General features: G+C 52.9%; 2 protein-coding genes, 1 non-coding gene and 2 gene segments (V, D, J or C); 1 reads left to right on the forward strand and 4 right to left on the reverse strand.

The window, feature by feature from the left end:
• Positions 1-8066: 8066 nt before the first annotated feature.
• Positions 8067-10400, reverse strand: LOC102460290 (olfactory receptor 1E16-like). Its single transcript, XM_075911924.1, has 2 exons — positions 9465-10400; positions 8067-8165 (listed from the first exon to the last, which is right to left on the reverse strand). The coding sequence occupies exons 1-2, from the start codon at positions 10398-10400 to the stop codon at positions 8067-8069; spliced, it is 1035 nt and encodes a 344-aa protein (XP_075768039.1).
• Positions 10401-18445: 8045 nt separating this feature from the next.
• LOC142821126 (olfactory receptor 1E16-like) lies at positions 18446-31000 on the reverse strand. Its single transcript, XM_075911925.1, has 2 exons — positions 30719-31000; positions 18446-19408 (listed from the first exon to the last, which is right to left on the reverse strand). The coding sequence occupies exons 1-2, from the start codon at positions 30998-31000 to the stop codon at positions 18446-18448; spliced, it is 1245 nt and encodes a 414-aa protein (XP_075768040.1).
• On the forward strand, positions 29495-29635 carry LOC112547436 (U4 spliceosomal RNA). Its single transcript, XR_003091177.2, has one exon. It is a non-coding gene; the product is annotated as a U4 spliceosomal RNA (small nuclear RNA).
• Positions 31001-46524: 15524 nt separating the features above from the next.
• Positions 46525-47101, reverse strand: LOC142821127 (immunoglobulin heavy variable 4-59-like). The segment is given in 2 exon segments: positions 46525-46880; positions 46979-47101. Coding segments are annotated over 2 exon segments (402 nt in total).
• Positions 47102-53665: 6564 nt separating this feature from the next.
• Positions 53666-56325, reverse strand: LOC142821219 (Ig heavy chain V region 3-like). The segment is given in 3 exon segments: positions 53666-54119; positions 55616-55895; positions 56106-56325. Coding segments are annotated over 3 exon segments (411 nt in total).
• Between the last annotated feature and the right edge of the window lie 13517 nt (positions 56326-69842).

Raw genomic sequence — 69842 nt, forward strand, 5'->3', positions numbered from 1 at the left:
CCCCCCAGGAAGGCGAGGGCATGGGGGGTCCAGCGGCAGCTGGTCGTCCCCCGAAAGTATCGCCTCAAGCTGCTGTATTTGGCCCACGATGTCCCCGTTGGGGGCCACCGGGGGATCCGGAGCACCCAGCTGAAGCTGCTCCAGCACTTCTATTGGCCGGGAATCTTTACAGCCGTGCAGCGGTACTGCCGGTCCTGTGACTCCTGCCAGAGGGGCGGGAAGGCCCAAGACAGGAGGAAAGCGGCTTGGGGGTCTCTACCCCAGATAGACCCTCTGGGCTGGCTGAGAGAGTTATGGGAGGGGAAGGCCTCCCTGGATGGTGCTTCGGGGGTGGAAGCCGCCCTGGTTGTCCAGAGAAGGCTCACTGGGCTCATGGCCCCGGCCCGAGAGACCCTGGCCAGAGATCAAGGCCAGCGGAAGGGTGGGTGTGACCCCCGAGGACAGGCCTGCGCCAGTCGCCCTGGAGCGGGGCGGCGAGTGGACAGAGGGAAGCCAGCTCATGTGGGGCCTTGCCACGGCCGGCCTGAGTCAAGGGGAGCACCCATGTCCCCGGGGCGGGTTCCCACGCAGAGGACCCGAACTTCCCTAGGTCACGAGTGGAGTGACCCTGCTCAGTTCGCTCTCGGAACCCCCAACGCGCCGTCACACCACCCTAGTTCAAACTAAGGTGGCTAGTGTAGACATACCCTAACAGATTTATTGGAGCATAAGGTTTCGTGGGCAAAGACCCACTTCGTCAGATGCAGATGTAAAATCTGAGCTTGTCAGTCTCTTGTGTTTCTGCCGTCAGCTCTTCAGCCCTAGAGCTGTTACTTTCTACACAACTGTCATGACTGCATGGCTGTGCACTCTGTTTCTTTCAGCGTGTTGCAGGACATTACACACTCTGTACGCAACGCAAGAGCTGCCTGCATTTCAGTCCTGGGACAAAGACCAGCAACAACATTTCTCTTTTCCATTCTGTTTGCTGCAGGGCTAATGTGCGCTGGGCCCCTGTGTCAATGAAGCGAAGGCCCAGCGAGACAGAGGAGGTCAGACTAGATAAGCCAGTGACCTCTTTTGTCCTGGCTCTCAGTGACTCTCTACCAGTGCTCTGCACCCTGCTGAGAGGTCACCAGAGGGGTTAGGGGTGAGGCAGGCGCAGACAGGGTGGGAGTTAATTTCAAAGATACACAAACAGAATCCCCAGGTGCCAAGGAACCCCCAGAAAAGTTGGTGTGATTAGCTCTGCTTGTTTCAGGGTTTTTTCCCCAAAGACACTAATTCCTGCTACAGCTCAGCAGGGAAATGCCGTTTGCATCATCCATGTTGCTCTACTTCAAAGGTCCCTTCAGGATCCCAGCGGGGAAGGTTCAGTTCCCACAGGTCCTTTCTACTCCTGGGTCTAATTTACAGTGTGATTAGAGACCTGTCTCACCTGCTTGCTTGTGGGAACCCTCAGTTGGACTCTGGGCAGCCTCTGCCTGGGCTGTGATCTCTGCTAGGCAACAGCTCACTGCTCCCAGACAGTCCAGTGCCAAGGGGACAGCATTGTGACCAAGGGGCAGCTCACAGGGAGGTTTGTGAGGGAGTTGGAAGAGGGCGAGGGACACTTGCCTTTCTTTGAAACTTTTAAAATACACTAAAACCAAAACTACCTAATTTAAATAAAAAATCTCTCAATAATCTAATTTTCTGTGAGAGAGAAGGCAGGGAGTAGCCCAGCAGCAGAGTGGGGGCTCTCTTGTTCATTGCACTCAATGTAGCATGCATGATACCTGCTCTTTGGGCGGGTGGCGTATGTGTGCCTTTGATGCAAGGAGCTCCTGGCCCTCAGAGACACATGCGGGCTTTGGAGGCCAGAGTGGCTCAATCAGAGGTGCTAAGGGAGGCTGAGAGGTTTTCTGGGACACTGTAGAACTGTCCCACCTCCACTCAGAAAGCCCCGGTGCTGTGAAGGAGGACGAATGGCTCAGGGAAGGAGAACAGACAACTGAGCAGAGGGAAATGATCCCATGGTTGGGACCCTCCTTCCAGAAAATGTGGTCTCCGCTTGCACAGAGGATACATCTCCAAGGGAGGGAACGGCAGTCATTAGGAAAAGATGGGTGTTAGGAATGGAGAATTTGATCATTAGAAGCATAGATAGCTGGGTTTGTGATGACCGGGAAAACCATATGCCTCGTGTGAAGGCTGTGGGTCTCTCGAGGCATCTAGATAGACTTATGTGTAGTGCTGGGAAGGAGCTGGTGGTCGTGGTATATGCAGGTACCAATGACATAGGGAAGGGTAGGAACGAGTTTCTGGAGACCAAATTCAGGCTGTGAGGTAAGAGGTTGAAATCCAGGCAATAGAAGGTGGTGTGGGGAAGGGGTGGCTATACTGTACAATGGTCACTAGGGACTGCAGAGGGTGAGGTGGGAAAGGGTGGGGAAGGGGTGGCTATACTGTATAATGGTAACTAGGGACTGCAGAGGGTGAGGTGGGAAAGGGTGGGGAAGGGGTGGCTATACTGTATAATGGGCACAAGACGTTGCAGGGGGGAAGGTGGCTATACAGTATATAGTATAGCAAATCTATATACTGTATCTATATTAGAGTGTGTCTGTCTCCATAAATCCATCTGTGCCTGTGTCTGTGAGGGTGGATTGTCATGGAGCACCCATTACTAGGGTGTAGTGAGAAAAGGGCCTGAAACATCAGTCCACATCTCACAGGCCGGGTATGAGGCCCAAGGCCTGGGCAAATCTGTCCAAATTTTGTTAATACAAAGTGAAGCTGAGCTGGCCCAGCTCACAAAAGGTGGCAGAAACACACCTCCGGTAGATCTCGGAGGCTCTAAGAGTAGCTCTTGAGCCCTCTCTGAACTGCGCGCTTGCGCAGTACATTTACATTAGATTTCCTCATTTGAGGAGCAGCTACTCACTGAGCAACAGCACAGGTGAGTAGCTGCGAGGAATGGTGGGAATTTTTTTTTAAAGTAGCAGTATAAGGATTGGGGATAGCAAGTGATGGACAGGAGGAGAATAGAGAGGGCGGGGCTTCAAGGAAGGGGCGAGGCGGTAGATCTTGGCTTGGTCTGTCATTTAAAAAGTGATCTTGGGTGTAAAAAGGTTGGAGACCACTGACCTAAGGGGATTATTTCTAAATACCTCCCTAGTGGGTGGGTAGGTGGGTAAAAAAGAAAGAAAGAAAGAAAGAAAGAAAGAAAGAAAGAAAGAAAGAAAGAAAGAAAGAAAGAAAGAAAGAAAGAAAGAAAGAAAGAAAGAAAGAAAGAAAGAAAGAAAGAAAGAAGCCCTGTTCTTAAATGGGCCATTTGTATCAGTTCATCTCTATTTTATTACCCTTCCACGTTCTGTGCCTGTTAATGAAATGAAATCGATCAGTTCTTCATCGAGTAGTGTCCCCGAGGGTGCTCCACTCGAGGTGCTGGGCTCGTCCCGGCGCCGCAAACCAGAGGAATTTTCATTAGCAGTAGCCCCCTACTGGACTGCGCATGTTCAACTGCCCCTTCGCGCCTTTCATCTGAGCGCGGTCCGGTCTTGTCAGTTTCTCTCCAACCATCCGCAGCTGCAGACGGAGTTAGATTAGGCTCCCTTCTCTCTGAGGAGAAGGGGAAATCTCCTAGTTACAGTTAGTTTTCTTGTTTAGTCATAGATAGTTATCTGTTACAGTGTTAGTAGTTGTAGTCCCCCTCTTTTTTTCCTGGTTTAAAAAAAAACAAAACAAAACGTTCTTCTTCAGTGGTCAGTCAGTGTCTTCCTGACTGAAATTGACAAAGAAAATAAATAAAACGGAAAGGGACTCAAGGATGCCAGGATCACCTGGCTTCAAGAAGTGCCTTCAGTGCCAGGAGGCTATCCCTGTCTCAGATGGACACTCCCGGTGTGTCAGATGTCTTGGGGACGCTCATGTCCCAGCAAAGTGTAGCCACTGCGCGAAGCTGACAGCTCGCGCCAGAAGAGATCGGGAGCTGAGACTGAGGGTCCTTTTATTTAATAAGGCTCTCCAAGCTCCAGAAGTCTCCGAGCCACGCTCTGCACCCAAAGATCACACTGGGCAAGAGATCTCCCGCAGGATCCACAGGATGCCGGGCGGCAGTTCGGACAAACCGGGGAGCTCTGGCTGTGTGCCGAGACTCCCCGCGGACAAGTCAGGCAAGGGCCGTAGCTCCTCTGCCCCAACTGCAGCCCGCCACAAGAGCTCCGCTCCGGCACCCACAAAGGGTTTGCGAGCGGAGTCGGTGCCGGCAACGGCTTCAACGGCCATTGCGGAGCCGGCAAGAGAAGCCCCCGCACCGGGAGTTCTGGTGCATGCGCGGCTGGAACCAGCTGTGTCGGCACCCGCAGCGCCTTCTCCAAGTGCCGTTCCATGCTCCTCGGTGCCGGGCACATCGGCACCGGATGCGGCACCACAGCAAGAGTCTCTGCCAACCCAGCCCCCGGCTGATCCAGCGGCACCGAGCCTTTACTCTGCCAACGTTCAAGTGACAGAGGCTCCTTTACTGCCTGCTGTTCTGCCGCAAGTGCCTCCTCAGCCTGCCTTCAATTCCTCGGTGCCAACTAAAGCGCAGCAAAAATCTGCAAGGGTCTGGACGCCGTCACTGACACCGGACCGTGTCACCTTCTCCTCTGGACCTGATTCACCTACCTTGTCCCATGCTGATTGCCGTCGTTGTGTTCACCGTTACACAGCCCCCAGGGAACTCTACTACAGGTCACCTCGTCGTTCATCGCCACGTCGATACTATCGGGACCACTACTCGCGGTCTCCTTCACGCTACTATAAGAGATCCCTTTCATCAAATTCTCCAAGATGTATAGAGTGTCCTCGTCGATATGACACGGTGAGAAGATACAGCCGTTCTCCCTGCCACAGCCGGCGGGATGACCGATGTTATCATGAGTGCTCTTCTCATTCATCTCACCGCAGAATGTATTCACGATCACGGTCACCGCAATCTTCTCGGCCTGAATTTCCACATGGTCCAGATGAGTCTACCCCTTATGTTGCCCCACCATCCTTGGCTGGGGATTTGGATTCACAATATCAGGAGGATAAGCAGGACCACACTCCTCTTCAGGGACAACAGAGCCCTGATTCCCGGGTGCAGCATTCCTCTTCCTCGCCGGATGACGCAGTTATCCCTGCGGACTTGTCTCCTATGGAGGACCACAAGCAGTTCCAGGAGCTCTTCAAGAGGGTTGCGCAATCTCAGGACATCCAGACTGTGGATGTGCAACAGAAACAACATCGGCTGCTTAAGAATTTACAACCTTCCCAGAAGTCAAAGCTCGCTTTTCCCTTTGATGATGCTATACTGGAGGTTGCCAACGACATCTGGCAGACTCCGGCCACATCGCTACCAACTAATAAGCGGTCGGACAAGAAATACTTCATAACTCAGAAGGATATGGAGTTTCTGTTTACACATCCTCAGCCTAACTCCCTTGTTGTGGACGCTGCACAGCAGAGAATAAGAACGTTTCAAACCAAAAATTCCTCAAATGACAAGGAGGCTAAACGACTGGATATCTTGGGCAGGAAAGTATATTCCTCCTCCACTTCTGCTCTGAGGATGTGTAACTTTGCGGCACAGCTAGCAAACCATGATTTCGACAACTATTCGAAACTGGTCCCTCTATTTGAGCACTTGCCGGATTCCAAACGTCAGATTCTCAAGGTGGTGATACAAGAGGGCTATATGGTCACCCGAACAGCCTTGCAGATCGCCCTCGACACAGCTGATGCAGCTGCTAGATCCACAGCTTCGGCCATAGTCATGCGTCGGGTGTTTTGGCTACACCAGCCCGCTGTCCCGAAGGAGTTGCAGGCCAAGGTGGAGGATTTGCCCTTTGATTGCAAGCCACTATTTGCCCAGTCAACTGATCAGGTCTTCCACTCGGGCAAGGATACACGTACAACTTTGAGGACACTAGGGATGTACACACCCCCCCACAAACGTAGGAAATACATACCCTACAACAGGCAAAGACCATTCTTGTATGCGACGCCTCGGACCAGGCCATACGATCAACAGAGGCCAAAACAATGTCCCCAAAAGCATCGCCAACAACCTAACAAGGCGTCTGTCCAACAGCAGGGCCGGCAGCAGGTTTGATGTGTTCATCGAGGGATTTCAGACCACCCCGTTAACAGAAACTCTAGGCATCACAAAAGGTGTATTCCATCATTGTCTCAGGCCTTATCAGCATTGTTGGGCTCTCATATCCACCCACCGGTGGGTTTACGATGTAATCACTTCAGGATATGTCATTCCCTTCACTTCTCTTCCCCCTCCCTCCCCCCCTTCCTCCTCCCTTTTCAAGGACCCCTCTCACATGACTATTCTCCATCAAGAGGTGTCGCGCCTTCTCACATTAGGGGCAGTGGAAAGGGTGCCAACACGCTTTTTGGGGAGAAGATTCTATTCTCGCTACTTCCTCACCCAGAAAAAATCAGGGGGTTGGAGGCCTATCCTGGACCTATGTCAGCTCAACCGTCATCTGAGAAGGCAAAAATTCAAGATGGTCATGTTATCTTTGATCATTCCTGCTCTCGACAAAGGGGATTGGTTCGCGTCCCTCGATCTTCAGGACGCTTACTTCCATATAACGATACACCCAGCCCACAGAAGTTTCCTTCGCTTCATAGTGGAGTCCGACCACTATCAGTATCGCGTGCTACCTTTTGGACTGTTGGCGACCCCACAGGTTTTCTCCAAGACCCTTGCGGTAATGGCGGCCTACCTGCGGTGCCTCGATATTACAATTTTTCCGTACCTGGATGATTGCCTGCTAAAGGCTTCCACACTTGACGAGGCCATGAGGGCAGTGTCTGCAACTACCACTCTGTTTACAGCCCTCATAATCAATCTCAAGAAATCCTTCCTGACACCTACTCGCGACCTGGAGTTTATCGGAGCAAGACTCGACTCCCTGACCACGAGGGCATACTTTCCGGTAAAGAGGTTTCAGCTCATACAGGACCTGGTGAAATCAGTATCAATTTCTCCCAAGTCCCGAATACTTACCTGTCTAGAGCTATTGGGACACATGGCAGCCACCACATGTGGTTCCGCATGCCAGACTCCATATGCGCACTCTTCAGCATTGGCTGTTCACCGCGTACACGCCCAGGGTGCACAGTACGAACAGGGTGGTTTCTCTGCCCAGTCAGGTCCGGACTTTCTTGGCATGGTGGGACAGCCCCAACAATATGCTAACAGGGTCCCCTTTCATGCCCACAAACCATCACTACAAATCACTACAGATGCCTCTCTGCTCAGCTGGGGCGCTTACCTTCAGGAGCACCGGGCGCAGGGTCTCTGGACGCCCCAGGAATCGCTACAGCATATAAATTTTCTCGAGCTGAGAGCAGTCTTCAAGGCTTGCAAGCACTTTCTGCCCATCATCCGAGGACACTCCATACAGATTCTCACCGACAACATATGCACGGTGTATTACATCAACAAGCGGGGGGGGGGGGGTCACGTTCCCGCTCTCTTTGCACCTGTGGAATTGGGCTATTCAACAAGGTATCACCATAACTGCAGCATACCTTCCTGGCAAGGACAATGTGATTGCCAGTACTCTGAGCAGGCATTTGAACAGCACGAGTGGGAATTACATCCCGAGGTGCTCCGCGACCTCTTCCTGCTATGGGGCTTCCCCAAGGTGGACTTGTTTGCCACTCGACACAACAGGAAATGTCCTCAGTATTGCTCACGAGCGGGCATCGGCACAGACTCTCTGGGGGATGCCTTCCTCCTGGACTGGGATCATCACCAATTGTAATACACCTTTCCTCCTCTTCCACTCATTCCGAGAGCTCTGGAGAAGATAGCACTAGGCGGCGCAACAGTAATTCTGATAGCACCTTTCTTGCCCAGGCAGATCTGGCTAACACAGCTGTCGAGAATGTCAGTTGCCAATCCACGACGACTACCGGAACTGTCCAATTTGCTATCTCAGCAACACGGCACAATTCTTCACCCAGCCATCAACCGCATGCACCTCACGGCATGGCGCCTAGCTGGCTCCAAGCTTCCGAACTCTCCTGTTCTCAAGAAGTGAGGTGCGTGTTGATTAACAGTAGGCGGCATACGACGCACAAATCTTATCTCCATAAAAGGCATCGTTTCCATTCATGGTGCTTGGCAAAAGATCTTGACCCTCATTCGTTGACTATACAACAGATCCTAGATTATGTGATGCATCTAAAGATGACGGGAATGGCTATTTCTTCCCTAAGAGTACATCTAGCGGCAATGTCAGCCTTCCGTCTTCCAGTTGACGGCCATTCAGTGTTCGCCCACCCTATCACCAAAAGATTTCTGAAAGGATTAAGCATCTGTATCCGGCCCACAGAATCCCACCGGAGCCTTGGGACTTGCCTCTAGTATTGGACACTCTGACTCACTCGCCTTTTGAGCCGCTCGCAACATGTGATCTACGAATGCTCACGATGAAAACGGTGTTCCTACTTGCCATCACGTCGGCGCGTCGAGTAAGGGAATTAGCAGCTCTTTCCACCGATCCACCATACACGCAATTCTTCAGTCATGTGGCAGTACTGCGTGTCCAGCCATCATTTTTGCCAAAGGTCAACTCTGCTTTCCACATAAATGAGCGCATAATCCTGCCAACTTTCCACCCAAAGCCTCACTCCCCATTGGAAGATGCACGTCTACACACTCTAGATGTCAGGCGAGCACTGGACTTTTACCTTGACAGAACTCAGGTCTTTAGGAAGTCTCAGCAGCTTTTCCTTTCTACAGCCGAGCGCTCCAAGGGCAAGCTACTTTCTGCGCAGCGTATTTCCCACTTGGTCATTGCTTGCATCACACAATGTTATGCCTTGTGCAACAAATCTCTTCCGAACAGTCTTCGTGCTCATTCCACCTGGGGCATAGCGACATCCATTGGCTATCTTCACGGAGTTCCGTTGCAGGACATATGCCATGCGGCAACCTGGTCATCTATCCTCACATTCGCTAGACACTATGCCCTAGCGAACATACTTACCTCTGATTCAAGGGTAGCTCAGGCTGTCTTGTCTACAGCACGAGGGCGATACATCCGAAGCACTCATGTAACGTTGGACCACTGCTGTGTACTCACCTCGAGTGGAGGACCCTCAGGGACACTACTCGATGAAGAAAAGAGAGTTACTCACCCTGTGCAGTAACGTCTGTTCTTCAAGATGTGTGTCCCTGTGGGTGCTCCACGTCCCACCCTCCTCCCTGCTTCGGACCTTCTATTTATATCTTTCAGATGCTTCCGGTTGGGTGGAAGCTGACAAGACCGGACTGCGCTCAGATGAAAGGCGCGAAGGGGCAGTCACGCATGCGCAGTCCGGTAGGGGGCTACTGCTAATGAAAATTCCTCCAGTTTGTGGCACCGGGACGAGCCCAGCACCTCGAGTGGAGCACACACAGGGACACACATCTCAAAGAACAGGCGTTACTGCACAGGGTGAGTAACTCTCTTTTTCAGAAAAGCTTTTCTCAGGGACTTGTTGATCTCCTTGTTTCTTAGGCAGTAGATGATGGGGTTGATCAAGGGAGTCAGGACGATGTAGTAGAGGGAGAATATTTTGTGCAGGACCTTGGGCATGTTGGCTGTTGGAACCATGTACACAGCAATCACAGCCCCATAGAAAACTGTAATTACAATGAGGTGAGTGGAACAGGTAGAAAAGGCCTTTTGCCTCCTGATGCTGGAGGGGATCCTCAGGATGGTGCTGATGATATAAATGTAGGACACCAGAGTGAGTAGACAGGGCACAAGTGTTCCTAGGGAAGCCACAACATATGTCACCAGTTGCAGAATCCGGGTGTCGCTGCAGGACACCTTTATCACGGGTGAGAAATCACAGAAGTAATGGTCGATTTCATTGGACCCACAAAACGTTAATTGGAAGAAGAAAATATTCAGGATGGTGCAGCTCAGTAAGCTACATAGGAAGGACAGTGCCACCAGCTGGCTACAGATCTTGCCACTCATCAGAACAGTGTAGCGGAGAGGGTGGCAGATGGCTATGTACCGGTCGTAGGACATGGCCGTGAGCAGCAGCGATTCTGTATTTGACATGATACCAAAGAAATACAATTGGACGATGCAGCCCTTCACAGAGATGGTCCTGTCCCCTGTCACGAGACTGACCAGCAGCCGGGGCAGAAAGATGGAGCTGTAGCAGGTCTCCACGCAGGCCAAGTTGCACAGTAAATAGTACATGGGGGTGTGAAGATGTGGGTCAGACACCACTAGCACAATGATGAGGATGTTCCCAGCCACAGTCACAATGTAGCTCGCTAGAAAGAACAGGAAGAGAAGGGGCTGCAGTTCCGGGCCATTCCCAAAGCCTAGGAGGATGAATTCTGTGATGAGTGTTTGATTTCCTTCCTCTGCTCTCTGCATAATACGCCCCTAGGAATAGATCGATGCAGTGCGCACACGCAGGCTGTGCTGTCAGTCAGACTGGTGGAAGCCGGGAGAAGGTAACCTCACCCCACGGCATCTCCCTTCTGGAACAACAAATAAAGTTTTCAGTAAACATCGGAAGATTGATACAACTGATAGTTTGAGTTTCCAATGTATGTGACCCAAGAGAATAACAGAATAAAATAGAAAGAACAGAATTATCAGACACATAAATGAACATCATTTGTTGGGAAAAGTCAACATGGTTTCTGTAAAGGGAAATCCTGCCTTGCTAATCCCACACAGGTCTTTGAGTGGGTCAACAAGCATGTGGACAAGGGGGATCCAGTGGATAGAGTGTACTTAGGTTTCCAGAAAGCTTTTGACAAGGTCCCTCACCAACATCTCTAAGGCTATGTCTAGACTGCAGGCTTCTTTCGAAAGAGGCTCTTTCGAAAGCATCTTTCGAAAGAGCCTCTTTCGAAAGATCGCGTCTAGACTGCAGGCGGATCTTTCGAAAGAGAAATCTGCTTTTTCGAAAGAGAGCACCCAGCGAGTCTGGATGCTCTCTTTCGAAGACGGCCTCTTTACATTGAAGAACGCCTTCTTTCAAAAGAGGAACTTCGAAATGAGGAACTCGTGAAATGAGGTTTACCGCCATCGAAAGAAAAGCCGCGTTCTTTCGAAATAATTTCGAAAGAACACGGCTTGAGTCTGGACGCAGGGGAAGTTTTTTCGGGAAAAGGCTACTTTTCCCGAAAAAACCCCTGAGTCTGGACATGGCCTTAAGCGAAGTAAATTGTCATGGAATCAGAGGGAAGGTCTTCTCATGGGTGTAATGAGCAATACAATACACTTTTGTGTCTACACTGGCAAGTTATTCCGGAAAATCAGCCGCTTTTCCGGAAAAACTTGCCAGCTGTCTACACTGGCCGCTTGAATTTCCGGAAAAGCACTGACGATCTCATGTAAAATCATCAGTGCTTTTCTGGAAAAACTATGCTGCTCCCGTTCGGGCAAAAGTCTTTTTCCGGAAAACTGTTCTGCAAAAGGGCCAGTATAGATAGCACAGTACTGTTTTCCACAAAAAAGCCCCGATCACAAAAATGACGATTGGGGCTTTTTTGCGGAAAAGTGCATCTAGATTGGCCACAGACGCTTTTCCACAAAAAGTGCTTTTGCGGAAAATCATCCTGCCAATCTAGACGCACTTTTCCGAAAATGCTTTTAACGGAAAACTTTTCCGTTAAAAGCATTTCCGGAAAATCATGCCAGTGTAGACGTAGCCACAGGTTTAAACAGAAGTCACAGATATTTGTTCTTATGGCAAAGGTTTCAGAGTCTGAAGTCTCTTCCTTTCTTTTCCTCTCCGCATTTCATGGCATATCCGACCTACTGTTCTCTTCACCGCCTGACTTATGATGTGCCCATTAAAAATTTTATCTGCCCTGAGAGTAGCAGTGGGACACTGAACTCAGTGAACCATAAAGGTAAGAAAGAAAAACCCAGAAAACACACACACGCAGAGAAGAGGGGCTGCTTATTTGTTTCGAACATTGTACGAGGAATAAAACTCACATGGTGAAACATAACGTGCGTACACAAGGAGCCAATAAACTCAGTAAATACATGGAGCACAGGACCACCAATCGATAATGGCCAAAATGGGCAGGAATGGTGTCCCTGCCTCTGTTTGTCGAAGTTGGGAATGGGGGACAGGAGATGGATCACTTGATGATTCCTTGGCACTGGTCGCTGTCGCAAGGCACGACAGTGACCTAGCTGGACCTTTGGTCCAATATGGCCCTTATTAAGTTCTTACATTCTACATCAGAGAGCCCTTAATTGCCCTGCCTTAAGCATATTTTGCTCTAACCCATCTACTTTTATTTACTCTCCCTGTCCATTGAACGAGCAATTCTACCCATTCTAACATGGCGGATGACAAGGCAGGTCTTTTTCTGTTCTACGTCAGAGTCTTTCATTTTAACTCTGCTGCTTTACCTTCCCCTGGAATCATCTATTAACAGCTACACCCTGACACTCCCTGGGTGGGAAGATGCATTAGAATCTTTGCATCACGTTTTGCATTCTCTTCTACGACTGACAAGGTTCCGTTATCTCAGGGAACCGAGCTTCGGGTTCCTACCTCGGTGTCTCGATCCTGCGAGCTGGGTGCTACATCTGCCTGATGTTGCCTTTCATGGCGATGAATGTCCCTCTCGACTGGCACTTTCTTCTTTATAGGAGATGATCGAATTTCCCTGGGTATTTCTGCCGGTGGGAATTTCTGGTTATTACGCAGAGAGTAAAGATCAATAATAGTAAAGAAAAACAACAGTGCTATGATATATCTCAAAGGCAAAGTCGTGGAAAATAATGGATTCCAAAGGGAAAAGTCACAGAGATGGGAGAACTGCTGATCCACGTGCAAACTGCTGCCCCAAGATCAAAGCAATAGAAAAAGTAAGTCTCATTTGAAAATAAGTTAATTGAGACAGAACTTCTGCTCTCAAGTGAAACCTCTGTCCAGTTGATGTGCTAGATCAGGGGTCTCCAAACTACGGCCCGGGGGCCGGATGCGGCCCCGCGAGGCCTTCTCATCCGGCCCGTGGAGACCTTTTTGGATTCAAAGGCAGAAGAAGTGAGATTGTTTCAAAACCCATTTGAAGCAGATGTGGCCAGTTGCCCAGATGAACTGCAGCTGGAAGTCATTGAGTTGCAAGCAAATGACCTCCTTAGGGACAAGTTCAAAATAGGACTGGTGGGTTTTTACCAGTTTTTGCCCAAGGAAGACTTTCCTAATGTCGAAACTTTTGCATCAAGGTACCTTTCAATCTTTGGAACAACATACCTGTGTGAACAAACATTTTCAAGAATGAAATACGTGAAGAACAATTTGAGAACAAACTTGTCCGATGATAATCTCAGGTCACTGTTGATGTTAGGGACAACAAATCTAAAGCCAGAAATGTCTGCTATTTTGGCATCCAGGAAACAATTTCACCATTCACACTAATACAGGTGTTCATGTGTAGTGTATGAATGTGTTATTAAATAATAACTGAATAAAATAATATTAAATAAATAATTAAAAACAACATCCATGTTTTGATTGTTTTTTATTTGGACCTCAAGTGTGTAGTCGGCCCCCGAACTGCTGTTTGACAGTTAATGCGGCCCTCGGGCTGAAAAGTTTGGAGACCCCTGTGCTAGATGAATAGATTTACTAGAATAATAATAAAAAGGGGCCATTGTCAGTTCTGTTTTATAGTAATAGAAAATTAATTAGTCCCAAGTTAAAACATTCCTGTCTAAAGCTCTCAGCTCACTCTGATCACAGAGTTTGGAACCCCAAACACAGGCCAAGAACTCCCCAAAGTTGTTGCATCAACAGATTTCAATGTCCTTGGCTACACTGACAGTGATGTTTAAAGGAACTGAAACTTAGGCTCCCAACCACCTTTGAATGTCAAAGGGAGTTGGGCACCTCCCCTTTTATGCTCCTTGGAAACCCCCCAGTTTGGTTTCTGATGCCCTAACTTACTCCCAATTTCTTGTCTTTGCTGAAGGAGCGGGAGAGAGGACATGCTGTGGATGCGGGATGGGGGAAGTGGAAGCAGGTGGCCATAGTGTAAAATGGGGACAGAGTCCGCCACTGTTTATTGTGAAGGTGGTCAGGGGGGACCTGGATTCTAACCCAGGCCAGAAGCTGAGAAAATACCTGTTGTCTTTGCTCTTTGTAGTCACTGAAGAGTGATAGAAATGCAGCCGTGTTAGTCTGGTGTAGCTGAAACAAAATACAGGACAATGTAGCACTTTAAAGACTAACAAGATGGTTTATTAGATGATGAGCTTTCGTGGGCCAGACCCACTTCCTCAGATCAAAGAGTGGAAGAAAATAGTCACAACCATATATACCAAAGGATACAATTAAAAAAATGAACACATATGAAAAGGACAAATCACATTTCAGAACAGAAGGGGGATGTGGAGGTGGGGGGAAGGAAGGTGAATGTCTGTGAGTTAATGATATTAGAGGTGGGGAAAGATAGATGTCTGTGAGCTAATGGTATTAGAGGTGATAATTGGGGAAGCTATCTTTGTAATGGGTAAGGTAGTTGGGGTCTTTGTTCAACCCCCCGCGGAGAGTGTCGAATTTTAGCATGAATGCCAGTTCAGAGGATTCCCTTTCAAGTGCAGATTTGAAAGTCTTCTTGAGTAGGATGCATGTGGTTAAGTCATTAAGACAGTGTCCTTTCTGGTTGAAATGGCAAGAAACTGTTGTCACTGAGTGAGTCTTTCCCTTCGTGACAAAGGACTTTGGATCTGGCTCATGATTATAAGATGTAAGAAATTGCCCCATAAGAGCTAGTGGGAGATAAAAACATGGTTTGGCCCTTAGTTTGTACAGGTGGTGCCTCCCTTAACTGGGACTCCCTGGTTCCTGGACCATAGAGACCAAGTGTAGGGAGGTCTGGAGGATCAAGAGCATGGCAGGGGAGACTCAAACTATTCTCCTCAAACACTGGTGAGACCATCCCTAGAATTGTGTGCCTCATCGGCATGAACAAGCAAGTGGAGTCACTAGAACAGTGTCAGGGAAAGGCCGGAAGATCGAGTCATGGTCTGGAGAACGACCTCCGGGCCGGCACTGAAGGAGTTAGGTGTATTTTGCTGAGTGAGCAATGATTGGATCACAGGCTGGAACTACGGCACCGTATTCAACAGAGAGAGAAACCAACGCTCCAGTAACTGGCATCACACTGGGCCCAGGCCTCGAGCAGCAGCCACAACTTTGACATGTGTCCACTAGGAAACGGGCCAAAGGTTCCAAACTGTCAGCAGGTTTCACCAATATTTGGCCAGCAAAAAAATCATCTGGACTCACCTAAGTGAAAAGCCCGGCACACTATCCCAGACTCCTGGGGCACAGCTGTTTGCACCCCTTGGGGAATTTGGGATTTAAATAACTGATGTATAAACACATCACATGAATTGCCCAATGGACTCTAACCTGTATCTTCTCTAATGTATCCCACCGGGGATGAAGGGTTTGTAATGAAGACCTTTGGGAATTAATTAACAGCACCCTGATGGTGTCATATCCCTCTGAAATACTGCTAGTAAGTTGCAGGGAGTTTTCATTCACATGGTCCAATTGTTCACTGGTGTAACCACTTGCCTTCTGTTACGTTTACATCAGGCTCCTCACTCATACATGCCTAAATCCCAGAATCCTACCCCAGTGAGATTCTCTAAACCTCGGCTCAGCTGCCCCCAAACTCTGTAGGCACCAGTTGTTGTTCTGACACTTTCATTTCAATCTTGTTCGATTGGAGACGTCTATGGCAGCTAGTTTGCCATCGGCTGTTAACATTCCTCCTCCCTCCCCATTTTGTGTAAAAATCTTGTTATTTTTCAGACACCATTCAGCTAATCCTAAAGTGAAATTTTCAAAACGCCAAGGGGTTTAGGAGCCCAGCTCCCAAGGAAGGTCATTACGATTTGAAGCCCTATTTCCTGCATCCTTAGAGAAACTCTAACCACTAATTCCAAGCACAAAGGAGGATTCCATAGGCTAGTGACCTTTGTTCCAATATGGGAAACTGTAGATTCCCACCCCCCATCAGGCAGGATGATCTTAAATGTGGGTTTTCCACCCAACTTCCCACAAGACTGCTCAGAGCACCAGGTTAAATATTACAACAGGGGTAGGTCACTGCTCAGCATCGAAGTCTTGAAAGAGTTGGATAGATTTTTGCTGACAATGTTCAGGTCATTTGAGATAAATTCGTGACTATCAACTGTTCTCCAAAAACACCTGATGCACGAGGCCACAAAATTAATGCAGCTCACACGACCCATAATCAGGGGACAGTAGGATGGTGGGAAGAGGAGTAATGGGCCCCTAATAAGTTAAAAACAGAGCCAGGGAATATGGATATTTGCAGCCTTCAGCTACATGAAGGGGGGTTCCAAAGAGTGTGGGTAGAGGCTATTCTCAGTAGTGACAGATGGCGGAACAAGGAGCAATGGTCTCAAGTTGCAGTGGGGTAGGTCTAGGTTGGATATTAGGAAAAACTATTTCCCTAGGAGGATTATGAACCACTAGAATGGGTTCCCTAGGGAGGGGGTGGAATCTCCATCCCTAGAGGTTTGTAAGCCCCAGCTTGACAAAGCCCTGGCTGGGATGATTGAGTTGGGTTGGTCCTGCTTTAGGCAGGGGGCTGGACTCGATGACTCCTGAGGTCTCTTTCAGCCCCAGGATTTATGATTCTATTATTCTATTTTTGACAAGACAGAAAAAGAAAAGAGAACAGAAAATTTGGAAGAAGATCACAAATACGAGGAGACTAAGATTTTATTCCTTAATTATTGTTCAATATTGTGATTTCTACAGCACATTTATATCTGGAGCAACAAAGACTGGTGCAGCAAGATCTAGGCTGAGATTTTCAAAGCTGCTTCCTGCTTTCCTATTCATTTTAATTCATTCGTTTATTTTTATTTGAGCAAGTGAGGGAAATGAGGTCTTCCGAGCTCTGAAAATGTTGACCGTACATATTCTCCTTCAATATTATAGACCTGCATCAATATCTAGATTGATAGCAACATCAACAGAGATATTTTAATGTTGTGTTCACCTGAAAAATGTCTGAATAGGCGTAAACACCCAGAAGCAGATTTGAACCTGGGATCTCTGGAGTTTAGCGTAAGAGATACAACAGCCTGAACTATATAGTAAGCTGTTTCTCAATTTAGGCTGTAGAGCTCACTTGTTCTTATCTTTTTCTGTAAGTGGTCTAAGTGCTACTATATGCGACACTGAACCACAGTAGAGGTGCATCTAGACTACAAAGTTTTTTTTGGAAAAACGGCCTTTTTTTTCAGAAAAAACTTGACTTATGTCCATACTGCTATTGCATTCTTTCAAAAGCCAATCGAAAGAACACAAGGGTTTTTCCAACACTGGTAAACCTCATTCTATGAGAAAGAATGCCTTTTCTGAAAGAGCTCTTTCGGAAAACGGCTTGTGTGGATGCAGAAAAGAGAGCTTTTTCGAAAGAAGAGGCCTCCAGGAAAAAGCACAGGTGTCCATAGTAATCGCAGGTGACATGTGAGAGAGTGTCCAATGAGTGTGGATGCTCTTTCAAAAAAGCAGATGGTTTTTTCGGTGCACTTTTGAAGTGTGGACGCTCTCTTTCAAAAGACTTTTTTTGAAAGATCTCTTCCAAAAAAGCTTCTTTCCAAAGAAGCTTGCAGTCTAGACGGACCCTAGGTGTGTGGGTTACATAGGCAGGAGATCTCCCATGGCAGGACACTGAGGCTACGTCTAGACTGGCATGATTTTCTGCAAATGCTTTTAACGGAAAAGTTTTCCGTTAAAAGCATTTGCAGAAAAGTGTCTGTGAGAATCTAGACGCGTTTTTGCGCAAAAAATCCCCAATCATCATTTTCGCGATCGGGGCTTTTTTGCGCAAAACAAATCTGAGCTGTCTACCCTGGCCCTTTTGAGCGAAAGAAAGAAAGAAAGAAAGAAAGAAAGAAAGAAAGAAAGAAAGAAAGAAAGAAAGAAAGAAAGAAAGAAAGAAAGAAAGAAAGAAAGAAAGAAAGAACTCTTTTCTTAGGCTGTGTCCAGACTCAGGGGTTTTTTCGGGAAAAGTAGCCTTTTTCCGAAAAAACTTCCCCTGCGTCCAGACTCAAGCCGCGTTCTTTCGAAATTAAATCGAAAGAACGCGGCTTTTCTTTCGATGGCGGTAAACCTCATTTCACGAGGAAGAACGCCTTCTTTCGAAAGTTCCTCTTTCGAAAGAAGGCGTTCTTCAATGTAAATAGGGCTTCTTCGAAAGAGAGCATCCAGACTCACTGGATGCTTTCTTTCGAAAAAGCAAGCCGCTTTTTCGAAAGTTCAATGTGCAGTCTAGACGCTCTCTTTCGAAAGAGGCTTGCAGTCTAGACATAGCCTTATAGACTCAATTGGGCCATGTTTAAGGAACTGTACCTCGTGTTCTGCATTGTACTACAGAAAATGTGACTTTTCAGGTTCTCTGCCTGTCTCTGACAGCAACGTGTTTCTGAAGCGTTTTTCTCAAGGACTCTTTGACGTCCTTGTTTCGCAGGCAGTAGATGATGGGGTTGATCATGTGTGTTAGGACCGTGCAGAAGAAGGAGATGACTTTTTTTGGTACCTCAGCACTGTTGATGATGGGAACCAAGTAGACAGTGATCTGAGTCCCATAGAAAAGTGTCACCACAATGAGGTGGGAGGAGCAGGTGGAAAAGGCCTTTTGCCTCCCGGTGTGGGAGGGGATTCTCAGGATGGTGCTGATGATACAAATGTAGGATGCCAGAGTGAGCAGAAGGGGTAAAAGTGTCCAGAGGGCAGCGACAATAAACGCCACCAGTTGCAGAATCTGGGTGTCATCACAGGCCAGCTTGAGCATGGGGGTGAAGTCACAGAAGAAATGGTCGATTTCATTGGAATTGCAGAACGTTAATGTCCACAAGAAAATATTGACTGTGGCAGAGCCCAGAAAGCTACTGAGCCAGGACCCTGCCACTATCTGGCAGCACACCCGGCCGTTCATCAGAGCTGCGTAGCGGAGGGGGTGGCAGATCGCCAAGTACCGGTCATAGCACATGGCTGTGAGCAGCAGGTTTTCTTCACATGACAGGACAGCAAAGACATACAACTGGACGATGCAGCCCTTCACGGGAACGGTCCTGTGCCCGGTAAGGAGACTGGCCAGCAGCCGGGGCAGGATGGTAGAGGAGAAGCAAGTCTCCAAGCAGGCCAGGTTCCCCAGGAAGAAGTACATAGGGGTGTGAAGGTGCGGGTCAGTCACAACCAGCACAATGATGAGGAGGTTCCCAGCCAGCGTGACAAGGTAGATCATTAGGAAGGTGAAGAAGAAAAGGGGCTGCAGTTCAGGGTCATCTCCAAATCCCAAGAGGACAAATTCCACGATGGGCGTTTTATTTAGTTTTTCCATGGCACATTTCTAGAAAGAGAAATGACAGACACAGAGACACACACAGAGGCTACGTCAACACTGGCATGATTTTCTGGAAATGCTTTTAACGGAAAAGTTTTCCGTTAAAAGCATTTTTGGAAAAACACATTTAGGTTGGCAGGATGCTTTTCCTTGGCCAATCTAGACGCTGTTTTCTGCAAAAAAGCCCTGATCACCATTTTTGCGATCGGGGCTTTTTTGTGGAAAACACTACTGTGCTATCTACACTGGCCCTTTTGCACAAAAGTCTTTCGGAAGAAGACTTTTGCCCAAACGGGAGCAGCATAGTATTTCCACAAGAACACTAATGATCTTACAGGAGATCGTCAGTGTTCTTGCGGAAATTCAAGCGGCCAGTATAGACAGCTGGCAAGTTTTTCCGCAAAATCAGATGATTTTGCGGAAAAACTTGCCAGTCTAGACACAACCAGAGAGAACAGAGGGAACGTTGCTTTGTCCTGAAACTGGCATGAGCCACAACATTCACATAAAGGGAAATAAAACACACACACACAGCACAGTCAATAAACGAGACACTTTGACGAGGGACAGGTCCATCAATGGCTGTTAGCCAAGGTGGGCAGAGAGGGAATGGCTTCCTTGGTTTGTCAGAGAATGGGAAGGGGTACTTTGACTGTAGATAATGGGAAATCAACTTCGCACCTGGGTTCTCCAAGCAATGTGAAATTTACATCCTTTGGCCTGTTCTACACTGAAGGGGAAAGTTGATTTCAGATATGCAGCTCTGGCTGCGATAATTACGTAGCTGGAGTCAAATATCTGAATTCATGTTTTGGTGACATCCATGCAGCGGGAGGTTGACTGGAACACATGCACCTGTCAACTTCCCTTACTCCTCATGAGGAGTTTGGTTACCAACACCAACGGGGATGCCCATTCACTTCAAATGAGCAGTTCTTCAATAGACCCGCTCATTTGAACCCCGGAATATCGACTGTGGCAATGTCGATCTTCTCTGTGGTGTAGACAAGCCCTTAGACACAGGCACTGTGTCTAGACTGGCCAGTTTTTCCAGAAAATCAGCCGCTTTTCCCGAAAAACTTGCCAGCTGTCTACTCTGGCTGCTTGATTTTCCGCAAAAGCACTGACGATCTACTGTCCGAAATCAGTGCTTTTTACGGAAAAGCTTTGACACTCCAGTTTGGGCAAAAGTCCCTTTTGCGCAAAACTTTTGTGCAAAAGGCCCAGTGTAGACAGCTCAGATTTGATTTCAGCAAAAAAGCCCCGATCGCGAAAATGGCGGAAAAAACGCATCTAGATTTTTTGCGGAAAAGCGCATCTAGATTGGCACGGACGCTTTTCCACAAAAAGTGCTTTTGTGGAAAATCATCAGTGCCAATCTAGACACTCTGTTCCGAAAATGCTTTTAACGGAAAACTTTTCCGTTAAAAGCATTTCCGGAAAATCATGCCAGTCTAGACGTAGCCAGGCTGACACTGATGTTTTTTCTTTGCTAAAGCAGATTTCATTTTAACTGGGATGCTTCTCCTGTCACACTGATCATATCCAACCAGCTGCACCCTGATCCTCACCCTCCCTCCGGGTGATCTGAGGTAAGATTAGTCTTTGCGGTACATTTTCCAGTCTCTTCTACAATGGCAAGTTTTTCAATTATCTCAGTAAAGGGAGCTTTGAGTTCCTGCCAGGAAGCGTGGATTCTACAGGGCTTCTTGGTGTATTGACTATTCTTCCCATTCACAGAAAAGAATTTATTTCCTGGCTGGAAATTTCTCCTTCCCCTGAGATGAGGCAAACCCCCTTGATGTTCCTGCTGGCGGGAATTTGAAATTATAGTATGAGTGAGTGTTACTGTGTGTTCGTAGAAAGGAAAAACAGCTGAATAAGGTCAGTCTCATGGCGAACTTCAAGGGGGAAATCATGGAAAACAATGAATTCCAAAGGGAAAATAGTGGAACACGCAGAACGGTTGGCCCAAAAGACAAAGCAAAATTTAAGAAAAAGAATGTCTGACTGCAAAGGAAAATAATGGAGACAGAACATCTGATCTCAATGCATATTGGGGTGCATTAGGAGGACCATTGACAGCAGACCTAGAGAAGTGATTATTCCTCTTTATTCGGCACTGGGGAGGCCACATCTGGAGAATTGTTTCCAATTTTGGGGCCCCCCCTTACAGAAAGGATGTGGACTCATTGGAGAGGGTCCAGTGGAGGGCAACCAAAATTATTAGGGGGTTGTAGCACATGACCTACAAAGAGGGGCTGATGGATTCTGGCTTGTTTAGTCTACAGAAGACAAGAGTGAGGGGAAATTTGATAACGGCCTTCAACTAACTGAAGGGGGGTTCCAAAGAGTATGGAGCGAGGCTGTTCTCTGTGGTGGTAGATGGCAGAATGAGGAACAATGGTCTCAAGTAGCAGTGCGAGGGGTCTGGTCAACCTATGGAACTCCTTGCTAGAGGAAGGCTAGCACTTTAGCAGGGTTCAAAAAAGAGCTAGATAGATTAATGGAGGTTAGGTCAATCAATGGCTTAATAGGGTTGGATGTTGGCCAGGATGGGTAGGAATGGTGTCCCTAGCCTCTGTTTCTCTGGAGGTGGGTGACGGGAGGGATCACATGAAGATTACCTGTTGCGATTCCTCCCTCTGGGGCATCTGGTATTGGCCACTGTCTGCAGACAGGATACTGCACTAGATGGACCTTTGGTCTGCCCTAGTCTGTCCGTTCTTATGTTCTTACATTCTAGGTTGCATATGAGGAAAAACTATTTCCCTAGAAGGGTGAGAAAGCACTAGAATGGGTTCCTGGGGAGGTGGTGGAAGTTCCATCCTTAGAGGCTTTGACATCCCAGCTTGACAAAGCCCTGGCTGGGATGATTAACTTGGAGTTGGTCCTGCTTTGGGTAGGGGGCTGGATGTGATGACCTGAGGTCTCTTCCAGCCCTAGGATTCATGAAAAGGAACGTCTCATTTTAAAGGAAAATAATGGAGACAGCACTTCTGCTCTCAATGCAAATCTTTGTTTTTCTGATATATTATGTGGTAGCAGAATGGCAAAATGGAACCAGCGTCAATTCTGTTTTCTAGTAACTAAGATCCCAAGTGAAGGAACTCTTGGCTAACACCCCCGGGTCAGTTGGAGAAGGACCAGAGAAGAGCAACACGAATGATGAAAGGTCTAGAGAACATAACTTATGAAGGAAGACTGAAAGAACTGGGTGGCTACGTCTACACTGGCATGATTTTCCGGAAATGCTTTTAACGGAAAAGTTTTCCGTTAAAAGCATTTTTGGAAAAGCACGTCTAGATTGGCAGGACGCTTTTCCAGAAAAGCACTTTTTGCGGAAAAGCGTCCGTGGCCAATCTAGACACTCTTTTCCTCAAAAAAGCCCCGATCACCATTTTCGCGATTGGGGCTTTTTTGCAGAAAACAATACTGTGCTGTCTACACTGGCCCTTTTGTGCAAAAATCTTTCGGAAAAAGACTTTTGCCCAAACGGGAGCAGCATAGTTTTTCTGGAAAAGCACTGATGATTTTACAGTAGATCGTCAGTGCTTTTCCAGAAATTCAAGCGGCCAGTGTAGACAGCTGGCAAGTTTTTCCGGAAAAGCAGCTGATTTTCCAGAAAAACTTGCCAGTCTAGACACAGCCGGCTTGTTTAGTTTGGAAAAGAGAAGATTAAGAGGGGACATGATAGTGGTTTTTAGGTCTCTAAAAGGGTGTCACAAGGAGGAGGGAGAAACTTTGTTCTTCCTGGCCTCTGAGGATAGAACAAGAAGCAAAGGGCTTAAACTGCAGCAAGGGAGGTTTAGGTTGGACATCAGGAAAAACTTCCTGCCTATCAGGGTGGTTAAGCACTGGAATAAACTGCCTAGGGAGGTTGTGGAATCTCCATCCCTGGAGATATTTCAGAGCAGGTTGGACAGACACCTGTCAGGGATGGTCTAGATGTTACTGGGTCCAGCTGTGAGGGTAGGGAACTAGACTCGATGACCTCTCGAGGTCCCTTCCAGTCCCAGTATTCTATGGTTCTATGATCTCTGAACCTGCAACTCCAAACACCGGCCAAGAAGATTATAAAGCCACCATGTGAATCCCCATGTTGGCACTGGCTGGGATTCTTAAGGAAACTTCTGGGAATGAGGTTCCCAACAGCTTTTGAATATCAAGTGCATTTGACAGCCCGGCCTTTGAGCATCCTCCTGCTTGCTGTGCAGAATGGGAGGGCGGGGGCGTTGATGTCAGGGCATCCCCTCGCTTCTCTCCTCCCTGCCCGTCTGTGCCACCTCGGCAGAGCAGGGTGGGGAATGACAAAGCTCAGGAGCTAAAGAGCTCAGCCCCATGGCCTGAGCCTTCTGGTGTGAGTCCCTTCTGAAGAGACAGCGCACAGCGTCTCATAGACTTCCCCAGCAGTAGGTGCACACACAGTCTCTGTCACACACACATCCACGCACACACTCACACATAGTCTGTAACTCCAGCTCCATCTCTGACTGACACCCATACTGCCCCTTTCACACTCACCTCCCAACACACTGGTGTTGGTGTTGTGGTTACTTCCTGCGCTGTACAGAGACTCTCAATCAGTTTGTTGTTCCCAAGTTCTGCGACTGTAGGTGCCTGGGTGGCTGTCGCATTTCATTTAGGTCATGCTCCAAACAAGCGCCTGACCCACAAAAGGTGGATGGTGCAAACAGCAAACAGAGCAGAGCGGATGAGCAGGAAATGCGCAGACGCACACTGAGCACAGCACGCAGCTTAGACTGACAACACACGGGCAGTGTCTCACCCCGGAACACTGACACCAGCAAACTGGCGGGTTCTCAAGGCACAAGCTGCATTTGCTGCGCCGGTTGGGTTTCTCGGATTTCCGGTCACAGGCTAGAAATCGCTCTAGCCTGGGTCCAGCCCTTCCCCCCGGCTCTGCCTTTGTTCCTCAGGTCTTTGCCGGAGCCCTCGGGTGCGGGGAGTGAAGAAGAACGGCCAAGATCATCCCCAGCCTTTTATAGCTTGGCCACAGGGCTGGCGCCGCTTGTCTCAAGCCTTGGGTCCCAGTCCAGTGTGTGGAAAAAAACAGACACGGCAAGAAGGTGTCTAGGGACACGGGGCCTGGTCGCCTGCCCTCAGAGAGTCACAACAACCATTAGTGACGGGCTCTCTGGAGTGTTATCGGGAGCCTCACCAGATGGAAGATGTTTTTCTCCAAGGCCTGTATTTCCTCTAATGCTCATTCATTAGCCTGAATAGGCCCTTCGCAAACAACTTACCGAATTCCTGGAATGTCCCCCCATCAACAATTATTGCCCACCCCTGCCCCAGCCGTTATCTCCAACTGTTCTGCAACTCCTTGGCTACGTCTAGACTGGCATGATTTTCCGGAAATGCTTTTAACGAAAAAGTTTTCCATTATAAGTTTTTCCGGAAAAAGCGCATCTAGATTGGCAGGATGCTTTTCTGCAAAAGCACTTTTTGTGGAAAAGCGTCCGTGGCCAATCTAGACGCGCTTTTGCGCAAAAAAGCCCCGATCGCCATTTTCACCATCGGGGCTTTTTGGCGGAAAACAAATCTCTGCTGTCTACACTGGCCCTTTTGTGCAAACGTTTTTCGGAAAATGACTTTTGCCCAAACGGGAGCAGCATAGTATTTCCGCAAAAGCACTGACAATCTTACATGAGAGCGTCAGTGCTTTTGCGGAAATTCAAGCAGCCAGTGTAGACAGCTGGCAAGTTTTTCCGGAAAAGCAGCTGCTTTTCCGGAAAAAGTGGCCAGTCTAGACACAGCCCTTGTGACTACACTGCTCCCTGCTAATGGTCAAGGCATGTAGAGATCAGGATGCATATGTACAGAGGTATTATTGCAGGAACCCCCATCCTGACTTTTTTCACTGTCAAGTCTCTTGCCATCCAGTTCCAGGCTCCAGTCGCTGACTCACTGAAAGCTTCATTATTGAGATGTAGCCACAGCCACTCCTCCAGCTGCGGCTTCACATGAAAGGACAAAATTCCTTGAGCCTGTCAGGAAACTCTCAGGATCAAGTAGGAAAGGGGGAAGAACAGGAACCCACACTCAGGTGTGTCTTCACATCCTGGCTGTGTCTACACTGGGCCACTTATTCCGGAAAATCAGCCGCTTTTCCGGTATAAGCTGCGAGCTGTCTACACTGGCCCTTGAATTTCCGGAAAAGCAACGACGCTCTACTGTACAAAATCAGCCGCTATTCCAGAAAAGCTACGCTGCTCCCGCTCGGGCATAAGTCCTTATTCCGGAACACTGTTCCGGAAAAGGGCCAGTGTAGACAGCCCAGTAGTCTTTTCCGGAAAAAAGCCCCAATCGCGAAAATGACAATCGGGGCTCTTTTCCGGAAAAGCGCATCTACATTGGCCACAGATGCTTTTCCGGAAAAAGGGCTTTTCCGGAAAAGCAGCCTGCCAATGTAGACGCTCTTTTTCCGGAAATACCTATAACGAAAACTATTCTGTTTTAAGCATTTCCGGAAATTCATGCCAGTGTAGACACAGCCCCTGTGTGTGGAATATGATTGTTTCCTGACAGCCACACTTCTTGTCATTGAAAACTGTTGTGACACAAGTACAGCGATTGTGTTATTTACACCTTGGATAAATTGGTGTTACCTCCTGAGAGGCGGTGTCCCAGGCAGAGAACACGGGTGTTATGTTCAAATCCCGATCACTGGTCTCCCAGGTGACTGAGGACAAGTTCCATCATCTCTCCGTCATACCAGGCAAACTTTCCAACTATCTAGGCAGATAACTCCCACCAATGTTCTGATGCCCAACTCCTGCCTGGGCCTTGGAAACCCCTCTTCCAGTCTCTGCGACAAGGATAGTGTTGGGAAATAATATTTTCTTGAGAAAAATGAAAAACAACCCCTAATATAGAAAAAACCCAACAACATCCATAAGAACTTAAGAACAGCCCCACCGGGTCGGACCAAAGGTCCATCCAACTCAGTAGCCTGTCCGCTGACAGAAGCCAATGCCGGGAGCTCCAGAGGGAATGAAACGAACAGATAATGATCACGCGATCTCTCTCCTGCCATCCATCTCCACCCTCTGACAAACAGAGACTAGGGACACCATTTCTTACCCATCCTGGCTAATAGCCAGGGGTCAACAAATACACTAGCTCGCTCGCCCGTGGCGAGTAGGTTTTGCCAGCTGGCGAGTGCAGGGGTGGACTGGCCCGGTGGGCCATTGTGACAGGCTGGCCGAAGCCCGCACTACAGGCGGCACGGCCCCATCCGATCCGCCGGCCGGGTGGAGGAGCAGAGCACTGCTGGGAAGGGGAAAGTGTGGCAATTCTCAGTGCCAGGCTGCCCGCGTGCAGCTGCGGTGTGAGGAGGCGGGGTGCTGGCAGACGATTTTAAAGGGCCACATGTCCCCGGCAGCTGGCTGCAGCCAGCCAGGCCCCGCCCCGCCGAATCCAGTCCTGCCACAGCCCCAGCCCCCTCGCCGGCGAGAGACCGTTCCCGGCTGACCACCCGGCTTGCTACACCCACCCCATGCCCCATCTGGCTCCTGCTGCCCATTCCCCATGCCGCCCCTCCACCCTGGATCCCCTGCTCTTGCACCCCGCACCCTGCACCCCCTGATCCCTGCCCCCCAGCTCTGTGCTGCCCATTCCCCGCACTGCCCCTAGACCCCAATCCCTCTGCCCCTCCCATTCCGCTTGAATTTCAGCAAGAGCACTGACTTTCTAATGTACAAAATCAGTGCTTCTTGCGCAAATACTATGCTGCTTGGCTCTGTCTAGACTGGCAAGTATTTCCGCAAAATCATCTGCTTTTGCGGAAAAACTTGCCAGCTGTCTACACTGGTCGCTTTAATTTCTGGAAAAGCACTGACGATCTCATGTAAAATCATCAGTGATTTTCCGGAAATACTATGCTGCTCCCGTTCGGGCAAAAGTCTTTTTCCGAAAGACTTTTGCGCAAAAGGGCCAGTGTAGACAGCATGGCTACGTCTACACTGGCATGAATTTCCGGAAATGCATTTAACGGAAAAGTTTTCCATTAAAAGCATTTTCGGAAAAGAACGTCTAGCTTGGCAGGATGCTTTTCCGCAAAAGCACTTTTTGTGGAAAAGCGTCTGTGGCCAATCTAGACGCGTTTTCCCGCAAAAAAGCCCCGATCGCCATTTTCGCCATCGGGGCTTTTTGACGGAAAACAATACTATGCTGTCTACACTGGCTTTTTTGCGCAAAAGTCTTTTGGAAAAAGACTTTTGCCCAAATGGGAGCAGCATAGTATTTCCGGAAAAGTACTGATGATTTTACAGGAGATCGTCAGTGCTTTTGCGGAAATTCAAGTGGCCAGTATAGACAGCTGGCAAGTTTTTCCACACAATCAGATGATTGTGCGGAAAAACTTGCCAGTATAGACACAGCCCATAGTACTGTTTTCCGCAAAAAAAGCCCCGATCACGAAAATGGTGATTGGGGCTTTTTTGAGGAAAACTGCATCTAGATTGGCCACAGACGCTTTTCTGCAAAAAGTGCTTTTTCGGAAAAGTGTCCGGGCCAATCTAGAAGCTCTGTTCCAAAAATGCTTTTAACGGAAAACTTTTCCGTTAAAAGTATTTCCAGTAAATCATGCCAGTCTAGATGTAGCCCTCCTGTTTGGGCAAAGCTTTTGCGCAAAAGGACCAGTGTAGACAACTAAGATTTGTTTTGCGCAAAAAAAGCCTCGATCGTGAAAATTGGGGCTTTTTTGTGCAAAAGCGTGTCTAGATTGGCATGGACGCTTTTCCGTAAAAAGTGCTTTTGCAGAAAAGCATTCGTGCCAATCTAGACACTCTTTTCCGCAAATGATTTTAACAGAAAACTTTTCCGTTAAAAGCATTTGTGGAAAATCATGCCAGTCTAGGCGTAGTTCTCAGAGCAAGCCAACTTGAGGAACAGGGGGACTTCACAGAAGAACGGGTTGATGACATTAGCCTGGCAGAAGGATAACCTGAAGGCACTCCCAGGCTGTGTCTAGACTGGCAAGTTTTTCCGCAAAATCATCTGCTTTTGTGGAAAAACTTGCCAGCTGTCTACACTGGCCGCTTGAATTTCCACAAAAGCACTGATGATCTCCTGTAAGATTGTCAGTGCTTTTGCGGAAATACTATGCTGCTCCCGTTTGGGCAAAAATCTTTTGTGCAAAAGGGCCAGAGTAGACAGCAGAGATTTCTTTTCCGCAAAAAAGCCCCGATCGCGAAAACACGATCAGGGCTTTTTTGCGGAAAAGCGCGTCTAGATTGGCCACGGACGCTTTTCCACAAAAAGTGCTTTTGCAAAAAAGCATCCTGCCAATCTAGACGTGCTTTTCTGAAAATGCTTTTAACAGAAAACTTTTCCATTAAAAGCATTTCCGGAAAATCATGCCAGTGTAGACATAGCCCCAGTGTGCATGGCGGAGTAGAGGAAGCCTGCGCTCAAGGCTCTGGTGGCCAGTTGGACACAAGCTCCTTTGTTCATCACTTGCTCCTGGGAGAGTGGCTGGCAGATCACGACCTGTCGGTCATAGGCCAGGATGGGGAGGAGGAAATGATCCATTGCTCGGAAGATGAAATAAAGGAAGACCCGGGTGACACCCAGGATAGGAAATCACCCGGGGGGAGAGGGGGGGGCCAGGAGGCAGCTGGCCATGGATCTGGGGAGGGTGACGGAGATGAAGCCCAGGTCCATAATGAGCAGATCCACCAGATAGAAGTACATGCCAAGCCAGGAAAAGGCTGATCCTTACTCCGGCCCCCTCCCACTTTCTCCCTAGTCTCCCTACTGGCCACCCCACCGCATGCTGAAGTAGGCTCAGCCCATCCACCTGGGGCAGGTTCCGGCCTGGTGACGTAATCCCACATTTGCATAGGGATCCCAGAGGCCTCTGCGGGCAGCTGAGCCCCACAAAAGTGGGGAACCCCGCAAGCCCTCTGGGTCTGGCTGGGCTGCCAGGGGCGCCGGAGGTATCGCTGCTCGGGGCACTTCGCACCCGTCTCCCCCCTTCCCTCCCCCACACACACGGTACCGGGCCTCGCCCTGAGCTGGGAGTCGGTGGCCGGGAAGAGGTGACGCGCCGGCGGCTTTTTCGGGATCTTTGCGCAGTGGCAATATCGTAGCCCATGAGGTTAATCCGAAGCGCGATTATTGCTAGTTGAAAACTTTTCCCAATACTCCGCCATGCCGATTGGAAATCTAGTCGGCACCGGCAATTTTTGGGGGTCTCTGCGGGGACCAGCCACCTGTGTTAATATAAGAGCGAGTTTTACGTTTCCGTGTTTGCGCTGCAGTTATGGGTTCGGGTCTCAGCTGGGTTCTTAGCGTCCCGTTTTAAATTTTTGCTCGGATTTCGGCTTCCTGCTGACCGCCCGCGGGTCGCTGCGGAGTTCAGGGCGGCTCCTGCTACTCTCCCCTTCGGGCCCCGCAGCGGGGAACCCGCCTCGTGTCCGCCGAACAGCGACTAGGAAAGCTCCGGTCCCGCCAGACCGGCTGCGAAAGGAGCGCAGCGCAAGAGGCTTCGCGCCGCATCTCGGCTCCCTCCTGCCCAGCGGAGCTTGGGGAACGGAGGGGCAGGGAGTGGGAGGGGCTTTCCCCGCGGGGGCAGGGGGAGGGAGTGGGAGGGGCTTTCCCCGCCTGGGGGGGGGCGGGGAGTGTGAGGGCTCTGGGTTCCCGTTGGGTGGGGGCGGTGTCTTATTGCGGGGGAGCCGCGCTCTGTCTCCTCCCGGGGCTGTGACCCCGCTCCCCGCACAACCCGCCTGGCAGCTTCCCGGGGCAGCCAGAGCCCGCGGTTGCATCACGCGGCATCTCTGTGCCGGGTCGGGTCCTCCCCACCTCCCCCCACAGGGGAGCCCCGGGCCGCGTCCCCCTCCCCGCTGCTGGGTCCTGGGGGGTGGGGTCAGAAAGTCCCTTCCCGCCTGTCTCCGGTGCCCGGCCGCGGGCCCCTCGTTACACCCTCTGGGCGCACGGGCCTGGCCAGGGCTGTTTGTCGGGGGAGGCAGAGACCTTCCCGGGGACACGATCCGGGGACCAGACGCCTCGAGCCAGGGTTTTGTCGCTGTTCCTCCCGCGACTCGTTCCCGGCCCGCTCCGCCCGGCGTGGGAAGCGGGGGAAAGTCCTTCGAGAAACCAGCCAGTGGCGCGGGGTAAATCCTGCCCGAGTTTTAAATCCCCCCCACGGGTCGGTGCGTTTTCACAGCGCGCTCCCTGGGCGCGTGTCTGGTTCCCTGCGGGGCCCCGCGCTCCCTGGGCCCGCAGCCTCCCCGGCTCGTTAGAAGCCGCTTCCCCTTTTTGCGCCAGGCCCCGGTTGCTCCGTGTCACTGTGTGAGTGTGAGGCTGCCGGGCGCAGTAATAGGTGCCGGTGTCCGCAGCTGTCAGCGAGCGGAGCTGCAGCGAGACCTGGTTCCTGGCGGAGTCAGGGGAGATGGCGATGCGGCCTTGGAGAGGCCGGGCGTAGGTTGCGCTCCCGCTATACGGATACACAAACCCCACCCACTCCAGCCCCTTCCCGGGGCGCTGCCGGTGCCACTGCCAGTTGTAATTCGGAGCGGAGATGGAGAACCCGGAGACAGCGCAGCTCAGGGTGAGGGTCTCCCCGGGCATCGCCGCCAACGGGCCGGACTGGACCAGCCGCACCTGGGAGAGGACACCTGGGAAAAGGGCAAGAAAGCGAGGAAAGATGTAGCCACCGAGTGTGTCTCTGTGTGACCCTGATTCCCCCACGTGCCCCACGGACACTCACAGCTGGGGGCGGCGAGCAGGCCCAGGAAAAGCAGCAGAGGCTCCATTCCCGTTCCCAGGCACTGAGGGAAACTCCCCCGCGGGCCGGGCCGGGCTGTGTCTGGGCAGAGACTGAGGATCCTAGAATCCTGGGTTTGTATTTACACAGGCAGCCCCGGGGAGGGATTTGCATGCGGGCTCCGCCAGGAGGTTTAAAGGGAGGGAGCCAGGACTGGCCGGCCTCAGAGTCACACACCCGCTGCGTGTCTCAGCCTGTGGCCCAAAGTCACTTCACGGGGGCTGGAGTCCTTCATCGGGAATCGATGTCCCGAGGATCGGGTCCCGGCCCTCGCTGGGTTTTTGAATCCCGCCCGACGCCCTGGGCCCGGCTGGGAAATACAGACGCCAGGAGGCGCTTTCCGGAGCCGCGAGACTCTCCCGGGAGGGTCTGGGGGGGAGGGAGCCGCAGCTGCGGGGAGCCAGAGGCGGGTTCCCGGCACCGGAGAGTGAGAAGCCGCCTCAGTGCAGGGCGAGCACTGGGCAGGGCGCGCGGGGCAGCTTGTGGCGCTGGGAGGACGCAGCCCGGGGCTGCAGGGACACAGGGACCGTCTGGAGCACTGGTTGGGGGAAATGCATCGCCTGGTGCCAGGCGCTTTCCATGGGGAGAGACGCAGAGACACTGGGTGACAAAGGCGGCTGGGCTTGCTGGGGAAGGGCCGCGTGCTCCGGGTACCAGAAAAAATGGGACTTACTCCGTGTGTGTCTGTGAAGGGCCGCTGCCCCCTACTGGGGGGAATGGGACTTGCTCCGTGTGTGTCCGTGAGGGGCCGCTGCCCCCTACTGGGGGGAATGGGACTTGCTTTGTGTGTGTCTGTGAAAGGCCGCTGCCCCCTACTGGGGAGAATGGGACTTGCTCTGTGTGTGTCCGTGAGGGGCCGCTGCCCCCTACTGGGGGGAATGGGACTTGCTCCGCTTATATCTGTGAAGGGCTGCTGCCCCCTACTGGGGAGAATGGGACTTGCTCCTTGTGTGTCTGTGAAGGGCTGCTGCCCCCTACTGGGGAGAATGGGACTTGCTCCTTGTGTGTCTGTGAAGGGCTGCTGCCCCCTACTGGGGAGAATGGGACTTGCTCCGTGTGTGTCCGTGAGGGGCCGCTGCCCCCTACTGGGGGGAATGGGACTTGCTCCGTGTGTGTCCGTGAGGGGCCGCTGCCCCCTACTGGGGAGAATGGGACTTGCTCCGTGTGTGTCCGTGAAGGGCCGCTGCCCCCTACTGGGGGGAATGGGACTTGCTCCGTGTGTGTCCGTGAGGGGCCGCTGCCCCCTACTGAGGGGAATGGGACTTGCTCTGTGTGTGTCCGTGAAGGGCCGCTGCCCCCTACTGGGGAGAATGGGACTTGCTCTGTGTGTGTCCGTGCCCTTTACTCCCTTCCGAAGACAAAGTGACCGTCCTAGTGCACATAACGCCCCTGGGACAGACCCAGGAACAGGCCCCGCGGGATGGTTTTTAGCTCTCAATTCCCGGTCTGCCAGCCACTGAAAAGGCAGGAAATGCCTCTGTTCTCCCAGTGAGCGTGACACCTTTTCTGTGGCAGCTGAAGGGGAGGCCGTGTCCATAAATTCTTCCTGGGATTTTCTTAAAGTCCCGATGTGCGTGCGGGTGTTTTGTTCGAAGTTAATTCAATGCGTCTGTGTCTCTTTCTCTGCAGGGGCCCAGCTATCGCTGGAGCCTCCCAGTGCGAGGTAGAAACTGCTTCCTCTTTTTCTGCCAAGCCCTGCGTTGCTCCGTGTCACTGTGTAGCGGGCGCAGTAATAGGTGCCGGTGTCCACAGCTGTCAGCGAGCGGAGCTGCAGCGAGACCTGGTTCTTGGCCGTATCCCCAGAGACGGTGACTCGGCTTTGGAGAGACGGGGCGTAGGCTGTCTCCCCGCTGTTATATGGGTACACAGACCCAACCCACTCCAGCCCATTCCCAGGGGGCTGCCGGATCCAGCTCCAGCTGTAATGCTGAGTAGAGATGGAGAATCCGGAGACAGCGCAGCTCAGGGTGAGGGTCTCTCCGGGCTTCGCTGTCCCCGGGCCAGACTGGACCAGCTGCACCTGAGCGAGGACACCTGGGGAAAGGAAGCAAATCCAGGAAGGAATTAGCCGCTGAATGTGCGTGCGGCTCCCTAATTCCCCCACGTGCCCCACGGACACTCACAGCAGGGGGCGGCGAGCAGGGCGAGGAAAAGCAGCAGAGGTTCCATTCTCGTTCCCAGGCACTGAGGGAAACTCCCCCGCGGGCCGGGCCGGGCTGTGTCTGGGCGGAGACTGAGGCTCCTAGACCCAGGGGCTGGTATTTAACCCGACAGCCCCTGAGCAGAGATTTGCATGCGGGTTCCCCTGGCCAGGTATAAGGGACGCCAGGGGGTGGGCGCTCAGCACGTGGCGATGTCCCCTCGGGGACAGGTGTCCCCATGACACCAGGCAGACCCTGCGCTCAGCTAAGCGCCCGCAACGTGACAGGAGGGGGTTGGGGGAGGACGGATTGCAGGGTGCAGGGGACCGGGCCCTACACGGTTTGCATGGGGGTGTGGCCCAGCGGAGGTGAACAGCCAGGGGAAGGATCCATTGGAGACTCAGACATCTCCCAGGTGCGAGGGTGAAATCCTCCGGAAACCCTTGGCCCGCGGGCTCCTCTAGAATGTGCCGGGGGCTGCACAGGACACAGACAAGGCCGGGAGATGCCCAGAGGGGGAGTCTCTCCCGGGAGGGGCAGCTGGGGCAGGAACCGCAGCTGCAGGGGGAGAATCTGGTTTCCGCCCCACAGACTGACGGGGCAGCAGCAGAGCATCGTAGGACTGGAGGGGCCTGGAGGCGCCTTTTAATCCAGTGCCCGGCGCTGCTGGCGGGGCTGTTTTATCGAGACTGTTCCGTGTTGTCTGGGCTGCGTCGGAACAAGGGCCGTGACCGCAGGGACAGATCCCCACAGGGGAACGGACCAGCTTATCTCTCTCTCGGTTAGAGACGGGCCATTCGCAGCAGGGGGCGGGGCTGCAGACGGGGAGATCACGCCACGTTCCCCCCCATCCACCCTCCTCTCCGCGCTGACACCCCAGTTCTGAGACTCCCCTGACGCCGCGTGGCGATGGGCGCCTGGATTTCTGATTCCGCCCCAGATAGCTCCCTGGGGCGGTCTCCCCGGGGAAGCCGGCGGCGGGGTCCGGCAGTTTTGGCTCCATCTTGCCGACTTTCCTCAATCCAAACAGGAGCCGGTTTCCATCTGCTGCCCAAACCCTCCTGCCACGTGTCCTTGCGCTTGTCACTAACCCCGCCCTTAACCCCGCCCCCTGCCGCTAACCCCCGCCCTTAGCCCCACCCTGTCGTTAACCCCGCCCCCTGTCGCTAACCCCGCCCTTAGCTCCACCCCTGTAGCTAACCCCGCCCTTAGCCCCGCCCCCTGCAGCTAACCCCACTCTTAGCCCCGCCCCTGTCACTAACCCCGCCCCTAGCCCTACTCCTGTCGTTAAACCCGCCCCCTGCAGCTAACCCCGCCCTTAGACCCACCCCCTGCAGCTAACCCCGTCCTTAGCCCCACCCGCTGCAGCTAACCCCGCCCTTAGCCCCGCCCCCTGCAGCTAACCCCGTCCTTAGCCCCACCCCCTGCAGCTAACCCCGCCCTTAGCCCCGCCCCTGTCGCTAACCCCGCCCTTAGCCCCGCCCCCTGCCACTAACCCCGCCCTTAGCCCCGCCAGGAATCCCCTCAGCGGGAAGCGCCTGGACACAAACCCCAGGGAGCAGGGACCAGGCGGCAGAGCGCGGACAGCGCGGGCAGGAGCTGCTGAAGCGGGTCAGTAGATTGTGACTTTCGGGCAGCGCCTCCTTCCCCTGCCCAGGCGCATCCCCGAGAGCTGCAGCTACTGGCCCCAGCGCCGCGCCCGCTCACAGCCGGTCCGGGGCAATGGGCCGCCCGGCAGGTCCGCTCTGTCCGGGCCTGGAGTCACTGACACGCGCGGCTCGTTCCTGCCGGACCCGCGCAGAACAGGCCCGTCTGCAGGGCCCGAGTGTGGCCCCTGCTGTACAGACATTTCATGGTGGGTGGCTGGAGATTGTCCAGTCCCATCTCGCAAGCATCGCCCCGCCCTGGGGCACCAGGGTCACGGTCCTGCGTGGGGCCCGAGACTGAGCCAGAGGCTCCGGGCCTCACTCCCTGGGATCCCCGTTAGCTTCACTGAAAGGAGCCGGGTCCCATCCCGACCGGCCTGCGCTCTCCTGCGCCCCCGGCAGGGCTGTTTGGCGCGTGTCTCTGCTGCCCCCGTGCGGCGGACGCGGGAAGTTCCGCAGCTCTGGTTTGTGTACGAGCAGCCGCAGGGTTCGTGTCGCTGTGTCTCTCGCACAGTAATAGCGGGCGGTGTCCTCGGGCTTCAGGCCGGTCACTTGCAGGTGCAGCAGGTTGTTGGGATTGTCCCTGGAGATGGTGAAGCGGCCCTTGAAGGCCTGGGCGTAGTTGATGGAAGATGAACTTGGATTTATTTCCCCGATCCACTCCAGCCCCTTCCCGGGAGCCTGACGGACCCAGCTCATCCAGTAGCTGCTGAAGGTGAAGCCGGAGGCTTTGCAGGAGAGGCGCAGAGAGTCTCCGGGCTTCTTCACATCCCCTCCGGACTCCACCATCTCCTGGGACCGGGCACCTGGGGATAAAGTCAGGTTATAAATACCGTACAGATGCAGCGATCACACAATATCCTTCTAACTCTGTGAATTTTCATAGGAAGAAAATACCTTCCAACGCTGCCAGAGCGAAACTGGCAAGGAGTAAGAATCTCATTCTGCTGGTGCCGGAGGAGAAAGTTCTCAGGGGACTGGCTGGTCAATGCACAGAGCCGGGGGCTGACGATTGTGTTTCCGGGTGCAGTCCGGGCAGAGGGAGGGACAGATTTGAGCAGGACACTGGCTCCCTCATTTGCATACTTCCCCTTATAAGAGACACACGCTGCTCTTGCCAGGGACCTGACTGACTCGCCCAGGGCTCCGGGTGCAGGAGTCAGACTGCCCGGGGCTGGGTGTCTGTGCAACACCGGGACTCTCCTCACACCTTGGAGGAAGAAGCAGCTCCCTGCAGTGACTGTGTTTCCTACGCAGGGCCTGAGGGGCTGGGTGTTGTCAGGAGATATTGGGGGAAGCACTCGGCTCTGAAGTCCCATGCGCAGAGTGGCCACGCACGGTCCTGGCAGCAGGGTCCGTGCCTGGGTTGGGAGGGGCCCTGTCCCAGGCAGCCGGACTCTTTCGGCTTCCTGTACAATAGTGGAACAACTTCAAGAGTGGGTCTATGGAGGTGACTCCCCCCAGAAACCAGGGGAACTCGCCTGGGAGGCACAAGATCCCCCTGCGGCCTGTCTCTGGCTGGGGAGAGGCTGAGGCCGGGCGGCGAATTCGGGGTGTAAGTCCCATTGGGAGCCCGGCGTTCCACTAAGCAGTTCACATGGGTGGGAGGTTTGTGTGACATTCACCAGACACAGGTGCCAGGTCTCCTGTCCCAGCCCAGCCCGCACTGAATCAGGATTGTTCCACTCCCTGGGAGATAACTCGTCAGACAGGTTCAGAAGCCCCCTTGCATAATGACTCATCCCCTGCCCTGCTGGGCTGTGCTGCAGCTAGCAGCCAGTGGAGGTCACCCACAACCCACTGCCCAGCATATGTGTGCGCGCGTGCAAGTGCGTGTATGTGTTCGCGTGGGCGCGTGCATGTCCGTGTGCATGTGTGTGTGCGGGTGCACATATGCACATCTGTGCGTACGTGTGTGTGCATATGTGTGTGCGTACACGTGTGTGCGCACGTGCATGTGTGCGTGCGCATGTGTGTGCATATGTGCTCGCGTTTGTGCATGTGTATGTGAGTGTGCGTGGAGGGCACTGGGCATGCGCAGCATGTGAGTGGCGTGTGTAGTGTGTGGCTGTAGAAGGGGGCAATTTATGGGGATGCCTGGGGATTGAATTATAGGGGAGCGGCAGGGGCCTGTGGTCCCTCCCTGGCTGGTGCTCTGGGCATGTACCGTGCCGCAGCCGGGAGCAGGTCTCCTGGACCCAGGAAACCAACCGATCCGGGAGCCTCATCCCCTCGCTGGTCGCTAAAACCAGCTGCGTGAGGCCAGCTGCCAGCAAGGTACCCCCCCCTCAAGTCACACCCTGCAAGTGTCTTTCTGTCTGCCATGAGGACTTTTTCCTTCAGGCTGCCATGAGATTCTATCCTTAAGTAGAGGAGAGAGGTCTCTTTGAGCCGCTCTTCCAAATTTCACACAAGCCATTCAACTGAAGCCATACATGTAACGATTCAAGGCCAGCCTTGCCTTGAGCAGTCTGCCTCTCCAGGTATTCACAATCACAACATCCAAACATGTGTAAGACTTTTAGTTGAGAAAGCCACCTTAATCCCAAGTCTCTGCAATGGGAGATGGAATATCGGCAACAAAACGTGGGGTGCTCTATCACGTCTGTAATGCCAGCTCCTTTAGAGTTGAGGCGCTGATTATCCAGCACCAGCTGAGGTACAGTGGGCACTGAGTGTATGTCTGCTGTATTATTACAAAAACTCCTGCCTGCCCAACTCACCAAAGGAGAAAGGAAACAGGGAGGCAAACGTAATGGAACAGTATAGAAACTTTTTTATAAACTTCAGAGGGGTAGCTGAGTGAGTCTGTAACAAGAAAAACTTAAAAAACAACAAAACAGTCTCGTAGTACTTTAAAGACTAACAAAACATGTAGATGAGAGGTAGGCAAAAGGGCGTCCATGGGTCGGATCCAGTCTGGGAGGCCCTGCTTCTCCCCCGCCCCCAGGCCAATTAGGGCTTGGGGTGGGAGAGCATGTGAAGCTTTCTCTGCTCTGCCCCCACCCAGCAAGTAGCACAGGGCACTTTCAAGCACCAAGCACTCCTTGCAAGGCAGGAGGAGGCTTCCTGCACTCCCCTGCACTCAAGCCTTGATTGGCCTGGGGGTGGGGCAGCACAGGAAGCCTCCTCCTGCTCTACCAGAGACATGGATGCCTAGTGGGACGGAGGAGACAAAGGTCTGGGTAGCCTCACCCTTCCTGTTTAGTCCCCGCCCCTTCCGTCCAGCTCAGGCTGGGGTAAGAGAGATGCGAGTGTTGAGTATCTAGGAATCGGACCCACAGTGTTCAAAGCCTGAGCTACCCCAACCCCTCCCCCATGCCCCGGTGACTCCCTGGGGGCACATTTCAGGGTGCAGCCCAAGGAAGTGGAGGGTTGGGAATTCCTTGCTGGAGGGGCCGAGAGGAGGGGAGATACAGGGGAGAACCAGAACTGGCAACTCCCTGTACGTCCCAGGGCACAGACCGAGAGCTGGAGCTGTTTGGCTGTTTAGAAACCCGCTTCCCCTGTTTTGTGCCAGGCCCTGCATTGCTCCGTGTCGCCGTGGCTCTGGCGCAGTAATAGGTGGCGGTGTCTGCAGCAGACAGTGCGCGGAGCTGCAGCGAGAACTGGTTCCTGGCGGTGTCCGCAGAGATGGTGATTCGGCCCTGGAGAGACGGAGCGTAGACTGTGAGCCCAGCACCAGCCGGATACACGTACCCCATCCACTCCAGCCCTTTCCCGGGGGGCTGCCGAAGCCAATCGCAGCTGTAAGTGCTAGCGATGGAATAACCCGACACAGCGCAGCTCAGGGCGAGGGTCTCTCCGGGCTTCACCGTCCCTGGGCCGGACTCGACCAGCTGCACCTGAGCGAGGACACCTGGGAGCAGGAAAACAGCCAGGAATTAATTAATCACTAAATGAACACAGGGGTCAGTCCATGATTCCCCCACGTGCCCCACAGACACTCACAGCGGGGGGCGGCGAGCAGGGCGAGGAAAAGCAGCAGCGGTTCCATTCTCGGTCCCAGGCACTGAGGGAAACTCCCCAGCGGGCAGGTCTGTGTCTGGCAGAGACTGAGGCTCCTAGAGCCAGGCTCTGGTATTTAACCCGGCAGCCCCGAGCAGGGATTTGCATTCGGGTTCCCTAGCGGATGTAAAGTGCCTCTTGGACACGGAGCGCTCCAGGGAGACTGGCAGCTGTCACTCACCGAGCGCCACGTCACCTGGCTAGGGGGACCCCCTGTGAGAATCTGACCTGAACCTCTCTGCAGCTGAACCCCAGACTCGGTCCTGTTTCAGCCAGAACAGCCCTTCAGAAAACCACCAAGCCCGGATTTTCTCACTGCCCGTGACGCCGAACCCAGCCCCTGGACCCAGGGCGCGTCGGGCCTGGTTATTGGAATTAGATGTCTCTCCTCCCGGCTTCAAATCCCAGCCACGGGGAGCCGCTGTAAGTAGTATAAGGGCCCTACCATCAATCAAATGTTAGCCCCGCCCCTGACCCCGGAAGTCCCGCCCCTGGCACCGGAAGTCCCATCTCCCCTGTCACCGGAAGTCCAGCCCCTGGAGGGTAGTACATCCGGGTCAATAGGGGCAGGTGACCGGAAGTAAGGGGTGTCATGTGACCCCTCTAAGGACTCGCCCCGCCTCCCTCCACCTATAAGGAAGGGTTTTTCCCCTGTAGGACTGCCCCACAACCCGCTTTGACCAATCGTGGGCAGTTCCGGGACCAGATGACCCGCCCAGAAGTGGGTCATGTGACCCCTCTAAGAACTCGTCCCACCTCTCTCTACCAATCAGGAAGGGTTTTTCCCCTGTAGGACCGCCCCGCGAACCGCTTTGAGCTATCGGGGGGCAGTTCTGGGACTGGATGACCCGCCCGGAAGCGGGTCGTGTGACCCCTCTAAGAGCTTCCCATGACACCCTCTGCCAATCAGAGCATAGCACTTCCCCATAAGTTCTAGCACCACACAAAAGAGGCCATCTTGTTCCAAGAGCGCGTGTTTCCAAGAGCGTGCAAACGCTGAGTGGAAACATGGCTTCTTTCACCAACTTTGTTTTGGTGCTGAGAAGAAAGCACTACATCAGCAACAGTTCCAAGGAGGAAGGAGAAGTTGAAGGGAGCCCTTTGGCCCAGCCACTGATGGATACACCAGTATCTGACGCCGAAACCCAACCGCTCACGAGGCAGCCTGATGAGCTAGATGGCCTGGAGGAGGAAGGTGCCCACGGCTCCCAGGAGTCGGACAAGACACATGGAAAAGAAGCCAAACAGGTAAGTGAAAGATCGAAGTTGGGGCATCATGGGGTTAGGAAACCGGGATTTTGTAAACTTAAAAAAAAATGACCAGAGCGTCTTACATTATTTCTTTCTGGCAATCTTTTGACAGCTTGACAATGCCTTTCTAGCTGACCCTCAGACCCAGGACAGCATTGCATCGGACAAGGCAGACGAACCGGGCCCACCTTGTTTTTGCTCAACACCGATACAAAGCATTGAAGAGAACGCCAAGGATGACGGCCATGAAGAATTCAGGCGGTGGCTTGGCATTGACCTAGTTGAGCCAGTGCCACATCATAAGCGTAAAAAAGTCGTGTGCTCCATTGTACGCATTGGTGTTTATACCGTCCTTAGTCACTGTCTTAGGGAAAAGCTTTTTGAGGACTGTGAGGGTTGCGTCTTAGATGCGCCAGCCCAGCGGCACCATGACTGTGTGATTTGGACTCTGGAGGATATAAACTGCAAGCTCTGGGGCCTATGTGCTGAACTGTGTTTGGAAAGCTTATTAAATACTGTTATTGCCGTAGGTTATGCTATGCAAAGTCTGTGCTTAACTCAAGAACACTTAGCACAAGGGGTGACTTTGGTAAATGCAGTGCAATTCAGTCAAGATCCTCACAGTGTTTTAAAGACCATGACCAAGCCAAAAGACGCCTGCTTAGAGCGTTATATTGAATGTCTGGTGCGTACAAAAAGTTACAGAACCCTGCTTAAGAAAAAGACTATTTGTAAGATGTCTAAAAGGATGAAGTTAGAGAATGGTGAGGGGACACACATGAGATATAAAACTTGGTAGCTGTAAAAATCTATTGAAAAGGGGCTTTTGTGACAATCTTCTCTCAGAAGGTTTGTGTGATCCTTACATGAGTAAAAGTTTTGGTGGAACACATGGTTTGTATGTCTTTTAAATAAAATCATTTAAAAAAATAAAGTTTGTGAGAATCCATTTTGTATAAAGGGGCCCATTTACTGAAAAACCCCTGAAAGATGTATGGTAGAAACTCGAGGGAAGGAAAAACCCCTCAAATATTTTGTTTTTTAAATAAAAGGAAAAAATTACCACCACCACCCCAGTTAGGATTTATTAGACATGAACTCAATGGTTTCACCGCACCTCGCTGAATAGCCAGGGGCTCCAGTCAATGATTAGGTTTAGGTGAGACCACTTACCCTTGTTGAGGTTAATGTTCAGTAATTAAATTTGATGGGTTGGATGGGTGGGCTCTGATGAATATCTAATTAAATAACACCTCAGGAGTTTGCAGATGGTATTGGACAGTTTAAATATAACCCCTGGGGCTGGTAGAGCACTATTGGACAGTTTAAAGGACACAGGCGTTGGTAGAAACGCTATTGGACAGTTTAAATATGACCCAGGAGTTGGTTAAATGCTATGGGCTACTTTTTCTAGCCATTAAAAGTTAAAAAAAAAATTAAGGATCTAACCCAAAACTGAAATGTTTCCAACTTTTACCCATACTTTAGAACAAGCATTTTCTCTAAAGACAATCAAACATTTAAAAGCATTTTATTTAAACCCCAAGCCTTCAGCATGAAAGAAGCATGTTTAAAAAAAACAAACCCCAAGACATGTATTGATATCTGCAAAGGGTCTCCACATGGAAATGGATACAGCTACATTGAGGATTGGTGCTTTTACTGTTAATACTGTAAGAAAGCCCTACAAAAAATGTATTTTAACTAAAAGAAAAAAATGTAGCCAAAAGCAACTCAGGTGTGGAGACAGCTTAATTCTTCCACCCCCAGATCAGAAAAGGCCATGCTAGGGAGGAGTGCCTATGTCTTTAAGGATCTATTATTTCAGAGTTGCAGTGATCAAATTCACCTGCTAGCTACTACATTGAAGTTGTTTGAAACAATGGGCTAGGAGGGTATAAAAAACCTAGGTAGTTTGGAGACTGTCCTTTTCAACAGAAACTTTCTTGAATGGCTGCTGGACTGCAACAGGAGAAGGTATGTTCCCTGTTTGTAACTTTGAAAATATATATTCTATAATGCCACTCTTTGGCCATGCTCTCTTAGTAAAATAATGGTGGCTATCTTTATTGCGGTGTGATCTGTTTAACATGGAACCAGTAATTTTAAGCTGCAGTTCCCCACCAGGCCAAGGTAAAAACCATTTTTAACTGTAGTTGTGCTTAATACTGTTGAAAAAAAAACCTGGGTAATACTAACTAATTTTTGTGCTTATTCTTTAACCTTAAGGCCCAAGCACACATGGGGGGGAACAGAACAAGCATGTGCCTGCAACACTGTCCCATAGTGAAAGGTAACTTTTGCAATTGGCTTTTAAATGTATGTGGGGTTGGTGTGTGTGTGTGTGTGAGATGAGGTCTGTGCAAGACCTAGGTGTGTGTTTAAAATGGGGTTTGAAGCATTTGGGGGTAATCCTAACTCACATTTTTTTTGCTTGTTTTTTATTCCGTAGTCCCAAATATACATAAGGGAAAACAGAATAGCCCTGTGCCAGCATGCCTTTACCCTGTGGTAGAAAGTAACTATCCATAATCATTTTTAAAGCGTGTGGGTTATTTTTTTTCTTTTAACTAATTGTAATGTTTAAATTGTGAGTTGGTTTTTTTTCAAAACTTAATTGTGGGGGAGCTTATTGCTGTTTTTAAACTATATGTTGGCAAACTGCTGGTATAGAGTGGGCTGCTCTTTCTGTGCCAAATGTATTTTGAAAATAAATGTTCAATTCTGAGTTGGGGGAGGAAGCGGTGGAGTTAGGCTAAAAGTATCTGGGATGGTTACAAAAATGTGTGTTTTTACCTGGGGTTTTTATTTTAAAAAAAGCTGGCTGGGGTTAAGTTGTGGGTGATTCAGGGGCTTATGCTAGAGATAAGTGGTTTTTAAAAAACAGTTTGTTGCATACCCCTGCTTTTAAAAAATATAGTTGCAAATGGTTTTAAAACAGCTGTGGGGAGTTTTTGAAGGTGTGTGTGATGGAGTTTGTAACAGACACAGGTGTGTTTTTAAAATATATGTTGTCAAACTGCTGGTAAGGTGTGTTTGGTGGGTTGCTTTTTCTGTGCAAAATGTGCTGTGTTAAATGCATGTGGGTTTTGAAAAGTCTATGGCTGCAAACTTGGTTTGGTGTGTTTTTTAAAGCTGCTGTTTAGTGTATGTGTGTGGAGGGAGGGGAGAGGGGCTGTACAAGGCATAGGTAAAGGGTTTTTTTAAGTACTTGGTTTGTTTAAACTAACAAGGGGTTTTAAAAGCAGTCTTGGCTTTTATTCTGCAAAATGAGATGTATTTAAAAAATTGTGTGGTTTTTTGTTGCTTGTTTTTTTAAGTGGTAGAAACAAACTCAAAACTCATGTTGGTTGTACAGCCTGAAATGGATTATTTTGTTTTTAAAGCTATAACTTTTTAAATTTTACAAGAGGGTTTCATGTGTTTTATAATAATGTTGTTTGCTCCACAGTAGAGTAAAAACATGAGAGGTCCTTAGACTAGAGGGAAAACAAGCTCAAAAGAAAAAGGAAAGAGACAGCTGAAAAAGAAAATTCACCAGCATCAGTGACTGATGGATCGATGAAGCCCAGTAAATATATTTTGCTTATTGGTTTGGTTGCTCTATGAGGTTTTAAGTAAATACACAGGTGTGGGTGAGAGAGATGGTAAAGTATACGTGTGGTTTTTTTTGTAAAATGTTTTTCCCCCACCTCACAGGCATGGACAACTTTTCTGACAATGCTGTAGACAGAGCTACAAGGACACCTCCTCCAGAACGGCCAAAGAACCAGGAATCTGCTTTGAGACCCTTAACAACGCAAAACAGCACGAGTGCAGATGAAGCGTCCGGGCGGTCGGAACCTCACATACGTCGAACCCAAGGACAAAACAAAAGACTCTGGTAAGAAACAACCATGCAACCACAACTCCAGTTCCTCAGCGGCCACAGCCACACCATGCCCTGAGAACTGTGAGCAAAAACGCCCACATTCACAAACCCGGAGCAGGCGCTCTAGGGGTTCTGAACGTGCGCAAAACCCCACACATTCACAAACCCGGAGCACGCGCTCTAGGGGTTGTGAATAAAAAACCAAGGACTGACAAACTCTCACACAAACACAACTCCAGTTCCTCAGCGGCCACTGCCACACCAAGCCCTGAGAAAACTGAGAGCAAAAATGCCCACATTCACAAACCCGGAGCACGCGCTCTAGGGGTTGTGAATAAAAAACCAAGGACTGAAAACTCCTGCAATGCCGAGCTGTTGCAGCCACACAAACACCACTCCAGTTCCTCAGCGGCCACTGCCACACCAAGCCCTGAGAACTGTGAGCAAAAACACCCACATTCACAAACCCGGAGCAGGCGCTCTAGGGGTTCTGAACGTGCTCAAAACCACACACATTCACAAACCCGGAGCACGCGCTCTAGGGGTTGTGAATAAAAAACCAAGGACTGAAAACTCCTGCAATGCCGAGCTGTTGCAGCCACACAAACACCACTCCAGTTCCTCAGCGGCCACAGCCACACCAAGCCCTGAGAACTGTGAGCAAAAACGCCCACATTCACAAACCCGGAGCAGGTGCTCTAGGGGTTCTGAACGTGCGCAAAACCACACACATTCACAAACCCGGAGCATGCGCTCTAGGGGTTGTGAATAAAAAACCAAGGACTGACAAACCATTCTCCCAAAACCATAAGCTCATCACAGCTCCCCCATATTCTAGTATGGGGGAAGAGTTTGATGCTTCATTCAGAAAACTGGTGCACTCTGTATCCTCGGGGCCTGAAAGAAAGGGGCCTGGGCAAAGGGGTCATCCTCAGGGGTTCCCATCAGATAAGGGGGGACAGCATTTGGCGGATAAACGGGTGGCTACCAAAAAGTTCCAGGCCAAGATCACTGCAAAATTTTGAAAAAAGGCTAAAGGGGTGATGAGGAAAAAATACCAAAAAAGGATGCCCCCTACTGGAGGCTCACAAAATGGCTTATCTGACCTGCGGGGTGGTGATGAGCAGTGGCTTTAAAAAGCCAGAGCAGTGCAACCAGGGGAGCGAAGCGGACAGGGGACTGCAGACAGGGGAGTTGAAGAGGGAGAGCAAAGCGACCCCACCGCTGAAGAGGCTACCCGGTGAGTACAAGCTGTGGTGTGTGTGTGTGTGTGTGACTGTTTGAATTTTACAGTTTGAAGTGTGAATTGAGTCTGATTCCATGTGAGTGCTAGCAGTTTCAGTTTCAGCTTCTGTGGCACTTGGGACTGAGAGAGGTGCATCCTGGAGGTGAATGCCTGGCTGCGAAGATGGTGTTGCCAGGAGGGATTCGGCTTCCTTGACCACGGGGTGCTCTTCCAGGAAGGACTGCTTGGCGGAGATGGAGTTCACCTTTCCAGGAGTGGGAAGGCCTTGTTTGGACACAGACTGGCTAACCTTGTGAGGAGGGCTTTAAAGTAGGTTAGACGGGGACAGGTGAGCAAAGCCCACAGGTAAGTGCTGAATGTGTGAGACTGGGAGATGGGTTGGAAATGGGGGGGGATGGGACTACAGCCTATAAGGGCAAGGAGAAAGGAGGGTCAGGGCACAACAGGGAGGCAAGATCAAATCAGTATCTTAGATGCCTATATACAAATGCAAGAAGTATGGGTAATAAGCTTTCTCGGCAAAAAAATATACAAATGAGATGGCGACTTTTTTGCTGAGCTCTCATGTTGCTGAGAAAACTCTTCGTAGTGTAGGATGGTGAATCGACTGATCCCCTTAAGAACCGCGTTCTCCGAGTGGCTCGGAGCCATGTCCCGCTGGGTTCACTCCCCACAGGGGGGGCCAGACCTACACAAGTCTGCGCTCCCATATCTCCACCTGACCGAGGGCCGGAGCGTAGCCATGTCCCAACACGGAGCAGCTCCTCTTGTCACCGTCAGGTCAGATTTACCCAGCAGCCCAGCCCCGACAAACCAGTTCTGTGTGACTCTCTGCCAAATCTGACCCATATTAAGAGTTTTCCTAGTTCCAGCCCAAATGCGGCAAAGGGCACATGACATGGACAGTCTAGATAACGCGGATCCCTTCCCGGCGTGCGGGGAGATGGCCTGGATGGCCTCACTAAACCCCTGTCCCGTGAGCTTATGTCCTGAGGAACAGGGAGTTTAATGCCGGGTGTTCCCGTCCCAGTATCTCCTGCGCGCCGGTGGGTGGGGGTGCTCGTGCCGCTCTCTATAGCAGGGACCCAGCTCTGTCAGTGTCCGTGTGGGGAGGGGAAGGGCTCTGGGCTCAGCTCTCCCCGCTGCTCTGGCTTCACTACCCTGCTCAGAATCCGCTTCCCCTTTTTGTGCCGGTCCCTGCTTCGCTCCGTGTCACTGTGCATCCGGCACAGAAATACGTGGCGGTGTCTGCAGCTGTCAGCGAGCTGAGCCGCAGATAATACTTGGTGCTGGAGGAATCCACGGTGATGGTGATGCGGCCTTGCAGGGACGGGTTGTAGCTTGTGCTGCCGGTCCAGTATCCCATCCACTCCAGCCCCTGGCCCGGGGCCTGCCGTATCCAGTTCCACACGTAGCTGCTGGTGACGGTGCCCCCGGTGACAGAGCAGGTGAGTGTGAGGGTCTCTCCGGGCTTCACCGCGCCCGGGCCGGACTCCTGGAGCCGGAGCTGGGACCGGGCACCTGGGAAAAGCAGAAATCAGTCAGACTCCAACCTACCTTTACCCCCTCCTCCTCCCCGCCCCCCCGCCCATTCCGCACAGCCTCCTTCAGAGACTCACCCGGGGCCAGGGCCAGGAGGAGCAGCGGGAGGAGCGGGGAGTTCATGGTGCGCGAGGAGGGGACAGCGAAGGGCTCGCAAGAGGCAGATCAGGTCCTGGGAAAACAGCGGCTGTGGGCGCCCCGGAGGCCGCTACTTTAGCCCAGAGAGGTGATTTGCATAAGGAGGCAGCGCCCACGGGAGGAGCTAGAAGGAACCGATCAAAAGGCCCTTCTGCCTCCCTGTGCCCTTCCTGGACAGACATGGTGTGTCACACACACACACACACACACACACACACACACACTCTTTGCTCGTTGCTGCAGAAGAGAAAAACGCAAAAGCCCAAGTGAATTAACCTGTCCCACCCCGCTGCTGTCTGTCTCCGTGGTGTCTGGTGTCTGTTAATTCATGTGAAAAATTCCGAACAAATGGAATTTTTGGGCCCTGGGACTCTAGTTATTCCGAACCCTTCCCTGTTCCAACCGCCTAACACTTATGCCTGGTGCGTCCCGAACTCAACCGTTATTGATTATTGACGTCTGCTTATTGATTATGGATTGGGGGCAGAGGTAGGTAGCTAGGTAGGCGGTTAGTGTCCCTATTGCCTTATTAAGGGGGGAGGGGTCTTGACGCCTAGATCCCCTAGAGATCTTAGCAAATCTCAGCCTGATATTCCCAAGGACAAGGCGCTCCGTTTCTGGAGGGGTTTTGGTCGCTGCTCTTTCTCCCCCCCCCCCCCATAACCACACGCTGGCACAATGGTTTGTGATACTTTAAATGGGCTCCGGGTGCTTTGATTGCATTCGCTGGAGGGAGGTGGGTCACGTTGGGTGGGCGGAGCAGGGGAGTAACCTGGAACTGGCACCAGGATCTCGGATCCTGACACCCCGTTTTGAAGGTGAATAAATGGGGATTTTAACCGCGGATTCCAGCTTCGTGCTCAAACGTGACACCTTGCTGCTGTCATGTGGCTCTGTCCCATTAGTGCGCGTGTGAACTATTTCGCTCTTCTGATCTTAAATTGCATGCGACACACAAGCAGAACAGACACATGCGATTACTTAGTCGTTCTTAATTCCCAGAATCTCTCCCTGCCAGATCCCACAGGCTTGTGAAGGGGCGGAAAGGCCTTTGTTTAACCAGCGAGTGTGCCAGCGAGTGTGGCAGCCTGGGACAGGCGGGGAGAGCTGGGCATGGAGCGAAGCTGCGGCTTTCGGGCTCACTCCGAACCAGGCCGGTTACTGGAGCTGGAGCAACTGCGGAGGAGACGGACACCGGAGAAACCAGCCCTTAATGCGGGGGCTTTTCAAATAGTCTGGGGGGGGGGGAGGGGTGCGGTGCGATGCTCCTCTGGCCAATAAGTCTCTCTCCAAATCATTCTTTAGTGCTGCTAACTACAAAGTGCCCCGAGAACCACGAACATAGATCACAAGGGAAACCCGCGCCTGGCCAGTGAGAGATGCGAGTGTTGACTATCTAGGGATCGGACCCCAAATGTCTCGGGCGAAGTGTCCAAAGCCTGTGTTACCTCAAACGCTCCCCCTGCCCCGTTGACTCCCTGGGGGCACATTTCTGGGCGCAGCACGAGCAAGCGGAGGGTTTGGAATTCCTTGGGGGGGGGGTCCGAAAGGCGCGCGGGGGGTGGGGTGGGATACAGGGGAGAACCGGAGCTGGCAGCGCCGCGTCTGTCCGACGAACCAGGGCACAGACCGAGCGCTGCAGCTGTTTGGCTGTTCAGAAACCCGCTTCCCCTTTTTGTGCCAGGCCGGGTGTTGCTCCGTGTCACTGTGTGTGCGTGTCCGGCGCAGTAATAGGTGCCGGCGTCTGCAGCTGTCAGCGAGCGGAGCTGCAGCAACAACTGGTTCTTGGCGGTGTCTGCAGAGATGGTGATTCGGCCTTGGAGAGACAGGGCGTAGGCTGTGCTCCCCGCGCCAGCTGGATACAACCGCCCCATCCACTCCAGTCCTTTCCCGGGAGGCTGCCGGATCCATTCCCAGCTGTAACCGCTAGCGATGGAATAACCCGACACAGCGCAGCTCAGAGTGAAGGTCTCTCCCGGCTTCACTACGCCTGGGCCGGACTCGACCAGCTGCACCTCAGCGAGGACACCTGGGAGCAGGGAAACAGATCCGGGAATTAATTAATCACTAAATTATCCCAAGGGTCCGTCCCTGAGTCCCCCACGTACCCCACGGACACTCACAGCTGGGGGCGGCGAGCAGGGCGAGGAAAAGCAGCAGCGGTTCCATTCTCGGTCTCAGGAACTGAGAATAACTTCCCAGCGGGCAGGGCCGTGAAGGTCTGTGTCTGGGCAGAGACGGGAGGTTCCTAGAACCAGGGGCTGGTATTTCACCAGGCAGGAGTTGCAGGCGGGTTTCCAGGCGGGTATAAAGGGAGCGACACCCCCAGGCAGGGAGCAGTGCATGGTGGGAAGCAGGTTCCCACATCCCCTGCCTGTCCCGGCGTGTGGCTCGGTGTCAATTGAAGCTCGGAAGGCAATTGTCAGAGGGCAGCTCTGGTCTGTGGCTCCAGCCTCCCAGCCGCCCCTGCTGCCTAGCGCCCGGTCTGTCAGCAGTGAGGCGATGGCCCGAGAGGTGGCTGCAGTTTGAGAAAGGAGAGAGAGAATCTTCACTACCTCGCAGAGGTTCGTGGCTTTGAGGCTAATTGAGCCCTCGAGGTGCTGTGGTGCCGGCGATGGGTTTGGGCGATTCTCCAACTAAAAAACTGAATTGAGTATTTGACAGACCAAACCAAAAGTTCGTAGCCCCGTTGTGCTCGGCGCTGCACAGACCCAGAGTCAAAGAGAGATCGGCATTTAGGAAGGGGCCGCATCCCCACGCTGAGGTGTCTGCTAGGGGCCTGCGTATATGGGTGAGCCTCGGGTGGGGAGTGTGGGGGGGGGGGGACACGATTTATTACAATTTTATTGTTTATTCATTGCGACCAGAAATCTCTGCTGGGATCCTCCAGTTTGGCCTGCAGACCCGCTCGCGCCACGCCTGCACTGCTGCGTACGGAGCCGGCTGGTCTGTGAGGACAAAGCACCAAGCGGGGCGCAGGAGATGTGGATGCGGTTCCTGGCTTTGCTCCTGGCTCACTGCGGGGAAGTCTCTTGTGTTCTCTGTACCTCAGTTTCCCCATCTGTGAAAAGGGGATAATAGCACTGACCGCTGCTTACAAAGAGCTTCCGAGTCCGATGAGAAGCACGTACCAGGGCTGCTAGTAACAGACACGAGTGTGTAGGGCTGCTCCATGGGCACAAGGGGGGGGGGAGGTAAATACCCAACCTAACCTTCTGTCTCTTGTAACTTGCTGCAGACAGAGGTGGGGGAGGATGGAAAGTGAGGACTGAACAAATGTAGGAAGAAGCAGGAAAGACACGAGACCCAGCCAAGCCAGTCTGGTCCTTGCCCAGAGTCCGGCTCCCAAAGCCCCTTTGGGGAGAACATGGGTTCACTTTTTCAATTTTAGAAAATAGGAGACTAAGGGGGAATAGGATAGAGACCTGTAAAATCATGACTGGTGTGGAAAGAGTGAATTGGGAAAAGCTATTCACTTATTCCCACAATATCAGAACTAGGGGTCACCAAATAAAATTAATAGGCAGCAGGTTTAAAAAAAAACAAAAGGAAGTTTATCTTCACTCAGGGCACAGTCAACCTGTAGAACTCCTTGCCACAGGAAGTGAAGTCTAGGACGTTAACAGTGTTCAAAAAAAGAGCTGGGTAGATTCATGGAGGTTAGATCCATCAATGGCTATTAGCCAGGCTGGGTAGGAATGGTGTCCCTAACCCCTGTTTGTCTGGAAATGAATGACAGGAGAGGGATCACGTGAGGATTACCTGTTCTGTTCCCGCTTCTGTGGCAGCTGGTATTGGCCACTGTCGGCAGACAGGATACTGGGCTGGATCGACAGTTGGTCTGACCCAGTCTGGCCTTCTTAGTCTGTTCTTCTGTTCTCTCTGGCTGCACGTTGCACTCTGCTCTCAGCAGTGCAGGAATATTTGTCTCGTGTCCCTAGAACACAGAGAGGTCCCGAAATATTCACCCGCTGCTCTGGGCACCGACCTGCCCTTTCACACGGATCCCTGCGCTAACAGGACAGAACAGCCTGGAACTGCGAGTCGCTGCTGCCCCCTGCCGGGCGCTGGCAGAGCGGCTCCCGCTGCAGCTCGGTTTGTGTTCGGGGCTGGGCCGCTTTCTGCTCAGTGTGTGCCTGGCGCAGTAATAGCGGGCGGTGTCCTCGGGCTTCAGGCTGGTCAGCGGCAGGTGCAGCAGGTTGCTGGGGATCTCCCTGGAGACTGTGAAGCCGCACTTGAAGGCCTGGGCGTAATTGATGGTAGCAGAAATTGGGTGTATTTCTCCGACCCTCTCCAGCCCCTTCCACGGAGCCTGCCGGACCCAGCGCATCCAGTAATTCTTTGAGCCGGAGGCTTTGCAGGAGAGGCGCAGAGAGTCTCCGGGCTTCTTCATATTCCCTCCGGACTTCACCAGCTGCACCTGGGACCGGGCACCTGGGAGTTAAGGGGTGTTAGAAGAACCGGTATAAAATCAGCGATAATTGTCTGGGCTTTGGCTCTGCCATTTGATCCGGGACACAAAATATCCTTCGAAGCCGCTACCATAAAAACAACTGCGACCCAAAGTGTCATTGTCCCTGGTGCTTGGGGAGAATATTCTCCAGGGACTGGCTGGTCACGGCCCAAGGATGGAAGAAGCAGGGGATGAGAAATCAGGGGGAGTTTTGGGGGTTGCCCTTGACTGCCTTCTTTATACTTCGACCCTACAATCGAGCATAACACCGGTTTCATTCCTGGTCTGCGATATCAGTGCGCAATTTGCTTGTGTGACGGCGCGTTGGGGGTCCCCCGTCTCCTGCACCCTGAAATGGCACAAACAGACTCCACCAGCCAGTAGAATTGAGGGTGGTTTATTGCTCCTTCAGGATACAGCATAGCACAGATGTAATCTGCTTACACGACCTGGGGCTAAGAGGCCTCAGTGCCCCCTTGAGATGGGGGGGGATCCCAGTTCCCTCCCCAGTTCCTTCTTCCCTGCTTTCCAGCCAGGAACTAACTCACTCTCTCCTCCAGCCCTGCCCCCCAGCCAGGGCAGCATTCCACCTCCCTTTGTTCCTCTCCATGGGGGTCAGCTGGCCAAACCAGTTGGGATACCCTCTTTGCATAGTGACTCATCGCTTGTCTGCTGGGTGGTGCTACAGACAGCAGCCAGAGAGTTAGCAGGTTACCCCCCACTACGTCACAGCTTGTGTGAACGATATCAAATCTGGATTCACAGAGATTCTCTCTGCTTCATTCTTTCTGCCTATGTCGTTCTGAGAAGGAAACGAGGCGTTAAATGCCCTCTGTATGGGGAGAAACCAATTCCCCTTTTCGGTAGGGATTTTGCGTTGCTCTGTGTGTATATGGCGCAGTAATAGGTGATGTCCGCAGTTGTCAGCGAGCGGAGCTGCAGCGACATCTGATTCCTGGCGGTGTCTCTGGCGATGCTGATCCGGCTCTGTACCGCGTTGGGTGCACCTACATACCCCAGGTTCTCTAAACCTTTCCCAGGACCCTGCCAGATCCGGGTCCCGTTGAATCCAGAAGAAATGGTGTAACCAGACACGGCGCAGCTCAGGGTGAGGGTCTCTCCGGGCTTCACCGCGCCCGGCCCGGACTGGACCAGCTGGATTTGGGACCGGACACCTGCACAGACACGAACCGTTACAGTTAAATCCTCAGCTCGCTCCCTGGGGCTTTGATTATTCCCTGCCTGGATTTCCCCTCCCGACTCACAGGGCGAGAGGGCGAGTAACAGCAGCAGCGACACCGCGGGGTCCATCCTGGGAAACGGAGCAACGAGAAGGAGGAAAAACTGAAACTCGCTTCAGCCCCTGGGCAGGCGGGTCCCGGAGAACCCAGGAGCTGCGATTTGACCCGGGCCCTGGCGGGGAGATTTGCATAAAGTCCGACACTTTATGAGCCGAGAACGGAGATTTTATCTTTGAGCGGGAGACCGAGAGAAAGGAAATCCCGCCCAGTCCAGGCAGGCCAGGGCCTGTGAGCAGCCGGAGCCTGCCCCTTTGTGGGGAGCCAGACCCCGAGATTTGCCCAAACATCGCACCCTGCAACGCCGCGCGTGTATAGAGTGTGTCCTAAGAGCGCTGCCTGCCTATTGCTGGGCAGCCTGTCTCCCCTCAGTGTCCTCTTTGTGTCACTCTGTCTGTCCGTCTGTCTGTCCTGGGTACCATCACTAGACATTCTCAAGGGTTTTTTTTATTGATGTTCCTTTGAGAACAAATGGCCACCCATCACTTTGCAAGAACCACGGCCTTTTCCTCCCTCCAGCACTCGGATGGACAAGCCCTTTCACCCCCCACCCCGGCACTCAGATCAGCAAGCCCACAGGCCAGGCCCCAGGGGACTGTGGGGGTCTCCCACACACTGCTGTAGCGGTAACTCCCTGCGCTCCATCGACTTTGACTCGGGTCAGTCGAATTCCGTTCTGCTTGGGCACAGCGCCCCCTGCTGGGGACACCCAAAGCTGCTGCTGCAGCTGCCGCTTGGGAAAAGGGGCATTTAGCTCCGCATGGCTGTAGGAATGAGCAGCCAGGTAGGAGGGGAAATTCCTGCGCTTCTCCCTGAAGCCTCTAGGCTCGGCCGCCCGATTCCCTCAGCGCCGAGCTCCGATTGCCCGGCCTGTCCCCAGCCCTTGTTCCTCTCAGTGCAGCAACAGCTCCCAGCCCCGCCCAGATGCGATGCGGGGGATGAACGGAATCCACTAGTGTCAAGGCTGGGGTGGGGTCGGGCTGCCTATTGGTCGCCTTAAACACTCGCTGAGGTAGCAGCTGTCAGATGTGCGCGCCTCTGGTGCCACCTGGCAAGGAGATTTTACTGCGGTTTTACCAATAATATAAACATTAATTTAGTTTATTTTTAATATAGGAAGTTCATGCCCTCATGGTGCTGAGCGCTGCACAGACTCACAGTGAGAGAGAATTTCTGCCCCGACGGGCTATTGATCCAACTAGGGAAGAAGGGAAAAAGGAAGAGGTGAACTAAATTCCCCAGCGTCAATTCCTCATCTGCATGTCGAGTTGAGAATTGAACCCAAATCTTCCAAAACGGAGTCCAGCCGCTTTCCTGCGAAGCCCCTTCCTGTAGTGAGACAGACATTCGGGGGCGGATTTTCAGAGCTGTTGGGTACCTGTAGTTTCCATTAGGCTCAGCTGGCGCACACTTCGGGACGTCGGGAATCTGCTCCCTTTCCACCGCACTTGCTCTGGCTTCAGGTGAATTTGTCTCATTGGGATCCCAGCTCCAGAGCCATAAACGTGATTCCCAGGGGAAACCCCTGTGACGTAGTGGGAGGTACCTTGCTGGTTGCTAAGCTGGGCAGTGGGTTGTGAGTTACCTCCACTGGCTGTACCACGACCCAGCAAAACAGGATGAGTCACTATGCAAACTAATATGGCCAGACACCCCCCATGGAGAGGAACAAAGGAAGGTGGATGCTGCCCTGGCTGGGGGGCAGGGCTGGAAGAGAGTTAGTTAGTGGCTGGCTGTCTGGGAGCATGGAGGAGACAGCCTAGGGAAAGGGGCTGGAGTTTAGGGGCCCGGTCTCCCCCATCTAAAGGGGGCCTGAGGCATCCTAGCCCAGCTCTGTGACCAGATTACATCTGTGCTGTGCTGTATCCTGGAGAGGCAATAAACTTCCTCTACTCCACCGGCTGGTGCAGTCTGTTTGTGCCATTTTGGGGTGCAGGAGACGGGGGACCCCCACCGCGCCATCACACTGGTATCATGGAGGAAGCAGCCTATGCAACAGGCTGGGATTTAGGGGACCAAGCTCCCTCATCTCAAGGGGGGCTGAGGTATCCTAGGCCTGCCCTGTAACCAGATGACATCTGTGCTGTGCTGTATCCTGGAGAAGCAATAAACCCCCTCTATTCTACTGGCTGGTGGAGTCTGTTCCTGCCACTACGGGGGTACAAGAGACAGGAAAACCCCAACGTGCCATCCCCTGTTACCCATTCCCATCCCCTGACAAGCAGAGGCAGGGACACCATTCCTGCCCATTCTCCCTTAAGGCTACGCCCTGAAATGCCGCAGGTGGCAGGTGCTCAGAGGCTGGAGCTGCCCCTTTGCACAAGGGCAGGGTTTGATCCAGACAATTGTCAATCGGCTGGGGGCGGGGGCGGCCTCAGGGCTCAGCCCGCCTGCTACCTGCCTCAGAACCTGCCTGTGACCCGGCCTCAGGGCTCAGCCCGCCCTCTGGTTGCTCTAAGGGCCCCGCTTCTCCCGCTGCCTTCCCTGGGAGGAGGCGGGAGCCTCACACTGGGCAGGGTCTGAGCAGCGAGTCCCTGGGGCATCCGCAGCGCGAGGCCGGATGCAGCTGTTCGTTCTCCCTGCGCCGGGAAACACCCGCTGGGCATCAGTTCCCTGCGCTCCCCGGGGACCTGGGCTCAGCAGCGCCGGTCTCCTTCCCAGCTGGGCGCGGGGACCGTGGGGCTGTGGGAGGGGGAACACTGCTCTTGTTATTATGCGCAGCTTGAGCGGCACCCCCAGGAAATCCCTGCCCGGTCCCTGCAGGGGGAGGTTTTTGAGCGAGCTCAGATTCGCTTCCCCTCCCTGTGCCCCTGGCGCAGTAATACCCGGCGCTGTCCTCCGCGCTCAGGCTGGTCATTTGCAGGTAGAAGTTGGCGCTGTCCTTGGAGGCTGTGAACCGGCCCTGCACGGAGGCGGCGTAGTGCTTGTTTGAGGAGTCATAGTAGCGGACCAGCCACTCCAGCCCCTTCCCCGACTCCTGCCTGACCCAGCTCATCCAGGTGCTGCTGAGAGCAAACCCGCTGGTGGCGCATTGCAGCTTATGGGCCTCTCCGGGCTTCTTCAGCGCCGGGCCCGACTGGGTCAGAACCACCTGCGAGCGGGCCCCTGGGGAGAAGGGAAACAGGGAAATTGGAAATTAAAACATTAGCAACGGATTGGAGCCGTGAATTAAAATCAACAGGAGTAAAAGGAGCCACATTGTCCAATAAAGGGGGTGAGACCCCAGCGTTAAGCGCTGTTACAAATCCCATCGCTGGCAGCATCCCCCTCAGAACAATCCCTTGTCCCTGCCGTGGGGGTATCGGGGGAAAATACCTTCCCAAGCCTCAATGAGCAGAACTAGAAGCAGCCAAAGTCTCATTGTCCCCGGTGCTGGCGGGGGAAGTTCTCAGGGAACTGGCTGGTCACTGCATAGAGCAGGGGGCTGCGGATTGTCCCTGCGGGTGCAGCCTGAGCAGAGAGAGGGGCAGATTTAAACAGGACACTCAGTCCCTATTTGCATATCCCCTCCCTGCGACACATAAAACCTCCTCACAGAAGGAGCCCAGGTCACTGGTCCAGGGATTCAGAGAATGGAAGAAGAGAGGGATGGTCACTCAGAGTCAGGGCGCTCATCTGGGACTCTGCGTGGACAGGTTTGGTTCCCTGCTCTGTCCCAGACTCCCCGTGTCACCCGGGACAAGGCGCCTGGCGCCGGATTGATCCGGGTATCGAGGTGTCAGGAGGGATTTTCTATAGTGCCCAGCTCCCATACATGCGCTGGTGTCAGAACACCCAGGTAAAGGTCCTGGTGTAACCGCACACGCTGAAGAAAAGTCAAGACGAATGGACATCCCGACCCCTCGTACCGCTCAGGGCAGAGTGGAGGTGGGTAGAGGTTGGGATGCTTGGATCGAACCACCCTGCACAAGGCAGAGGGCGGGAACTAGCCCCCTTCGCGGGTTGACACGTTATTGCTTGTGTCACAAGAGGGGCGCAGAGGCGGAGCCTTGTCTCGCTGGGAGGGGACCGGGAGCGTTCACGGGTCTCTGAGCCGGGCCATTCTCATGGGCATGTCAGGCCGGCTGGGCCCTGAGCCAGGCAGAGACACGGGAGCTTTGTGAGTAACAACCCCGGGCACAGGCACCGGAGAGTCACAGCCAGAGCCCCGCCCCCCAGTGTGACCATTAGCCCAGTCCCCAGGGTCTCCGCATTTTTGAAAACCCGGTTCCCCAATTTTAGAGCAGGCCCGGCTCTGCCCTGTGTCACTGTGTGCCCGGCGCAGCACTAGGGGGCGCTGTCTGCAGCTGTCAGCGAGCGGAGCTGCAGCGAGACCTGGTTCCAGACCCGGTCTGCAGAGATGGTGACTCGGCCCTGGAGGGAGGGGGCGGAGTTTCTGTCCCAGTCCTCGTTACCGCTTTCATAGCACATCTGCCCCGTCTACTCCAGCCCCATCCCTGCAGGCTGCCTCATACAGTTCCAGGCAGCGTCATCACTGTCCCCAGTATCCCCAAAGACGGTGCAGCTCAGGGTGAGGGTCTCTCCGGGCTTCACCGCCCACGGGCCGGATTTGATCAGTTACACCTGAGCGAGGACACCTGGGAAAGGAGAAAACAAGCCAAGACAATATTAACCCGCGAACCAATCCAGGGCTCTGTTCCTAGTTCCCCTCTGCCCCACGGACACTCACAGCCGGGGGCGGCGAGTAGGGCGAGGAGAAGCAGCAGAGGTTCCATTCTCGGTCTCAGGCACTGAGGGAAAGTCAGCGGGCAGGGCCGGGCAGGTCTGTCCCTGGGCAGGGAATGAGGCGCCTAGAACCAGGGGCTGGTATTTAACCAGGAGCCCGGGCAGGGTTTTGCATGCCAGTTCTCTTTGGGTATAAGAGATGTGAGGCTCTCGGCGCTCATGCGGGTTCCCGAGGCGGATTTAGGAGCTGGCAGAGGGAGACCTCAGTACTGGAGGTGTCACTGACAGTGTCCATTCGACACTGGGAATATCCAGTCCCTGTGCCACAGTCCATGCACAATGCGCTCCTCAGCTGTGCCTTGGGATCCAGTGCCCAGTGTGGACCTTGCAGAGGGAGTAAGAAGACACAGCACAGGTCTGTGAGAAGGGCTTACACCCCCCCCCCCCCCACCTCCCTAGCCCAGACTGGACCAGCTGAACTTTGAAAAACACAGCTGAGGGCGGTGATTTTTTTCAAAGATATTGATCCAGATGTGAATTACATCCGACAGCAGCTGTTCGACTGATTCTATTGCTCCATTACCGTAATCTCTGTAGTGTGCTTGCCTCACAGCGGCCTTGTGAGGAAGGAAGGGGCTCTCAGCCCCACTTCACACCAGGTTCCCCACGGGACAGATTTACCCAGGTGCCTCAGTACACAGAGCGGTACCTAACTGGCTGTGCCAAAGAGCCTGAGCGATGGAGGCCGCTAACTCCCACTGCCAGACAATGGAAATGAAGCGTCTGCTCCTTCCATGTGCGAAATCCGCCAGGGCCAGGCTGTCAGCGGTTTGCAGGCCCCTGGAGACACAGACAGATGCCGAGGGAGGGTCACCAAAGGGACGTGTAGCTCCCAGGTTAGTCACTGGGCGTTAGACGCCTGGACGCTTCTGGAAATCCCGCCGGCCCCTCTCTGCGTCGGCGAACACCCCTAAAGATCTGGCTCTGCGGGACTCGTCAGCCGTTACAGGGGGAGGCCGCGACGGATCAGGGAAGCGAATCCAAGTGTGTGAGCCCCAGGCTGGAGCCCTTAGCTCCGGTCCCCCAAATACGCACTGGCCGGAGGCAAAGGTGGGCGGAGGGAGAGGGGAGGGATTCCTCATTGGCACCGAGACCCGGAACAGGCGTGAATAGCTCAGCGCCTACTGGGTCTGTTCGCTGGGTCCCCGCGAGCTGCTACTTAAACAGGGCGGCCGAGTGACACATGGCACCGCCCAGTCTGTCTGTCTCCAGCCCAGTGTGTCCGAAACCTGCCCATCCCCCTCCGTCCCCAGACACATCCAACATCTCCGCCACCTCCTCTGTGTCTTCTCTCGTCTCCTTTCCTGCTCGGTGGTGTCCGCTCCGCCGGCTCAGAGGGATTTGGCTGCAAGCAGGGGACGTGGCTGGGCAGTGAAAGGGTTAAAACCCCGCGGCAGGTCTGTGTTTTATTGGTCTGGAGGCGCCTTCTCGGTTCTGTGCCCAGCGCCTTGTTGTTTGTGTCTCGGCTGCCCCCGCATGGCGGCCGCGGGTTCTGCAGCCTGGGTTTTTGAATGAGCTTCAGTAGGTTTTATGTCGCTGTGTCTCTCGCACAGTAATAGCGGGCGGTGTCCTCGGGCTTCAGGCCGGTCAGTTGCAGGTGCAGCAGGTTGTTGGGATTGTCCCTGGAGATGGTGAATCGGCCTTTCACGGAGTCTGAGTAAAATGTTTGGCTCCCATCAGTGTAAATGAGCGAGACCCACTCCAGCCCCTTCCCGGGAGCCTGCCGGACCCAGCTCATCCAGTAGCTGCTGAAGGTGAAGCCGGAGGCTTTGCAGGAGAGGCGCAGAGAGTCTCCGGGCTTCTTCACATCCCCTCCGGACTCCACCAAGTTGATCTGGGACCGGCCACCTGGGAACAAAACGCGACACAAAAGTTAATATCAAAACGTCAAATAAGAAATCTCCGTCCGTTTCTACAGTGTTTTTAGCTAGAAACTACCTGGCAAAGCTGCCCCCACGAAAACTAAATAGACCCAAAATTTCATTTCCCCTGTCGCTGGGTGGGAGAGCTGGCTGGTAACTGAACAGACACCGGGGCTGCGGGGTGTCTCTCTGGGTGCAGCCTAGGGGGAGAGAGACACCGATTTAAGCAGGCAGCGGTCACCTCCATTTGCATATTCCCCTCCTTATCAGAGACACAACCGCCTTCCCTTAACGAGCCGTGGAGTCTCTGGCAGAAGTCTACGTCCCCCTCCCTAGGTTGTTTGTGCAGCGCCTGGCACAGCGCCTGGAGCGGATGCCGATGGGCTCTCACAGCGCTGGGAGTTAAGGAGAAATGACGCTCGGAGTTTCAGGGCCTCCTCCTAGTTTGTGCCCCCAGAGGCTTCTTGGCAGCTTCTTGCGCAAGAACATCTTGAGCACGTACACTTCCACACTGCCATGTGGGAGATGTGTGGCAGTGTGGACGCTTTCTTGCAAGAAAGATCCCATAGTCATTTTAGACATAGGGCTTTCTTGCTCAAGAAACCCCTGCCACGACCACACTGCCCTCTTGCTCAAGAGCTCTTGCGCAAGAGATCTTACACCTGTTCTGGAGTGTGACCCATTAGCCACTGTTCCCGGGGCTGCGATTGCAGGGGCAGAGCCCCTAGGGGGAAATGGACTCGCTTCCTCTCTCTATGCCGCGCTCTCTCTCTCTCTCTGGAAGTCAGAGCTGTATCATTTGCAGCAGGGGGCCGGGGTGCATATAGGGGATTTCTTGGCGAAATAACCTCACATTGGCCCCGAAATCTCTGCTCCCTCTTTTGCACTGAGGCGTCCGTTTGGAATCTCCTCTGAGCGGGAGGGTCACATCCGGGAGCAGCTCAAACATGCAAAGGGTTTGGCCAGTGGTAGGATATGAGCCCTGCAAGGCAAAGGTGGAGCGACAGTGACATCACAACGGCCTTTTACAGCTCTTCAGCTGATTGGCTAAAGCCATTTCACAGGGAGACCATGACAAAGCCAGGTGGGACAGGAGCGATCTCAGAGACCTTTGTGGCTTTGCCACAGGAAAGAGAATTGATGGTCCCAGATGTGGGCTCAAACGAGGAGGTGCTTCTATGGAGATTTCTCCCCCTCCCCCCAGGCCGCCGCCGCCTCAGCCGCAAATAGCACCTGGGACCGGACACTGAGAATAAGGACACCTTACGAACCAGGAGATTCTGCCCCAGGAGAATCCTGGGGGTCCTCACTGCAGAAGGGCAAATCAGCTCTCACCGCTGCGCGACGGGTGCCTGCTCCACCGGCCCAGAGGGACTTTGGCTGCAAACAGGGGACGTGGCTGGGCAGTGAAAGGGTTAAAGCCCCGCGGCAGGTTTTATGGTTTATTCGCCTGGAGGCGCCTTCTCCGTTCTGTGCCCCGCGCCGGGTTGTTCGTGTCTCTGCTGCCCCCGCGTGGCGGCCGCGGGTTCTGCAGCCTGGGTTTTTTCAAGCGCATCAATAGGTTTCGCTTCGCTGTGTCTGTCTGATACAGTAATAGCGGGCGGTGTCCTCGGGCTTTAGGCCGGTGATTTGCAGGGACAGCAGGTTGTTGGGGTTGTCCCTAGAGATTTTGAATCGGCCTTTTACTGAGTTTGCGTAAAATTGTTGACTCCCATCAATGTAAATTTGTGCGACCCACTCCAGCCCCTTCCCGGGAGCCTGCTGGATCCAGCTCATATGTAGCTGCTGAACGTGAAGGCGGAGGTTTTGCAGGAGAGGCTCAGAGAGGCTCCGGGCTTCTTCTTATCCCCTCCGGACTCTACCAAACTGATCTGGGACCGGGCACCCGGGAACAAAGACGGGATACGAGCATTAGTATCGAACTGCCAAACACAAGCTATTTCTCCGCCTCTGCAGTGTGTTTGGCTAGAAAATACCTGGCAAAGCTGCCACCACGAGAACTAAATAGACCCAAAATTTCATTTTCCCAGTTGCAAGGGGCAGAGCTGGCTGGTAACTGCACAGACACCGGGGGCTGCGGGGTGTCTCTCCGGGTACAGCATAGGGAGGGAGAGAGACCGATTTAAGCAGGCAGCGGTCACCGCCATTTGCATATTCCCCTCCTTATCAGAGACATAACCGCCTTCCCTTAACGAGCCTAGTCACTGCCATGGAGTCTCCGGCAGAAGGAGTCTCCTTCCTCCTCCCTGTGTGTTTGTGCAGCGCCTGGCACAGCGCGGGGGGCGGGTCCCAACGGGGCTCACATAGAGCTGGGGAGATAAGAAGAAATGACGTCACTTAGCTCATCATTCATTTCTAGGGGTTGTCTGGGAATCGGCTGTGGGGAAGGGAAATAGTTTAATTGGCGTTAGTGGCTTTGGCTCACTTGGTGCGAGGGGGAATCGGTGTTTGTTGTAAGCCCGGAGGTGCGCACATTTCTCTTCGCTGCTCAGATTCGGTGGGAATTGTCACTCTGGGGGTTTAACGCAATTCGGTGTCTGGATCCCACAGACGCTCAATGCGATTTTTGCTCTTTTACACCCCTTGGGACTGGCGAGCCCCAGTTCGCACTGTGTCTGTAACTTCCCCCCTAGCTCTTTCATGCTGCGCTCAGTGCCCCTCAATTCCGACATCCAGCCCTCTGTTCCCTCAACCCCGATACTGCCCCACACTCCTGAGCCTCAGGAGGCAAGGCCATTTCAGGGAGAATTTCTAATGTAAAACTGGGAGCCCACTTTTGATCTCTTTTGACTGGATGCGGACACACTGGAGCGGGGCTCTTGGCTCTAGCGGCCTCCCAGCCTGGCTGCTCTATTGTTAATTCCCTGCCCTAAGGAAGCGACCAAGACACCCACGTGAGCTCAATCTTAGAACCATAGAACTAGAAGAAACCTCAGAAGGTCATCAGGTCCAGCCCCCTGCTCTAGGCAGGACCAATTCCAACTAAATCAACCGGGCTTTGTCAAGCCGAGACTTAAACATCTCTAGGGATGGAGACTCCACTATTTCCCTAGGTAACGCATTCCCATACTACTTCCCTAGGTAACTAAGAGCCTCACACCCTGAATGATCCGTGTTTGCTGTGCTTCTCCCTCCCCTGAACCTGTCAAACCCCAGACAAGGCCAAATATCTCCTGGAAAACGAGCCAGAACGTACCTGTCCAGATGCCCTGAAGGGGTAGATTCCTAAGCTTGTGTTCTTGCAGTGACAGGGAGACATGGAAATGAGGATACTTCTCCACACAGGAATCAAAGGTGGTTCCCAGAGTGGGCTTTGAACCGACAGCTTGGTTCGGAGCCCAGAACACCCAATGAGGGAACAGACAGGCACTGACGTGGGCCGCTTTGTTAGACCACTCAGCCACCCTGACATGGCTAAGGGGCAATTTCTTTCGACCATCGTTTTCTTAAATGTTTGCGTTCCTTGGGAGAGTCCAACATGCAAGCTGAGCCCAGACGTGAATGGGGGTGGAGAGATTGCAGGTTGGATCAGAACTTCCCAGAGAACAGAAGAGACACATAGTTTTGGTCAGACCATTCTCCTGCCGGACAAGGGAGAAGCAAAGAGACAGAAATGAGAAAAGATCCCAACCCAGCTGGGAAATAAACTGATGGGTGATTGACAGAACCTCAAGCATAACTCTGGAAGCAAAGCGGACACAAGCCCAAGCAGCAAACTGTGACCGACTGGGCCGGTCTGGGCACAGCTGAGGGCATCTGCTCAGGGCAAATTGCTCAACTTCGGGGCTCCTTACAGCCCCCAGACTGGTGACCTTTCCACAGGCCACAAACCAGTCCCACAGAGCGCTTCAGAAGCCTGCCTGAAGCCTCATAGCAAAACCCCTTGACACCCCAGCAATATCCGTGCCCCAAAGGGCCCCGGGCCTCATACACAGGTTGGGGGGTCTTAGAACCCAATCCCACCTACCCCGAACAAGTTCTGTCTGGTTCCAAGAAACCAGCCACAGATCTCTGGTCAATTTACCCTCTGGACCTTACCCACAAATCACGCTGAGCCACTCCTTTAGCATCTAACATCTAAAGGTTTATTACTACTGTGACGTAGTGGGGGTACTTGCTGGGCTGTGATGACCTCTGCTGTCTGGAGCAAGACCCAGCAGGGAAAACCTCACTATGCAAAGGTAATGCCAAACTTGTTGAACCAGACACCCCCCATGGAGAGGAACAAAGGAAGGTGGAATGCTGCCCTGGGTGGGGGGCAGGGCTGGAAGAGGGTTAGTTAGTTGCTGTCTGTGAGCATGGAGGAGACAACCTAGGGAGAGGAGCTGGAGTTTAGGGGCCCAATCTCCCCCCATCTCAAGGGGGCCTGAGGCATCCTAGCCCAGCTCTGTGACCAGATTACATCTGTGCTGTGCTGTATCCTGGAGAGGCAATAAACTTCCTCTATTCCACCGGCTGGTGCAGGAGACGGGGGACCCCCAACGTGCCGTCACAACTACAATAAAGAAAAGCATGAGAGTAAGGTTGCTAAAGAATCATACATTACATGCATCGAATCTCCCAGTTCTCGATGCAGGCTCTAGCAGAGATGTTACAGCTGCTGGCTTAAGAGTCCTTGTTGCACATCCTAGAATCAGGATGGGTCCACGGTTCTTTCCGGCTCTTCAATCCCTGAACTGCTGCCTCTGGGATGAAGTGCTGAGCTGAGGAACCAAGATGGAATCGACCACATGGTCTAGTTATCCTTCCTTTCTGGTCTCTTCTTGGCTACAGCAGGTCACCTGGCCTATGGCCTATTCCTGTGTTCCCTGCTGGTAGCCCTTAGGTATGAGTCACCACTCTTGAGGTGTTTCCTTGGCCTATGGAGGGCTATTGTTTCAGAGCTTTGCTCGTTAGCATCTTCATAGGCTGAGGTGCTTTGCCCATAGTTCAACCACATTTAGAGAAACATTTGGTATCCACAGAAAATACATGCTTATAACTTCACATACCCACATTATACAAATCACATGAATAGCATATATGGAATCAGAAGAAAGTAGGCTTCTATTGGACACCTCACACGGGTTAACCCGTGGGGTGAACCTACGCCTGACGCAACAGATAACAGTCTCTGACCTCGGCTTTATTTTATGTAGCTAGCGCAAGTTCACACTTTTTCGCCACGAAAAAGCCGGCACAAAGTCCCCCCACTACTAAAAATTATACAGTCGAATTTCCCCTATTCCTGATCATGGTATTTCCCCTGCTAGATAGGTATGAGAGCCCAGCTCCCTACCCCATTTCCCCCTCAAGCTCCTGGAACTCTCTCACATGACAGTGGCCTCCACCACCAAACAACCCCGCCGACAGCGCTTCCTGCTGCCTTAGGCTGACTCGTGTCTGTCCCCAGACGCCACCCGGAGCCCCGCTTGCAAATTAGGGCCCCGCTCTGCAGCCTGCTCCAGCTTCCACTCCCAGCCCGCTCGCACACACATCTGCATACGTGCTCACGCGGCTCCGCCCCTGCTGATGATCCAAGACCCTGTCTGCCTGTGTTCCACACTCTCTCCTGTCCAGCCAGACCCGGCTCTTCAGCTGCTCAGCGCCCGGCAGATAGACCCCGGGAGCCTTTCTCAAGTGATGCCCGCTGCTGGGGTGGGGGTGGGGGGTTATGGGAATGCAGCAGGACGGGCGACAAACGGGCACAGCAAGCGGGGGTGTACCTGGCCACACACCCCGGCGGGGAAACCGAGCAGCTTGGCCCCATCTCAATCCATTTCTCGCTGGTGTGTTCCTGTCCCCCCGCCCCCATGAAACGAGTCACCGGGGGAGCAGATGGAGCTGGGGGCGTGCTGCTCTTCTGCTCCCGCTGCTGCCAGTGCGCGCTGGGGAAGGGGTTCTGCTGCGGATGCCAGGAACTTGAGAAAGGCTCCCGGGGTCTGTCTGCCGGGCGCTGAGCAGCGGGCTGGACCTGGGACCGGGCACCAGCAATGGAAGAAACACAGAGAATAAAATGAATCTCTTGCTTTTATGCCAGTGAAATGATTTATTTTTGTGGGAGGTGTGATGTCCATTCGGCCATTCTCTGGTCGCTGTGCTTGGGCTGTGGGCTATGGGTGACCCCTACTAGCCTGAATCTGTAAGCACTGACCAGTGGGAGTCACTCTAAAGACCCTCAGATCACATAGTCTATGGCCCAACTGGTTCTTACCTGTCCAGGGAAGGGGTCCGAAGAAAGGACGGGCGTGGCTTGAAGAAGGGGCAGATTTTGGCTGGGATGAAATGAAGAGAGGAGACTAAGCTGAGTACTCAGGGGTCAGGGGCCGGTTGACATTATCCCAAGGGGTCTAAGGCTGCCTGGCCCTGACTACTGTAACCACACCAGTCTATGCTGTGCTGTATCCTAGAGAAGCAATAAACCCTCTCTAGTCTACTGGCTGGCGGAGTCTGGCCTTGCTGTGGACAGGGGTGGAGGATCTCGGGGTTTCCGGACGCGCCTTCGCAGGAGGTTTGAAAGCCCCCCGGCAGTCAGGAGGGCTGGACCCATAGAACTTGAAGGGCCTTTAATGACAAGATCAGTTTGTGGGAGGCGAGTAGCGCTGTTCTATCCAGGGGAGGTGTTCAGGAAACGAAAGAGTTAACCCGTGTTTTCCATCCTGAGAGGCCTTCGCTTTCCTGCGCTCCACTTAGGGCTTTTTTGCGCGTGTCTCTGCTGCCCCCGTGTGGTAAACGCGGGACGTTCTTTAGCTCTGGTTTGTGTACGAGCAGCAGCAGGGTTCGTGTCACTGTGTCTCCACAAGTAATAGCGGGCGGTGTCCTCGGGCTTCAGGCCGGTCATTTGCAGGTGCAGCAGGTTGTTGGGATTGTCCCTGGAGATGGTGAATCGGCCTTTCACGGCATCAAGATAGTGTGTAGTACTCCCAGCATTGCTGATAAAAGCGACCCACTCCAGCCCCTTCCCCGGAGCCTGCCGGATCCAGTTCATATGATAGCTGCTGAGGGTGAAGCCGGAGGCTTTGCAGGAGAGGCGCAGAGAGTCTCCGGGCTTCTTCATATCCCCACCGGACTCCACCAAGCTTATCTGGGACCGGGCACCTGGAAACAAAGGCGCGATACGAACATTAGTATCGAAATATCAAATACGAAATCTCCGTCCGTTTCTCCAGTGTTTTTAGCTAGAAACTACCTGGCAAAGCTGCCACCACGAAAACTAAATAGACACAAAATTTCATTTCCCCTGTCGCTGGGTGGGAGAGCTGGCTGGTAACTGAACAGAGACCGGGGCTGCGGGGTGTCTCTCCGAGTGAAGCCGAGAGAAAGAGACACCGATTTAAGCAGGCAGCGGTCACCGCCATTTGCATATTCCCCTCCTTATCAGACACACAACCGCCTTCCCTTAACGAGCCAAGTCACTGCCATGGAGTCTCTGGCAGAAGAAGTCTCCTTCCTCCTCCCTAGTGTGTTTGTGCAGCGCCTGGCACAGCGCGGGGAGCGGATCCCGATGGGCTCTCACAGCGATCGGGAGTTAAGGAGACACAGGCAATAGCAGCGCGTGGGATTGTTGGACTCGGCAGGGCGCTCCTAGGGGCCGGTAGCCCGCCCGGGAAATGGGAAAGGCCCGGGTCTCCCAGCCCCGCTACTGCAGCACAGCGCAGAGGACCCGGGCCCGTTTACACCGTCCGGGACCTTCGGAGCTAGGATCGAATTAACCGTCTGTAGGATCCAGGCACCGAATCGCATTGAACCCCTTTGAGCCCGTAGCCCCGGAGCAGCGATTCCCACCGAATCAGCACAGAGAGGAGAAATGTTCGCACCTCCGGGCTCACAATGAACATGGACACACACCCCGCCCCAGCCATCACCACTAGAGCCGAAGCCACTAACACCAATTAAACTTTCCCTTCCCCACAGCCGATTCCCAGGCAACCCCTAGACATGAATGGCAAGAATTAATGACGTCATTTATCTGTCTCTCCCCAGCGCTGTGAGAGCCCCATCGGGACCCTCCGGGCTTCTTCCTCTCCTTCCCCAGGCACTACCTGCGGGGTTTGCCTGGCGCTGCAAAACGCCTGGGGGGGGGGGGGCGGATTCTGCTCCTGGAGTTGCAGGGCGCGGGGAGGGGCGAGCTTTACAAAGGAAACTGAGTCAGAGAACTTGCTTCTTACGAGCGGACAATTAATCCCAGTGCTCAGCGCGCTGCCCGAACCGGCAGGGGAGTTGCTGCTAAATGCCAGCAGGGAGCCGGCCCTGACGCAATGGGGCTGAGCTGCCTTTCAACTACACGCTCCATAAGGCTACTCGGGGAGTTGGGTTGAGGAGTAAGAGGGATCGGCACCAGGTGATCTCCCCATTGACGGTCGTCGCCTGTCACCAAGTGGCCAATCGATCCCATTTCGAGCTGCAGCTACTCTGTTCATACAGACTCTCCACCCTTCACCTCTGTGGCTACCCCCCCCCCCGCTTTGTTCCCCATATTTGTTCTCTGGCCCTGTCCGGAAGACAGGGACCGGCCCCGTGTGCTCGGTGCTGCATAAACACTCACTGCCACAAACTCTAGGAATTTACTCTCCAGCACGGCCCTCCCCACCAGGGTGGGATTAAGACCTTTAGAGGCCCTAAGCTCTGCAAAAGATTATGGTGACCCCCATATGTTATTCAAAATAAAAACAATACTATACAGTAAAATCATTTGTGTGTGTGTGTGTGTGTGTGTGTGTGTGTGTGTGTGTGTGTGTGTGCCCTAGCTTTGCTGGTGCCCTATTGGGTAATCCAGCCCTGTTCCCCACCATACTCCTCTGTGGGCTTGGCTCCTGAAAGATACCTGGGACATGAATGGAGAGTGCCCGGCGCCTGGCAGTGGACACCAGCAGTCAGGGATGGGTAGGCCCTGTTCCCCCCCCCCTTCCCCCCCTGGCCACTTTGGTGCTATGCCATCCCTATCTGTCTGTCTATCTCAATGCGCCCAACCTGTACCCATCCATCCACCTCCATATGCATCCTATCTATCTATCTATCTATCTATCTATCTATCTATCTATCTATCTATCTATCTATCTATCTATCTATCTATCTATCCCCATACACTCCTGTGGGGGTTTCCCACCTCCTGCACCGCCATGATGTCAGGAACAGACTCCACCAGCCAGTAGAATAGAGGGAGTGTTTTGCTTCTCCAGCATACAGCACAGATGTTCCAGGGCAGGCCTAGGATGCCTCCGCCCCCCCTTGAGATGGGGGAGACTGGGCCCCTAAATCCCAGCCCCTTCCCTAGGCTGTCTCCTCCATGATCCCAGACAGAAACTAACTCCCTCACTTCCACCCCTGTCCTCCAACCAGGGGAGGCATTCCACCTTCCTTTGTTCCTCTCCCTGGGAGGTAACTGGTCAAATAGGTTATCTCCCTGTCCAATGAACTACTGGACTGGGCCGTGGTACAGACAGCAGCCAGTGGGGGTGTGACGGTGCATTGGGGGTCCCCCGCCTCCTGCACCCCCGATATGTCACGAACAGACTCCACCAGCCAGTAGAATAGAGGTGGTTTATTGCTTCTCCAAGATACAGCACAGCACAGACGGAATCTGGTTACAGGGCAGGCCTAGGATGCCTCAGCCCCCCTTGATATGGGGGAGGGGGTCTCGGCTTCTAAACCCCCCAGGCTGTTGCTGAGGCTGCTTCCTCCATGCTCCCAGACAGAAAACTAACTAACTCTCCTCCAGCCCTGCTCCCCAGCCAGGGGCAGCATCCACCTTCCTTTGTTCCTCTCCCTGGGGGGTAGCTGGTCAGACAGGTTGAGATACCCTCTTTGCATAGTGACTCACCGCTTGTCTTGCTTGGTGGTGCTACAAACAGCAGCCAGTGAGTTAGCAAGTTACCCCCCACTACGTCACAGGGGGTCACCCAGAGCCCAATGTGGGGCAACCAGCAAGGTACCAACACTACGTCACAAGGCTGTCCGTCCATCTGTCTATCCCCATACCCCCCCCCTCTCGCTCACTTTATTCTCACTCTCCCTCCCTCTGTTTTTAGTGATGTTGTGGCCATGTCAGTCCCACAGACACCAGCAGGGTCAGATAATGTCTTAGATTGGGCCACCTTCTGTGGGCGAATGAGACCTGCTTTTGCACTCACTCAGCTCTCCTTGCCTAGGAAGGACTTGTTCTCTCTCACTATCCTTCCTTTCCCAGCATGCATCTGCCCGTCTAACCCGATAACCCAGATCTCTCCCCAAAAGGCAGGTCCCAGCAGCGCCCCGAGGTGGGCTACTGAGGAAGACAAAGGAAACCACCAAATGCTTCCAAGAGGTAAAACTTTCCCCTGGCTTTGGAAAGTAGCACCCGAGTTCCCCTCCTTCCCTCCGCCCACCCTCCCGCACGCCAGCCACCATGGTGCAGGACAGCCTGACACTCAGTGAACCCTTGAGAGTGTTTGGAAGAACTTGGACCTCTAATGAGGCCCTTTGTGCCTCCGTTGCACATCGCAGGGCC

The sequence above is a fragment of the Pelodiscus sinensis genome, chromosome 30 (genome assembly GCF_049634645.1).
Source record: "Pelodiscus sinensis isolate JC-2024 chromosome 30, ASM4963464v1, whole genome shotgun sequence".
NCBI classification, from domain to species: domain Eukaryota; kingdom Metazoa; phylum Chordata; order Testudines; family Trionychidae; genus Pelodiscus; species Pelodiscus sinensis.

Bases quoted from the DNA above. Each gene is read 5' to 3' on its own strand.
- LOC102460290 (XM_075911924.1), bottom strand. From the start codon at position 10,400: ATGCAGAGAGCAGAGGAAGGAAATCAAACACTCATCACAGAATTCATC. The intron at 8,166-9,464 runs GTTACTCACCCT...TCTGTTGTATAG, and splicing joins AAGCTTTTCTGAAAAAGAGA to TCAACGAATGAGGGTCAAGA.
- LOC142821126 (XM_075911925.1), bottom strand. From the start codon at position 31,000: ATGCCCGGGGAGACCCTCACCCTGAGCTGCGCTGTCTCCGGGTTCTCC. The intron at 19,409-30,718 runs GTGACACGGAGC...TTCTCTTTCTAG, and splicing joins GGCAGCCTCACACTCACACA to AAATGTGCCATGGAAAAACT.